The sequence below is a fragment of the Crocuta crocuta genome, unplaced genomic scaffold (genome assembly GCF_008692635.1).
Source record: "Crocuta crocuta isolate KB4526 unplaced genomic scaffold, BGI_CrCroc_1.0 scaffold449, whole genome shotgun sequence".
Classification (NCBI taxonomy): domain Eukaryota; kingdom Metazoa; phylum Chordata; class Mammalia; order Carnivora; family Hyaenidae; genus Crocuta; species Crocuta crocuta.
The window spans coordinates 88,139-160,227 of NW_027533117.1; positions in this window are offsets into that span (position 1 = coordinate 88,139).

The following is a 72,089-nucleotide window of genomic DNA, read 5'->3' on the forward strand; positions in this document are numbered from 1 at the left end:
ATAAAGCTGNAACAATTTTCAGAAAAGAAGTACTACTCTTAAAATGTAAATTACAAGGCTCATTATAAGGTCAATAATCAGGTACATCTGCTACTTCATTCATCAAGGTCTAACCTCTAACTCATCATTACTCAGTACTACTAACTGATTGAGTCTTCATTTTCTTGGTTTTTCTTTTTTCCACCCTCCTGGAATAGATCACATACTTGTTTGCTATGTTTAAGCATCATAAAATATTTTTTAACCCTCCTTATATAAGTGAGGAAACTAAGGAAGACAGAATAACTTACCAGATCATAAAGCCGAGTGAGGATCAGGATCTGAACCTGAAGAATGTAGCTCCAGGACTCATACCAAAACTATGAAGGCAAGTTTCCAGGAAATTTTCAAAGGTGCTGTCCCACCTAAATAAGTGTAATAGGAAAACATGCCACCTGAAGTGGGGGAAAAAAAACCCACAGGAATAATACACTTATAAAATTCAACTCTACCCAATGCATTTGTTTGTATTTCACACACACACACACACACACACACGGGAAATTGCTCTCAGTGCTTTCCTACGCTAGTTTTCAATGTGTTTGAAAACCTGTGTTCTTTATAGCATGGAGTTTCATTCTTTTGGCAAATTGTGTCTTTGAGCTAAGAGTTTCAACCTGTAACTGATAAAAGGCTTTCAAATGATGGTGCTGGAATTGTTGCACAGAAACAAAGAGTGTCATGCTGGGTATTAAAGTGCAAGGCTTACAATGGCTTGGAACACTTTCAAGGAAATGCTCAAAGTAAAAAGGAACGCTTGTCACCTGATAATATGGGGTTGGTGACTGTGCTTTGCTGTTTTGGAGGCATCATAAACAGTCATTGAAGTCTAAAGGATTTATCAAAATTGCATGAAGATTAGGCCCAAGACTTTCTTTGAGGTGCCTGGCTGGCTCAATCACTTACGCGTCCAACTCTTGATTTTGGCTTAGATCACGATTTCATGGTTTGTGAGGTCAAGCCCAGTATCAGGGCCTGTGTGGAGTGTTGAGCCTGCTTGGCATTCTCTCTTTCCCTCTCTAAGCCCTCCCCTGCTTATGAATGTGCTCTCTCCCCATTTTTCTTTCTCTTTCAAAATAAATAAACTCAAAAAGTCTTGCCTTGATTTCAGGGGATATAAAGAGAGATGAAAAGAGATTTTTACATAAAATGTATTTCAATACTAGAAAATTTAAAGAAAAAAACACTCTCAATTGAAAGGCTTAGCCTATTGTTTGTTTTCAGAAACAAACCCTTAATTACTTTAACATATTTTTGATTGCCAAGACTGAAGTAGCAGATGATAGAAGCACCTCAAAAACTAAAAGCGGAGACAGCCAGGCATGTAAGCAGCTTGGAAAACATCACTCTGTCGTAGCAAGTAAAAAGCTGGGAAAAAAAAACCCTAAATAATCAACAACTCTTCTTCAATCTATAATAGAAGTGAGGTTACAGGGTAAAATGCTACCCCCACATTCAAGAGGCTGGTGGGAGAATAAAGAAAATCACACCTTACCTGAGCAGAAATCCAGAAGCCAAAACCTTCATGGGAAGAAGCATCAGAGTAAAGAAACCTAACTACAACTGACAAATTTCTGGATCCTCAGTGTGGACAACCCTGAGAATTAAAAAGTCTGGGATGGAGGGCAAAGTTTGGCAAGGTAGGAGGGCACACATTTGTGAGTTTTACCTCCTGTGGTTTTACCACTTTCTCACAGTGAATAGTGGGGAACAATTCCCTCATCCTTCCAGCAGGAAGAGAAAAGGAACCATTTTGAAATTTTCTAGAGCACGCTGTTCTTCTTAACAAGGCATGCCCTCAGGAGAAAAGTATTAGTCAGAGCCTGACCTACTGGGGTTTTATCGAGCCTAACTGACAGAGGAAAGAGAAAGAGCCCATTCCAGGTGACTCTAGCCTTCCACAAAGAGGGAGGGAAATATCCAGATCCAGCCCATTGTAGCCATCCTATCCCACCTATGGGGGGGAGGGGCGGGGGCGGGGCATGAGAAGCACATGTGACATTCACATCCCAGAAGCACAGGTTCATTGAACAGAGCTAATCAAGCAGCTACAGAATGCTTCCCCTCCCTAACACCGTAGCATCACATTGGTAAAGGCTTATTTACAGCTGTTTACTTAGTAAATTGAAAAAAAATATTCTGCTATCAAGAAACAAGGAGAAGACAAAGTAATGGCAAAAATCACAGTTTGAACAGAGATAGCAAACATATTTTGTGTGTGTGATGAGAATCCTCAAGATTTACTTTTAGCAAGTTTCAAGTATGCATCATATTGTTAACTATAGTCACCATGCCCTACATTAGATCCTCAGAACTACTTTATCTTAAAACTGAATATCTGTACCTTTTGGTCATTTTCTCCCATCTTCCCAGACCCTAAGCTTATGAAAATTACCATTCCTCTCTCTGCTTTTGTAAGTTTGACATTGTTTTTTTTTTAGATTCCACATATAAGCGATACCATACAGTATTTATCTTGATATTTCTGGCTTATTTCACTTAGCATAATATCTTCAGATTTCTCTATGTTGCAATGAATGGCAGTACTTCTTTCTTTATTAAACATGAATAACAATCCAGTGTGTGTTTTTGTATATATATATAGATATATATTCTGTGTATATATATAATATATATCTATATATATACCATGTTGTTATTATCCATCTGATTTACATTTCACTAACAGTGTACAAGGGTTTCCTTTTCTCAACACCCTTGCCAACATTTATTATCTCCTGTCTTTTTGATAATTGCCATCCTAAAAGGCATGAGATAGTAGTTCATTATGGCATTAATTAGAATTTCTCTGATAATTAGTGGCGTTGAGTATCTTTTCATGTGCCTGGTGGCCATCTTATGTTTTCTTTGGAAAAACTTCTATTCAGATCCTTTGCCTATATTTTAAAAATATTTACCTACTTTTGAGATAGAGAGAGAGAGAGTATGGGGGAGGGGCAGAGAGAGAGAGGAAGGCACAGAATCCAAAGCAGGCTCCATGCTGTCAGCACAGAGCCTGACGCAGGGCTTAAACTCATGACCTGAGCCCCAAACTCAGAAGCTCAACCGACTGACACCCAGGGCCCCCCATTGCCTAAGTTTTAATTGGACTATTTGTTTTTGTTTTTGCTATAGAGTTGAGTTCCTTATATATTTTAAATATTAACCTTTCGTCAGCTATATGGCTTGCAATTATTGTTTCCAATTCTTTTTTTTTTTAATATTTTTGTTTATTTCTAGGAGAGAGAGAGAGACAGCGTGAGCAGGGGAGGGTCAGAGAGAGAGGGAGACACAGACTCCGAAACAGGCTCCAGGCTCTGAGCTGGCAGTCAGCACAGAGCCCGATCCGGGCCCGAACCCACGAACCGCGAGATCATGACCCAAGCGAAAGTCGGACGCTTAACCGACTAAGCCACCCAGGCACCCCTATTGTTTCCAATTCTATAGGTTGTCTTTTCACTTTGTTGATTGGTTTCTCTGCTGTGCAGAAACAGTTTTAAATTTAATATATTTCCACTTGTTTGCTTTTGAATTTTTTAGTTTTGCTCCTGTTTCTGATTTCTAGTTTCATACTATTGTGATAGAAGATATTTGGCATGTTTTTAACCTTACATTCATCAAGACTTGTTTTGTGATCTAACATATAATCTATTCTGGATAATGTTCCATATGTACTTGAGAAGAATATGTATTCTGGTTTTATTCAATAAAATGTTCTTTATATGTCTCCTAGGTCTTCTTGATTTATAGCATTATTCAGAAACACTATTTCCTTATTAATTTTCTGTCTGGATGATCTACCCAGTATAAAAGGTAGTTAATGAAGTCCTCTCCTATTATTGTATTGCTATCAATTTTTCCCTTCAGGTCTATAAAAATTTGCTATAAATATGTAGGTGCTTCAATATCGAGTGCATGCATATTTACAATCGGTAAGCTGATCAGTTTTATCATTCTATAGTGGCCTCCTTTGTCTCTTGAGACTGATTTTTACTGAAAGTCTATTTTATCTAAGCATAGCCATTTCTGCTCTCTTTTGGTTATGATTTATCTGGAAATTATTTTTCCATACCTTCAATTTCAACTTTCGTGTGTCCTTAACCCTAAAGTGAGTCTCTTGTAAGCAGCATATTGTTGGGTCTTGATTTTTTATTCAGTCAGCCATTTTCTGTCTTTTAATTGGATAATTAATCCGTTTTCAGCTTCATTTCAGAAATAGATATGGCATCATAAAGACCTAAATTATTTTCACTGATGTACTTACCTGACTTTTAGTATAACTTTCTAGTATAATTTACTCAATGATGCCTTAGCTCATACCTAACTGATTTTCTGAGGAAAAGAATAGACTTATTTAAAACAAATTTTAAAATAAACAAAACCAAAAAAAACCAAACAAATAAAAAAAGGTCTGTTAAAACACACCCAAAAGAGAAAGGGGAATATTCAAAGAAGAAATAACAAGTAACACTTATATAGTGCTTACTATGTACTCAATCACTGAGTGCTTTAATCTTCTCCTGTCAGATATTCTACGAAGGGCTCATTTAATTTTCACAACAACACTTTAATAAGGTAAATAGCTTTATTTAATATTATTTCTATTTTTCCAGATAAGATAGCTTAATTACAGATAAGTGAAGTAACTTGATCAAAGTTTTGTAGCAAAGATTGGATCCCAAGAAGGATGACTCTAAAATTCATATTCTTTAGTCACTTGCCTCTATTGACTATGACACATCACAAAAAAAAAAAAAAAAGATGAATGATGAGCAAAGCTAAGAGAACCACTGAACCATTACAATAGAGAGATATATATTAAAAACAGGAAGAATTAAAAGAATGTCACTGAACATGTATCTAATGCCATAAATAGCAAGCTGGTAATAGTCACCCAAAGGAACAAATGTGTTCTACATATGGAGAAAACACAAAAAATATCCAGAATATGCAGTGAGGGCTTTCTTGAAAAAGCTAACAGAAAACAAAATGGAACGGAAATCCATTAAAATATAATAAAAGAAAACTTTATCTAAATAAAGATAAGAATCTGCATAGTGGCAATAAATATCATCTTCCATGTTCCAAGAAAAAATTACGCACAATGATATTCACTGAAGTATATCCTGGTTGAGTATATGTTTGGCTCTCTTTTTTTTTTGCTCATTTGGTAGTTTTTCCTCAGTGCAAATCAATTCCACAACATGAGAAGCTACTACAAATCAAGGGATTAATAAACTCAAAGCAGAATCCAAAACTTATGCACAGTGTTCAGATAAGAAGCAAAAGGGAACATACATTCACATACACAGTAACCTCAGGTCTGTTGGATCTGGTTGTCTTGATGAGGTTCTAAAGATGGTAAAATTTGACTGGTTATTGACACTACTGTAATAATATTAAATACTGGAAGCTCTAAGTATCAGCTTGTGGCCATGTTAACCAGAAAACAATCATGGAATGTCTATTTCTAAAAGTGTGTGTGCAATCAATGAAGTTGTACCAGAATTGTTTTCCAGATCAAGCGCCTATTAGCTTGAAGATGAAGTTCTAGCCAAAACTATTGATTGGTACAGAAGTTATTTCAGATATGACTATTGTGATTCATGAATTAAAAAATAAGAAATATAAAATGGGGTGTGTGTGTGTGTGTTTTGTTTGTGAATATAATGTATTTGAGCTTCTTGTCTTCACTTCTCAGTACCTAATTTACATTATTTTTGGCTTCTTCAAATGTTTGTCTCTTAATTTCAAAAGTTGCCAAATATGACTTCAAAGAAGACAATTTTTTTAATTGGAAAATTATTCAACAGCTGTAAAATAAAAAGGATTTTAAGGTTTAGTTGAGGTTACTGTGTGACTGTATGAAAATTCTATCCTTTGACTTTGTAAGAGTATAAGGAAGATTTACTCATTATACTTGTATTTGGAGTAGATTGCAATCTACCAGTGACCTCACACGTGTCACTTACTACATAGAAAGTCAAACAAAAGTAAAATTGAAAGACTAGAGGAAAGGCTAGAGTGAGAAGAATTTTAATTCTGAGATAAATCTCTCTCACTTTCTTATACCTTGTAACCATCTTGTTGAGAATTTTTTCATTATATTTGTGAGAAATATAATTTTCTGTAGTTTTCCTTTCTTAAAATGTTTTTCTCTTTTTATGGAAATTAGGACGATTATGGCCTCACAGAATGATTTGAAAGTGTTCTCTCTGTTTATCTTTTCTGGAAGGGATTGTTGAAAGTTGTATCATTTCTTCTTTATATACTTGACAGAATACACTAGTGTAACCATCTGAGTGTGGTGCTTTCTTTTTTGGAATATAATAATGCTATTTTTTTTCATGTGTACAATATAATGTTTCAACAATTCTATACATTACTGTGTGCTCATCAGCATAAGTGTGCTCTTAATCCCCCTCCCCTATTTCACCCTTTCTACCATCCACCTTCCCCATGGTAACCACCAGTTTGTTATCTGTATTTAAGAGTCTGGTTTTTGTTTCTTTGTTTCTTTTTTCTTTGTTCATTTGCTTTGTTTCTTGAATTCAACATATGAGGGACATCATATAGTATTTGTCTTTATCTGGCTGACTTATTTCATTTAGCATTATACTCTCTAGGTCCATCCCAGAAGCAAAGGACAAGACCTTATTTTTTTTTATGGCTGAGTGATATTCCATTACATACATAAATCACATCTTCTTTTTGAAAATTTTTAACATTTATTCATTTTTGAGAGACAGAAAGTGAACGAGGGAGATACAGAGAGAGAAGCAGACACAAAATCAGAAGCAGGTTTCAGGCTCTGAGCTGTCAGCAGAGAGCCTGACAAGGGGCTCATATTCACAGACCACAAGATCATGATCTGAGTTGAATTTGGATGCTTAACTAACTGAGCTACCCAAGTGCCCCTATACCACATCTTCTTTATTCATTCACCTATGGATGGAAACTTCAGTTGCTTCCATGATTTAGCTATTGTTAAGTAATGCTGAAATAAATATAGAGGTGTATATATCTTTTCAAATTACTGTTTTTGTTTTCTTTGGACAAATACCCAATAGTGGAATTCCTGGATCATATGGTAATTCTATTTTTAAATTTTTGACAAAACTCTATACTGTTTGTCACAGTGACTGCACCAGTTTGTAATCCCTCCAGCAATGCACAAGTGTTCCTTTTTCTCCACATCCTCATCAACCCTTGTTATTTCTTATGTAATTTTTAAAATTTTTATTGTACCCATTCTGACAGGTGCAAGGTGATACTGCATTTTGATTTTGACCCTAATCACCAGGTTAGGTGATTTCCACCAAAAAACTACTAGAGTTGATAGATACATTCAGTAAAGTTGCAGGCTACAAAATCAATATACAAATTCTGTTGTACTTATATGCATTAATAATGAATTAGCAAAAAAAGAAATTAAGAAAACAATCTTATTTACTATTGCACCAAAAGAATAAAATACATAGGAATAAACTTAACCAAGGAGGTGAAAGAAAACTCTGATCTATATTCTTAACAATATAAAATATTGATGAAAGAAATTGAAGATGACATAAACAAATGGAAATATATCTCATGCTCATGGATTGGAAGAACAAAGATTGTTAAAATGTCCATACTAATCAAAGCAATCTACAGAGCTAATGTACTCCTTAACAAAATATCAACAGCATTTTTCAAAGAACCAAAAAATTATCCTAAAAATTGTATGGTGCCACAAAAGACTCAAAAGAGCCAAAGCAATCTTGCAAAAGGAGAACAAAGCTGGAGGTACCACAATTACAGAATTCAAGATATATTATAAAGTTGCAGTAATCAAAATAGTATGGTACTGGCACAAAAATAAATATAAAGACTAATGAAACTGAATACATGCCCAGATATAAACTCATGCTTATATCGTCAATTAATCTACAAAAAAAGATGCAAGAATATACACCAGAGGAAAGACAGCTTCTTCAACAAATGGTTCTGAAAAACTATACAGCTACATGCAAAACAATGAAAATGGGTCATTTTCTCAGACCATGCACAAAATAAACTAAAAACTGGATTAAAGACCTAAATGTGAGGGCACCTGTGTGGCTCCATGGGTTAAGTGTTTGACTCTTGGTTTGGGCTCAGGTCATGATCTCACTGCTTCATAGGTTTGAGCCCCACATAGGGCTCTATGCTGACAGTGTGGAATCTGCTTGGGATTCTCTGTCTACCTCTCTCTTCTCCCCGTGCCTTCTAGCACCTAACATACTGTTTTAAATCCAACATTAGAATATCAAACTGCCCTAAAGTGTGTGTGTGTGTGTGTGTGTGTGTGTGTGTGTGTATTCATACAGACAACAGGGAAAAACAGCTTCCTGTCAAAAAGTTATTAAATTTCATAATTATAAAATAATATATAATTTATCTATTTTAGCTGGCAGAATGAATTATTCTACCTTGAGAAGCATTCTGATTGATGTTAAGTACAAATTTTTGGTTATAAAAGAGAAGAGGAATAGAGTGGATATTTTAATTGCTTTTCCTCTTAATACAGTTTTTTCTGGTTCTATTGGATATTAAGTCTTGATATGCTTAATGGTTAATGTTACTCTAATACTATTCCAATAATCGTTTGGAAAAACTTTAAAATTATCTTCAATGACTTAAGCAAGATGGTCTAATAAATGTCTGTGTTGGGACTAGACTCAATGATCTCATGAAGATGTGAATCATACAGAGTCACTCTCCTTTTATCTCATGATTTAATCTAGAGTTCCCAGGGAATACCAAATTCCCCTGTTCCCTAATCAGAGGTTTTTGGATTTGCTTGTATATAACTGGGGGTAGAGAAGAGCAAAATAAAGTCACATTGAGAGCATATTAGTCACGGTTGTTCAGAGAAACAGAAACAATAGGATATGTTATATACCTATATAATCTGAAAATTCCCACAATCTGCTGTCTGAAAGCTAGAAAACCAGGAAAGCAGGTGGTAGAATTCAATCTGAGTCCAAAGGCCAAAGAACCAGGGAAGCCAAAGACCTAAATCCAAGTCTAAAGGCCCAAAATTGGGGCACCAATGCTGTAAATTCTGGTCTGCGTTGGAAGCCAAGAACCAGGGGTGCTTTTTTCCAAGGGGAGGAGAAGATGGGTATCTCAGTTCAAACAGAGAGTGAATTCACCCTCCTCCACCTTTTTGTTTCATTCAGGCCCTCTGAATATTGGATGATGCCCATTCATATAGGTGAAGTCCATCTTTACTAAGTCTATTGATTTAAATGTTAATCTCTTCCAGAGACACCTCTCACAGACAAATCCAGAAATTGTTTTAACAGCTGAATATCCCTTAGCCTAGTCCAGGTGACACATAAAATTTACTGTCACAGAAGGGTAAGACAGAATGTAAGGATATGATATCTTTTCTGTTTCTTCTCCAGATCATGTCAATTTTCCTTTGTTTCCTAGTCAGGTAGTCTGCCCTATCTTGCAAAGCATGCAATCCCTCTTGGACTTCATGAACTGGGTAAATAGACTGTAGGATCTTTTCATATCTTTAAAACATTCCAAATATATCATTCCTATCATGAATGACTCTTCTTCCCTAACTTCACACTAGAAAAATGAGCCAAAAAAGGTGTGAATAATTTTTTAACTAAGACTTTTTAATAAAATTCCTCTAAAAGTTTTGCCTATCATAAAATATGGGAAAGAAAGGGGATATTTTTACATAGAAATGAAAAGATGGTGAGTGACATGCTAGAAAGTCCTCCAGATGCATGCTAGAACCATCCAGAAGAGAATTAAGAAGTACCAGTAGTATAAAGGGTAAGAATTGTTGTTCCTTTGCCCTTGGAGTACAAAGATTGTCATATTTCAAAATTTTCGTTCACTTTAGCATTTACAGCTTTAGCACTAGCATACCCAGATTGGTTGAAAGTCTTTTCTGCCTCCTTTGGAGTCCAGAGTAGAAGCTGGGCTAGGTGGGTAATTAGAATCCTAGAAAGAGGCCCCCAGCAGTCTGGATGTTAATGAAGAATTTGTGGTCAATGCTGCCCATTCCCCCCTTGTCGATTACGGTCATGAAGTCTCCTGATTCAGGCCAGTGCCAAAGCAAGCAAGACCATTCCATGGAGAGGGTCTCTGATATTATACTAGTTCCTCTAAACTTAGTGTAAGCACTTGGACTCCTTGTAACCATATTTCTTCTTGATGTTTGTATGAAAGGGAAAACAAAGCCACCCTACACTTACATACATGATAACTTTCTAATAGGTTGTATTAAATCCTCAGTAAATTAATGTAGTGACTCAGCTGTTATTCATATATTGAAACTAAAACTATTTGAAGATCCAAAAATCATTTTTAATGAGTCTAGGTAGATTTGATTTTCTGAGATGTGGGAGGCCATAGTTGGGAAGGCATTCTTGGGCATGTTTGTTCGTTTTTCATATATCCATCATTATTATCCATATATTTGCCTTCCTTTAAATTTTGCTATGAGCCTAAAACTGTTCCTAAAAAATGAAGTATTTAAAACTATATATTTGTTCGCACCTTTCCTGCATGTCTTTTGTCCCAAGTCTTCTTTAGACTAAAGGAACAAATAATTCTACTGGATCATTTTCCTTAGCAATCTACATGTCTGTGTTTTTATCCATTGATAAATGTATCATTTCAATTTTAAATAATTGGGTTTTATATATTCTTGTTCCAAATTTAGTTAAACCTTGTTTACATTAAAAAATAAATTGTGGCACCTGGGTGGCTCAGTTGGTTAAGTGTCCAGCTTCAGTTCAGGTCATGATCTCACGGTCAGTGAGTTTTATTCCTGCTGACAGCTCAGAGCCTGGACCCTGCTTCAGAGTCTGTGTCTCCTTTTTTTGCTCATTCCCCACTCACGCTCAGTCTCTGTCTCTCAAAAATGAATAAATGTTAAAATTTTTTTTTAAAAATGCATAGAGTATCTACTATCTACTAATATTGAATAATGAAAAATATACTTAAAAGAATCATTGCTTGCACATGTGCATAAAAAGATGCTCTGGCCTTTGGTGTGTCATTAGCTAAAAGTCAGTATCCTATGAATTGTATTGTCTTTCATGTTGCATGTTATTTTCTGCAATAATTCATTACTGTTGAGCTCTTCAGTATAACTGGTTACATATTATGTTTTATGAGGTTTACAGATTTCACATTTATCTAATTGCATTAGTAAGATATAGAAGCGAATAGACATTTTAATTCCACTGTATCTTGAAGGCTAACCCTTTCTCATTAAATATTGTATCTCTAAATTGCAATCCCATACTGAGTGATTTCTGTTATATATGTTCCTTGAGAATGTTCCTTGAGAATGTGTCAACAAATTTTTCCTTCCCTAGTCACCTAAAAAATGTTTTCAAATAAGAAGAAATTGTTCCCATTGGTACAGAGTAATAACTGTTATGTTGATGCAAGCTTTGATATGAAGAGTGCATAGATTGGTGAACCCGTGGGTCCACTTAGGAAGGCTGCTGAGTTAACAGAGTCTGTAAAGTTAGAACCTTCCTCCCATGTAATTGGAACTGGCCTTCAAAGCTCCATATGGACTCATAAATGGTATAGAATGAGTACCTAAACTTAAGTCATTATCTAGTATTCTGACAAAGAATAAAGTGTTTGCATTCCTACGTGAGAGAGATTAACAGTATTAGTTTACGGCAGGAGAGGAAAGCTTCTACCTCTTCCTTGCAAAGGAAAACATTTCTATAGACTTGATTTTTGAAAAAAATCATTCAACTGTATCTTGCTGTGGAGGATCAGCAGGGTGAGACTTCTTGATATTGAGAGGCCCTTCGAAGTTCTTGAGGATGTAATTCTATCAGGCACCAAGTTTGATTAAAGAGAAACAGAATGGAGTTTGGTGAAGTAAATGTTAATATTTTTCATACAAAATTAAAATTGGGAAATTGTGTGTAGTGCATAGTGCATTATAAATATTTCGCCATGTATGTGATAGAATTATTTTGGAGACTTTTTCTCTCCTTTCACAGAGAGATTTTTTTTTTCTTCTTAAGCTTCTGTTCATGGTCAAAGGCATTCAATCTGAACACATATTTCTCATACTCTCGGCTCATACCTATGGGATGTGCTATGTTGTATATAAAGGAGCCTGTGCCAGGAATCACTGCATGGAATCACTCTCCATCTGCTGCCCAGCAGCTCTGCTCCAGGTAGAACTTTATTACCTTTAGCCCTCTGCCAGTATTAGCACCTGGATGCAGTTTAACTTCAGCCACGAGACTGTATTTTAGGCAGAAACCTGACAGGAAGGAAAAACAGATTGTGGGGAAGTCCAGAGTATTTTACTTTTCTTTTATGCTTAGGAGGCTGGTGACTAAAAGCTTGCTGAGAATTTGACCTACAATATAAACACAGGATTTCTGTAGTGCTTGTCCATATAATAGCCACACTTTAGAACAAAATCCCCTCATTATATAACATTTACAGGATATTGCTCAGCTCTCTGCAGTTGATAGTTGAGCAATAAAATGGTTCCCCAAGGATTGTTTGCAGACTTGACTGGGGTCAGCCAGGAGCTGACCCCGGTGAGCTGAGTCAGGCTGAGTGCTCATCCGTGCTCCATTTTAAGTGGCCTCAGCTTCGGGAGTTCAACCTTATGGTGCGACTCCTTTCAGGATACGTATGCACAATGCCACTTATTTGCTCTAAACAGGTTTCTCTTTGTTAGACAGGCGCACACATTTAATCTACACAATTGAGTTAATGGTCCTAAGAGGTGACTGAATGGGAAGTGAGGCTTTTACATATTTGTGATTCTTTTTGACAAGAATGAATGAAGTNTCATTCCCCTTTTTCTTGAGGTTTTTAGTTTTCTATTTCTGCTGTAACAAATTACCACAAACTAGGCAATTTATAACAACAACAAAAATTATTATCTTACAGTTCCAGAGGTCAGATGTGCAACACAGGTTTCATGGTCTACCATCAGGTGTTGAGAAGGCTTCATTCCTTTCTGGAGGCTTTAGGGGGAAATCCTTTTTATGCCTTTTCCAGCTTCTGGAGATTATAGGCGTTCTTGGGCTCATAATCCTCCTCTTCCATGTTCAAAACCAATGGCAGATTGGTTAAACATTAAAGTGAAAAATTATTAGATACACACAGAGAGAGGTTGTATAGCAGTGGACAAAATAAGAGCAAAAAATCTTTTGAGGCCTGTTATCATAAACCAAAACTACAAGTGAGATAGGTCAATATCTGATAATTAAAAAAAAAAAAAAAAGGTAGGGATGCCTGGGTGGCTCAGTCGGTTGAGCATTGGGCTCTTGATTTTGACTCAGGTCATGATCCCAGGGTGTTGGGATTAAGCCCTGTGTCTGGCTCTGTGCTTAGTTTGGAGCCTTCTTAAGATTCTCTCTCTCTCTCTCTCTCTATTTCTCTCTCTCAAAGTAAAAAAAGAATAGAGTGATATGCTTAGTAAGAATGATATTGAAAATGTTTATTTAAAAAAAGAGAGAAAAGAGGGAAGAAATCAAAAGGAATAAGATAGAAAAGGAAGAGAGAGAAAGAAAAAAAGAAAGAACAAAAAAACACAAGAAATAATAAGAAAGAAGAAAGAAAAAAGGCAAAGAGAGGAGGTCCTAATGTCAAATGATATTTTCAGAAGATGCTTGTCTTTAAAAAGGACACTTAAATTTTTTTAACATTTATTTTTGAGACACGAGAGAGACAGAGCATGAGTTGGGGAGGAACAGAGAGCGAGCAAGATACAGAATCCAAAGCAGGATCAAGGCTCTGAGCTGTCGCACAGAGCCTGACACGGGGCTCAAACCTACAAACTGTGAGGTCATGACCTGAGCCAAAGTCGAATGCTTAAACCAACTGAGCCACCCAGGTGCCCCTAAAAAGGACACTTTAAAAAATAATGAAATAAACTTGTTCCCTCAAATATTACTGACATGACCACATTCCAGAATAAGTTTAGAGAAGTAATACCAAGCAGGAAACACAAAATGAAGCAACGAAGTGGCATCCATATGAAATTGATTAGTGCATTACTTAATGCATAGCTGCTACACCACACAAGGCACGGAAATCCATTGCGCAGTTCCTGCTCTACCTATAAATTTAAAATTGAACTGAGATTCGATTATGAGATACCGAAGATGCTTTTAGTAGTGATTTGCTGTAGTAGTATTGCCTTAGCTTACCATATTTTAAATGTAATAATTACTCTGAAAAATTTATAGCTACGGCGAAATTATTTTTTGTGTCTTGCCTTTTTCCTTTCTTGGTGATCTGCAGTTGTTTTTGCAGTGGTTCAACCTGAAACATTATGCTACATAATGAAAAAGGGTTGGATGTTTTCATTGCTTTCCTGGTATCAATGGAGCATAGTGATCTAGCTCTCTATCTCCTAGGTACCTCTTGAATTACACATTTTTTACAATGTCATTTAAAAATCATGATCTTGTGCTCTGAAGAGTCTGTTACTTTAAGTGTTGTGCTACTCACAAAAGTAAAAATTATTGGAAGCACATAACGTTTTTTTCTCTTATTGTATATATCGAAATAGATTTTACAAGTCTGTGATTACAGGATGTGATCAACAGTATGTTTTAATTTAAACAAAAATATAATTGTCTGCTTGATATCTATCATTATCATTTTCCTTGCTCTACAGAAAGCTTATCTCTTTTGCTGCTATATACCCAAATGTACTAGAAGATTACTTGGCACAGAACGTGCTGTCAAAAACTATTTTTGAATATGACATATAATATTTCAAAGTGGGAACAAGTTAATAAATAAGCATATATTTCCTTTTATCTACATGTAAAAATCATGGGGAAAACGGAGAGTTCATGTCTCACTAATACAATTAAATTCACTCTTAGCTTTACTTATTTTCTGTTGTAAATACATTTGTTTATAAATCCTGGGAGATTACAGATTGAATATTGTTATAACATAATCTCTGAAATTTTGCAAGGGGGAAGCCTCCCACATTTGTGTGTGCTTGTGAACAGAGGCTTGGTGTCAGAGCCTCCAGTTAACAAGGCAGATTTGCATTTAAGCACGAGGATTTTGTATCCAGGATCTCTAAAGTGTGGTCAAGTCTGGGCAAGTCTGTCTCACAGCCCAAGGCAAATACCTTCACTTGTAGGGCCTACCAGGGGATTTCCCACCCCTTGCATTCATTAATCCTTAGGCTTCCAGCATGCAATGGTGAATAAGGCACACTTCTTGATCTGGAGGCGTAGAAGACATTGTGGGAAATAGAAAAAAGGAAACACATGGTGGGGCTGCATGGAGCATGAATGGTGAGCTAGAGAAGGTGCAGAGAAACAATTTGAGCAGACCTGAGTATACCTCAGCTTTAATGGAAGTCAATTTCCTAGGCCGGTGAAACAACGACATCAAAGCTGTTTCACACTGAAAAGCCAGGGCTGAATGCTGTTTATCCAAAATCAAATGTTACAACTTTGTAAATAATTGAAAGAAATTCAGTTTTTTCCCCTGGGTTCCATCATACCTCCGCATCATTTTGGGTGATCAGAAATGAAGAGAGATATTAAAGTGCTGTCGATTATTTTTGTCTTTGTATTGTCACTGCTAAAGTTACATTTTCTAAAAAGTAAAATAAAATTATATTTCCTGAAAACTCTCCACATAATTTAAATCAATTACTCTTTTTTAAAATTTGTTTTATTATTTTATGTATTTCTGAGAGAGAGACAGCATGAGCAAGGGAGGGTCAGAGAGAAAGGGAGACAGAGAATCCGAAACAGGCTCCAGACTCTGAGCTGGGTGTCAGCACAGAGCCCAACACAGGGCTTGAACCCATGAACCGTGAGATCATGACCTGAACCCAAGTCGGATGCCCAACCGACTGAGCCACCCAGGCACCCCTAAATCAATTACCCTTATCATCAAAAACACATCATGTTTGTTTGTATTTTTAAAAACCTGAACAACCATAATAAATGTGTTTGCTAACGTTCCATTTTCCTTCTAGCTCCAGTCTTCTCCTTCTCCCCTAAAACATTCCTATTTTACTCTCTCACGTTACTTCTTTTATTGTCTGCTCCCCGCTTGTACTGCCACATACATGCACTTCTTTTCTGACATCTGCAGCCTGGTTTTCCTATGCATCTTGTCTGCCAAACCCTGATTCTCTCTGACATACAATTCCTTGTCACTCACACTCTCATACACACATCATCTTTCTAAACAGCTTGTCTCTTAGAGTTCCTCTCTTCATATTTCTTCTCTGTCACTACATATGTATCTTCACTCACTATCTGCCTCTCATACATATTCCCAGGCTAACGTCTAAATCAACCAAGCCAAATATGCTTACATTCAAAAAGTCAGCAGTGCCGATGCACCGCATTTCCATCACACAGCTAGGTGACCTAGAAATGCACAACTTTCCACAGCATTAGGAAAACTCTCAATGAATCTTAACACTGACCCTCCATTTCTACCTAAGTGCACACGTACACAAACCCACGCCACATAGAGAGCTAACCGGTACACACACCCACACCCATACCCACACCACCCCTCCCAGTGCTGTTTAGCTCCATTGTTCTGTCTAGGCTCAACTTCCTTCAGTGAATTGAAATGTTAGTGTTACTAGAACCACAAAGGACACATGAAATGGCCTAAAGTGTAGTGTGCAGTGCATGGAAGAAAAGGAAAAATATTGGGTATCCCATTCGTTTGTGAGTCAAATATACACAGGGAGAAGATGAGTGAATATGACAGCTGTGTGACAATGGAATCAAGTACTAAGGAGAATGGAATGCAAACTGCTTATCCATCTATTTCATGTCAATGTTTCTTTTAAAAAGACAGAATAGTATCATCAAACTTTTTCTGGAATTATTCTTATTCAACAGAGACTTCAAGGATTGTTTACAGGCCAGAGTTCAAAGTGCAACCTACAATTTACAACAAATGAACACATATTTCCTCAATACAAATTTTAAAGTACCATTGTCATTGATTATTCTTATTGAGGAATATGGTCCTTTTTTATCATGTTCCCTTATAAATAAAATGTTTGGAAAGAAACATATATTTCACCGTGTGAGGAAATAGGCCACAGAATTTGCTAGGAAAAAGTGATTCAGTGTTACCCTTTCACTAAATTAGAACAATAAAAGTAAAATTATGTAAGTCTAAGGAAGGGGGAAGGCTGTTCAAATTAAAATTAACCTTATTTGAAACAAAAAATTTACCTTTCTGGTTCACACTTGAAAGATCTGAGCAGGAACTCTTTTATAAATTTTTTGAAGTTTATTTGATTATGATAGAGAAAGAGAGAGAGAGACACACAGAGAGAGAGAGTGTGTGTGTCCCAGTCAGGCTCCACACTGTCAGAACAGACCCTTATACAGGGCTTGAGCTCACAAACCATGAGATCATGACTGAGATGAAACCAAGAGTCAGTCACTTAAACAACTGAGCCACCTAGGAGGTGCCCCAATGAGCAGAAACTCTTAATTTTTTTCCTAATTTTCATAAATTCTGAGTAATGTATCATACCAAGTAACATACTATGCATCAAATACAGATTATCGAAAACATCTGTTGTTGTTCAAAAACAGCTTGGAAGTATAATTAAGCAGATCTTGTATCTTCAGGCCTCAGCATGCACTAGATCTCTTCTTGTATATTTTCTCACAGTAACTGCAGTTCTTTTTAAAAATTTTTTAATGTTTGTTTATTTATTTCTTTATTTATTTTTTGAGAGAGAGAGAGAGAGAGAGAGAAAAAAGAGTGTGAGTGGGGAAGGGTCAGAGAGAGAGCGAGACAGAATCCGAAGCAGGCTCCAGGCTCTGAGCTGGCAGCACAGAGTCCGATGTGGGGCTTGAACTCAAGGGCCCTGAGATCATGACCTGAGACAAAGTCGGATGCTTAACCTACTGAGCCACCGGGGATACCCTTTTTTTAAGCTTTTATGTCTTTTACCACACTGGGGTCCTCCTCCTCAACTTCCTCTTCCTGCTCATTCATTCTCCTTTTGATCATTCTCTCCATCAAAATCATCTTCATCTTCTACTTGCTGTAGTCTTTTTAGTGGATATTTTTAGGACATACATTACTTTTTAGTCTTATGGAAAATGGAAAAATAGTCTGGAGATATTAAAAGCTCTGGGAGTCTCAGTGAGAATGTATTATGGAAAAGTGTTTTATAATTTGACACAATAAATACTAGGTACTAGATACTAGATATTAGATCTACTAAAAAAAAAACCATGTGTGGATGCCAAGAAGCACAGAGTTTGTGTGAAGAACATTTTGCTCAGAGTACTCCCCAGTGTCTAATCTGGGCTTTTTTTTAATGCAAGCCGTCTGACACTAGACATAGGTATTACATATAAGCTTTATGTTAGAACCTCTGGTCCTTCTGTCTCCTTGTCCATGTGTACTTCTGACCTCAGGGCCATCCCGGGACCTTCAAATGCACTTTTGAAAGGTTTGGATATATGTGAGACAGGGGATTGAGACTAAGAAACTTCATAGATCTAGGCCTTTAAGAGGACTTCAAAGTGACCATATACGGTGGATCTCTCAGGAAAGACATCAGTTTACATGTAATATCCAAGCAGAATTGTCCTTTGTAAAGTAAGTTACACCTTCATCCACTTAGTAAAAGGACAGAAAAGCTACACTTACTGTTCTAAGAGAGCAGCAAGTCACCTTGCTTCTTTCTAGAGCTCAGGGAAGGAAATAAAATGTACCCAAGTAAACCGCCCAAGATATTTTATCTTTGGGGTTCTTATGATAATGGTAATATACAAATGTATGTCTGTTTGTTTTATTTAATTTTTAAAGTGGATTTTTATTTTTATTTTTTGTGTATTCATTAAAATTTTGTTGTTTCAAGTTTTTATTTAAATTCTAGTTCATCAAGATATAGTATATTATTGATTTCAGGAGTAGAATTTAGTGATTCATCACTTAACATAGAACACCCAGTGCTCATCACAAGTGCCCTCCTTGATGCCCATCACCCATCTAGTCCATCCCCCATCCAATTCCCCTCCAGCAACCCTCAGTTTGTTTGTAATACGTGAAATCTATTATTTAACTAGTTAGTTTTATGAGCAACCACATTACTGATTATTCTTATAAGTAGTTTTGTGACAACTGGGTAGCTTTTTGGAAGAATAACTGTAGTTGAACTCATAGCTCTCATCTTATATTGGACTAAACCATATCAATCAAATATTTTTGAATGTAAAAATAAAAACTATAATGGCATTTAATAATATGTAGGAAGATTATTTTTTAATTATTTTAAGTGTGTAGTGTATAAGGTCTTTATAACTTTAATGCAGTTCCAGAAAACATAAATATGCAGTATCTTAAACTACATGAATACACACATTCTGCAAAGCAAAAGCTACGGCATGTAAAGATAAATTACTCTTGGTCAATTTTTTTTGGTCAATATTTTGCAATTTATATCACAAAAAAAGAATTTCCCCAATTGATAAAACATTTCTACAAATAAATGAAGTTAAAAAAGGTAGACACCAAATAGAAACATGTTGAAGAATATTATGAAAGAATTAACAGAAAAAATTCTAAACACATAATATATAATAAAAGTATTCAATATTTTAATTTAAGTAAATACATATTAAACTTGTACTGAATTATAGTACTCCTCCTTATTCAGTGTGTGGAAGAAAAGTCTCTCTCAAATATTATTGATGGGAATGTAAGTTAATATAATTGCTTTCTTATGGCATTTTGGGACGTCAACTCAAATTATAATTGAACATTCCTTTGACAAGAGCTTCTTATTGTAATTTTTATCATTCTCTACTCATTACAAAATTGATATAATGCCTAAAGATTGAGAACAAAACAAATGTTTTCCAATAGGGTTAAAGAATGTAAAGACCAAAAATACAGTATAGTGCTATGCAATTTGGAAAGAGTTTCACGTATTTGTATGACATTATCTCCAACATATATTGTTATTTTCTTAATTGCAGAATGGTGTGTACACTATGCTACAACATATGCAAAAATGGGAAAACTGAATATCTTTGAAATCAGATTTTTTGTGTGTCATCTTTGTTTCTTTGAAAGCATATATGTGAAGATTTCCTACTTAAAATGTAAGTTGTTTACCTTTAACAGGGTCATATAATTCAATGTGACTCCTTTCTCTCACTGTAGCACTTTGTTCTCTCTACTGTTTGAATCCCTCCAAACACCATGATAAGCAGACTATTATCAGGAAAGAGTCAGCTTATCACTACAAACTTGGCCCTTGTTTCAAAGATATTTGTCCTGATCTGTCTCTAGATATATCATTTTGAGGAATGTTCAGATTCTGTGATATTTATTTTTATTCCTTTTTTAATAGTTTATTGTCAAGTTGGTTTCCATAACACCCAGTGTTCATCCTGACAAGTGTCCCCCTCCATGTCCATCACCCCCCCGATTCTGTGATATTTAGAGTGACAACACATTTTCTGCATCCTTCACCCCTGTAAAACTTCCAAATTTTATCACTCTTAAATATCAACTATAAGAAAGGGAAATAGAGTCCATATGACATAAAATTGTGAATGTCTGTGCTTTATGGCTCAGTGTACAACATTATTTAATTTGGTAAAATAATGAGAAGACCATTTACCAGAGCAGATTTGCCTCTAGACAGCTGCAACATAAGATAGCATACACAATTCTCCAACTTTTGCTAAATATACCCTTAACATAGTCTTCTCATAAACCTTCATGAAATTTGATTTAAACAAAGTTTAGTTTTTCTGCTTTTCCTCCTCCCTTGCCTGCAATGGTGATGATAATGGTAGGTCCTTCCCTTTCATTATAAATGGCCAAATATTTCCCTTTGTAAAGCAGGAAAATGATCATCTTTCCTTTGGAATTTGATGAGTAATTAAACTGAGAGATGGATACAGTGATTGCAGATAAAAACATACAGCAGAAATGGCAAACCTGACAGAGGGAAGTGGCGGCAACCGCCACCTTCCTTGAGTGAACCGAAAATGATGAGAGCGTTTTCTCTGTTGCAATACGTTGGAAGAGGGTAGTTGACCTTATGCCATCTTGCTTAAATACCCAGGGCGGAGCATGTTATATCAAATTTTAAAAATGGCCCAAATTAGTGTGAAGGTACTATATAGACCCTCATGGTTAGAGTGAGGGCCATGAAAAGGACATGTCTCTCCAACATGGTTTAATCAAAGAGCTTGTGAAAACATATCCCTGATGACCCCAAATCACCCTATGTGCCACAGGAATGTACAAAATCAAATGGCATATGAATTCTAAAGATGTTGTCATGGACCCAACATGACCCCTCTAGTTTATCCAGTTTTCTGCATTCTGAGAAGCTTTCAAGCTGCTTTCAATTGGATGTAGAATTCCTGATAGTGAGGTCATAAACTTGAAGGTTAGCAATATTTTAAAGTAACTGCTGGTCTGTAACATCTCTGAATGAGGAAGAAGAGGAAAAAATTAAGATATATTTTCTACCAACCAGGCAGACTAGTGGGATTTAGGACCAAGGAAAAAGAGTTCATGCAAGTTTGAAACCGTTTGATAACTATTTAGTGCAGATGATATGAGTATATCAGCTAAAATTAGCTATTTGTTAGTTTCGTTGGTTTTTGTATTAAGAATTTTTATGGCCGTGGAAGTAATTACTGAGTGACTTTGGCAGGTCACATGCCTGTAGGTTAAATGGTGGTGCTGCTCTGAAAGAGGACATATTTTAAGCCACAGTCACAATTGCTTTGGCTGGTGCCTATAGCAGTTCTCTGGACAAGATATTGGTCTGACCATAAGAACTTTCTATAGACATCTGTAGTCTTCTTATTATCAAATGACCTTCACCAGAATTAATTTTAAGTAGTCATAAAACAGCAATTTGCTTATAAATAGCAGATTTTTAAAATCATCTACATGAATAACTGATTAAACACAGTGGAAGCAGAAGAGTGGGAAGGGAATACTTTTTTGGGAAAAGATCTGCAAGTACACGTTCAGTGGAATTGAAGTCATTCCAATATGCCTTTATATGCCATTAAAAAAATCAAGAATAAAGGAAACTGGAAGGGATAAAAGATTATTAAAAGAGATATAAGAAGTTATATTGAATTAAAATCACTCAAGTGACAATAATTAATGTTTTTTACACTTATAGAGACATGATCCATTACCAAAACTTAATTATCATTTTCAGAAGTCTAATCATGCCACCAAGTACATTCTGATGTTATTTAAATTAATAAAATTAACAGTAATAACTGAAGTGCTAAGTAACAACAAACAAATCTAATTTCAAAATAAAACTCACTTTAGGGGCCCCTGGGTGTCTCAGTCATTTGAGCATCGGCTCTTGATTTTGGCTCAGATCATGATCTCATGGTTCATGAGATCAAGCCCCACATCACGGGTTCTGCGCTGATAGCACCTGATGTACTGGGGATTCACTAACCCTACCTGCCCTTTCCTCACTCATGCACAAGCTCTCTCTGTCTCTCAAAATAAATAAATACGCATTTTAAAAAAGAAATTCCATTTTAACTTGCACTAATTAGAAGATAGAGGGAACACGATTTCACTGGAGCTCACTGGTAGGAAACCTCTGAACTGGCAAAGTATAATGTTTTGGTTTATGAATACATCCACCAGTGCATGTTGTCCTATGGTCATTTCAATACAGACCCTCGTAGTCTTATTCTCATGTACTAGCTGAGAGGCTAAAAGATAAGACAAGCCCAGAAGCAAAGTAAAATTTTATTTGCCTTAAGGCAGTCAAATTTAGTGAAAATAAAGCCTGGATGAGTTAAAATTCAAGGTCAATGTTTCAATGATTTATTTACTTTTCCCTCATTTTCAAAAAATTTTAATGGTTTTTTAAATTTATATCTGAGAAAAAGAGGGAGAGACAGAGAGAGACAGCATGAACAGGGAAGGGTCAGGGAGAGAAGGAGATACAGAATCTGAAGCAGACTCCAGGCTCTGAGTTAGCTGTTAGCACAGAGCCTGACATGGGGCTTGAACCCACAAACCGTGAGATCATGACCTGAGCTGAAGTTGGAAGCTCAACCGACTGAGTCACACAAGCGCCCTTTTATTTCTTTTTTTTTAATTTTATTTTTCTCTTTTTTCCCCTCGTTTTCAAATTAATCAGTGACTGGCAAATTTATCTGTAGGAGTGATAGGGGAAAGGCCAGAAAATGTAGGACTATTTTTACTAGTTTAACACATCTTTGCCAATGATTACGTTTCAGTGGAACCATAGGCACAAACATTATATAATTAAAATAAACTTTGAGAAGTTCTTGTGTTAATCCTGAAGTGTTAAATTATAATAACCGCTTTTATTTTTAAACAAAGAAACTGGGGAAGAAAGAGGTTAGTGACTCAGACCTAACTATGAATTATCAGCTTGGATAATGCTAAATTTTAGCCACTATTTGAATTATGTGGTAACCTCTGATGATTAGAGCAATACACAGGCAAAAATACATTTGCTAATTTTATTGAAATATTGGAAATAATTCTATGGTCTGTTCTTCCATTTTAAAATGTATCATTATTTTAATTCTTAACCTTTGAAAATCTATTACCATGCATAAGTCATACCCATCACTTCTAATTATGATAGTAGTAAATTCTCTAAAAAAAGACCTCTAAGAATGTAACTAATCTGCTCACAATGTCTGTAATCTCATAGTTTTACAATGTCACATTCAGATAAGAAAAATACTGAAATTATGAAATAGAAATTAAATGTATAAATCAGCCTAAAGTTCTATTTAAAGCTGTTTTAAAAAGAAAACAAATTAAATGATTGTAATTGTAGTTATTTAAGAGCTTCAGGTTCTTTTTTGTTTTTAGTCTGGTTGTAGTAGAAGATTCTCTATTGCTAAAATTATAAAAGAGAAATATGACATCAATGTTATAAATGGAATGAAAAGTGATTCCACACTGGGTAAGAGGGCTTTATATAACCCAGCAATGTTTTTAATGTCTTCTTTGGTGTATTTTTCCTGTAGTTAAAAATAGTTATTGGGGCAGCTGGCTGGCTCAGTTGATCAAGCATTAGAGTCTTAGTTTTGGCTCAGGTCATGAACTCATGGCTTGTGGGCTTGAGACCTGTGTCAAGCTCTGGGCTAACAATGTGGACCCTGCTTGGGATTCTCTTTCTGTCCCTGCTCATGCTGTCTCTTTCAAAATAAGTAAATAAACTTTTAAAAAAGGTTATTTATATTATATATTTCTGTTATTTGAAAAGTACATGAATTTCTTTCTCTTTAGCAAATGATCTTATCATAGTTTAGCAATTGTAGAAAAATATTCATTAGTTTTGAAAATCCTTAATATGATCTATTTTACAGAATTTTTCAACATTTCATGATCTCTGGAGATTCCAGTTCATCAATGTTACTGTCAGTATTAGTGATCATTACTTTCCCTAAAAGAGAAAAGTACTGGAGAGAAGAGGAGTGATAAATAAGGAAAAATAAGAACAATAAGAACAAAATTTGAAGAAAGTTCAGCAATTTAAAGTAAGAAAGCACTGTGCATGTGTGTGTGTGTGTGTGTGTGTGTGTGATAAAAATGAAAAGAAGTAAACACTAAAAGAAGATTATTGATGATTAATTTATTATTTGGGATTCTAATATTAAAGAGCATAATAATTATTTAGGGGAGACAAACATTTTTAAACCTTAAAGTCCCAGATTAATGTTTGCAATGACTGTATTACCTTTTGCATTTATTCATTCATTCTGCAAATATCAATTAAACATTTTTACTGTATTCAGAGGGGTCCTGTGATAGGTCTCAGAGATATAAACATCTTTTAAGAACTTAAGGTTTAGTAGAGAAATAGCCATGTAGATTTACTAAAAGGTGAAAAATACCATTTTATAGGTATTGTGTGTATATGTCTGTGGAATTCTATAGAAGAAAGAACAAACACATGTCCCATGTTATCTGGAATTAGGCCATGATGAACTTCAGTGAAGAGATTTTGGGGACTCCTACTAGAACCTCTAAAAAACAAAGACAGAAGGGCAAAAGCTTATTAATAAAACTTTATTAAGGAGTACAATGCATGACAAGGAGTGAAGGAGATAGAATCAAAGAAGAGGAACAAATAAAAGCTGGCCACAACTTCCTGACAAGCAATTTTTTCCTGTTTCCTTGGAGATCTTCACAAAGGCCCTATGAATGGTACATGAAGCAGAGGGAGAAGAAAGACAGCCATGCTTTTCAAATACCTCTCATCTTCCCTTGATCAAAATTTCCTACCATGACTAATTAATTATGTATCATTTCCAGGTAGCATGTTGAATACCTGTTGAATTTTGCTACTTCTCATGTTGGAGGAGTAATAAAGTCACCCCAGATCTGGAGACAAGCAGCAGCAGAAACATTTGTGTGAGGTGTTGCTCTAGAGGGTGTGAATGGAAGTAACGAGAGACATCAAGAGTAGTGGCTTCAGAGAGCCCTCAGCTGGTAGCAATAGTTGTGGCAGTAGCAGCAACAGCAACTTATATTACCATTGGAATCACATAAGTCTATGCTAGGGAAGATCTGACCAGATAAAAATTCAAGTGTAGGGATCTAGAATGACCCATAAACTGAATTTTGTGCATGCTGCTTAAATTTAGTCTTGAAAAATAACTAGATGCTCACCAATCCACCAAAGGATAATGTGTGTGCAAGAGAAAGCATCATGAGAAAGTGCATGATTATGTGTGACTATGACTCTATTACTCTTGAATTCATCCTTATTTCTCCATGGATACAGCCACAATCCTTCTGTAGGTCTTTAAATTAGTAGCCTATTAATTTGTAGCCTTCTAAGAATCACTGTTTATTTTTAAAAATGCTTAAATGTTTTTGTTTTTTTTTTATTTCTGAGAGAGAGAGACAGCGTGATCAGGGGAGGGTCAGAAAGAGAGGGAGATACAGAATCTGAAACAGGCTCTAGGCTCTGAGCTGGCTGTCAGCACATTGCCCGATGTGGGCTCGACCCCACAAACTGTGAGATCATGACTGGAGCTGAAGTTAGACACTTAACCTACTGAGCCACCCAGGGGCCCCTAACAATCAATGCTTAATTGCTCTGTCTATGTTTAAGTTTTTCTCTTCCTTTTCATAGATCCGTTGTTTATCATCCAATGCAAATCTGGCTGTGGCATTTGAAATCTTCAAATAGTTGAATGCATTTCATCACTTAAGATAAAATTTCCAATCCTCAGCATGCCTGGGTGGCTCAATCAGTTAAGAGTCCACCTTCAGCTCAGGTCATGATATCACAGTTCGTGGGGTTGAGCAGCTCCTTGTGTTCTGTGCTGACAAATCAGAGACCAGAGCTTGCTTCGGATTCTATGTGTCTCCCTCTCTCTCTGCCCCTTACCTGCTCACACTCTGTTACTCTCCTTCAAAAGTAAATAAACATTAAAAAATTTAAAGAAATTCCAATCCTCAATCTACCAAGATTTTTTTAGCACCAAACTATGTCTTCTCTCAGGCCTAACCTTGGTGGCTCACTGTTTCCCTCATGTGCTAAGGTCTCTTTCATTCCTGTATCTTCAGTGCCTAGCAGAACGCCTGACACATATCTATACAAATAATGATGAAGTGAATGACTACAGTATTGCTTCTCAGAAGCTCCACTGAAGAGGAAGATTTATGGATATATCACTGATTGGAATAGAATCTACAAAACATTACATGGAACTTGTGTTGTGTTGGTTTTGAAGAGGAGAAGGGCATTAGGTTACCTTGAGAGCATTAACCCTTAAATGTAAAAGTGGAGTGACCATTGAGTAATAATTGCTGTGCATTCTTAAAACACACACACACACACACACACACACAATAGCAATTTTTGGAATTTGAAACCCTAAGGCATGATCAGAGTAAGACAAATAATCTGCGGTATTGGTACACTGGTTGTCAGGGGAGAAATTCTAGACAGAGGACTGGAGGGAGAGGCTTTACTTTAATGTATTTTACTTTATGAAGTCCCAGATTTATGTTTTTCCATAAAACTATATACCTTCATAACAATTTACTCTTCACTCTATCAAGGCCATTTTTTGTTATAATGCATGGTCTTATTATGGGACGTTTTCATTATAAATCCCATCCTATCATACTTAGTATTACTCTAAGATTATATTCACTTCCTTATGTTAAAATGTTCAGTCCATTTGGATTCTATTCAAATCCAATTTGTGGCCTACAACTCTATGAGGTCAAAACTACTGCCTTTCACTTCCCTGTGATTTGTCTTGAATTTGTTTAAACTAATGCACTCACTATGGTTCTTTATATGTCAAAGCAGCTGTTCTCTAAAATATTTTCTTTCACAGTTTTATTAGCCCTTATGAATCAGTCAGTGAGTCTTTTTCCAAACATGTGGCTCACATTCCTCTAGAGATATGTTTTTTATTTCCTTTTTAATAGCTATTTTTTCCGTGATCATAAGCAATGACCTGAAAGAAGAGAACTAGTTCTTTGACACTTTCTATAAATGTAAGTTCTTCCCTGCTCCACCATCCGTTTTATCCAAAAACAGAATTCAAAAAAAAAGGTATTGATGATTCTTTTGAAAGAAACATACATATATTCCCTACTCTTCAATAAAAAATACATTTCCATTATCCCCATATATGGGTAACACCCAAGGATCAAAATAACTAGAGATAGCCAGGTAATAATGTGTTCAACATGAGCCAAAATGAATCAAAGTGATAATCATCATATTACAGTAATAATAATAAGAGCGAACTCTTTTCAAACACTGTTCTAAGCACTTTGTGTAGATTAATTCAAATCATCAAAACTCCCTGTCATGTTGATAATACTATACCGTCTTCTGTTTAAATTGGCTGTCGTTAAAGTACAGAGATCTTTAGGAAAAAAAGATTAAGTAAATTTTTATTACCCAATTATGTAACTTCAGTCAGCAGGTAGTGATAATGTTATATGAACACAAATTGCCAGAGTTTACATGCTCATTAAGCCTTAACTATAGACACAATCTCAATAATTATTCAAATCACCAATTTGTTCTAGTTGATCATGACATCTGAAAACATCTGAAACATGTATTTAATGAGAATAGCATTCAGAGTGCAGGTGTGGTGAATGGTAAAGGTGGTGTGGACATCAGGACATCAGCTCTATGCATATATCCATTAGTTACCTTTATTCTGTGAGTGCATATAAACATCAAAGAAGAAACAAATCTAGCACGTTGGTGGGTTTTCTTTCTTCCCTAATCTCAAATGGCTTTGTCATTTCAGGACTACATACTGTATAATAAGTGAAGAAATGCAGTAGTTTTTTTAACAGTCATACAACAGTATTTGCCACCCTATTTATTTAATTGGTTTCATTTGAAATACTGGTGGAGTTAGAAGCCATTATTAGTGCTGAGAATCTTAACGAATTATTTCTCAAAGAAACAGATTAAATTCTGAAAGTAAAAGTAAAGTCACGGTTACTTCCACTGAATTCTGTTCATCTGAACCTATTCATTACAGGTATAGAAATTTTCCTATAACATCAATTTTGGATTTAAATTTTAATTGTTCTGTCTTGTTACTCATTGCTCTACATGATGTCAATTACATATTTAGTTATCCATTTTATGTCTTTATGTATTCTCTTGTACTGATATATTTTTTGTCTTGAGGTTTACACAATCTAACTTTTGGGTAAGTACACATATTATCAATCAATTGATAGTCACCATTTAAAATTTGTTTAAAACTTATGTTTTATTGCACATATATCTTTTCCTGTAAGTCTGATGAAATTGGCTAATCATAAAAATCACCCTAGATACATGAAGTCAAATTTGCATATATAATCTGATCCCTTACTAATCATTACTTAATTTACAATATTCTTAGTTTGTAAGGAACAATGAAAAACTAATCAATTAATCTTGGGACTTAGTGTAAAACTACATTTTACTAACCTTTATAATGTTCTGGACAGTTTGACTCTTTTTACCTATTTTTTTAAACATTTATTTATTTTTGAGAGAGACAGAGACACAGTGAGAGCTGTGGAGGGGCACAGAGAGAGAGGAAGACGCAGAATCCCACGCAGGCTCCAGGCTGTGAACTGTCAGCACAGAGCCCTACGCGAGGCTTGAATCCACAACTGTGAAATCATGACCTGAGCTGAAGTCAGATGCTTAACTGACTGAGCCACCCAGATGCCCCTCTTTTGATCTATATTTACTCACTTGAAACCTCCGCCCAAATTTATGAGGTTATAGTAAACACTGAATAAGTGTTGTCACTCAGTATATGCCAATCTTTAGTATTCTAATTGCTTTTGAATATGTAATCTCTTTTATACTCACCATAATACTATGAAGTAGGTACTACTGTTATTTCCATCTTTTTTGAGGAGGAAAATGGTAAAAAAAAAAAAAGGTAAATTATTTTCAGGGTCAGACAGTTAGTTACTATACTCCCAAATTTGAATGCTTTAACAATGAGCTTTACTGCCTGAGCCAAGTATACAGGCAGATAAAAGTTCTGTCTTAATGTTACTAGAGTAACATAGAGTGAGAACAGCATGGTTTTTGTAGCAGACAGACATGAATTTGAAGCCTGATCCTAAGAAATGTAATTAACCTGTCTGAGCCTCAATATCTTCATCTGCAAATTATAAAATTATTCTGTGAACCTGAGAAACTACCTATGGGCTAGAGTGTTTTCTGTAGATACCATTTTTTATATTATTAATTTTGAAAACAATATTGATTATTATAATAAGTGACTGATTTGGAATATTAACATAAAGGGTAAGTCATTTAAGTGAAAACAGAAATTGAACGTGGCTTAAGAAAAGTGTTATGCAAAAAGATGAAATGTAACTGTCTCACACCATACACAAAAATAAACTCACAATGAATTAAAGATCTAAAATATATTAAAGACCTAAAGGTGATTAAAGACATAAAAATTCAAAAAGAGAATACAATAATTTGTCTGACATCTGCTGTACCAACATTTTTTTAGATTGGTCTTCTAAGGCAAGAGAAATTAAAAAGTAAATAAACAAATAATTGAAACTACATCAAAATAAAAAGATTTTCACAATTAACAAAACCATCAACAAAACAGAAAGGCAACCTACTCAATGGGAGAAGATATTTGCAAATGATATATTTCATAAGAGGTTAATATCCTAGCCATATAAAGAATTATACAACTCAAAGCCAAAAGCAAACAATCCAACCAAAGACTGGTTATAGGACTTGAATAGACATTTTTCCAAAGTAGACATACAGATGGCCAACAGACACATGAAAAGATGGTTAACATCACTAATTATCAAAGAAATGCTAGTCAAAACCACAATGAAATATCACCTCCCACTTGTCAGAATGATTAAAATTTTTTAAAAAGCCAAGAATAAGTATTAGCAAAGATGTAGAGAGAAAGGAACCCTAGTGCACTGTTGTTGGAAACGTAAGTTGGTGCCGCCAGCCATTGTGGAAAAGATTATGTTGTTCAAATTAAAAATAGAAATACTATAGGATCCAATAATTCCACTACTGTTATTTACCCAAAGAAAATAAAAACACTAATTTGAAAAGATATATGCACCACTATATTTAATACAGCATTAATTTCAATAGCCAAATATGGAAACAACCTAAGAGTCTACCCATTGATGAATGAATAAGGAATATGTGGTGTGCATCCATGCGTGTGTGTGTGTGTATGTGTGTGTGTATACACATATATAATAGACCGTAAAAAAGAATGGTATCTTGTCATTGCAACATCATGGATGGACCTAGAGGGTATCATGCTAAGTAAAATAAGTCACACTGAGAAAGACAAATACCATATGATTTCAGGCATATAGGGAATCTAAAAAAATTTTTTTAAATGATAAACAAAAAGCATAATCAGACCTATAAATACAAAGAAACTGGTGGTTGCCAGAGAAAGAAAGGGAGTGAGGAATGGGTAAAATGGATGATAGGGAATGGGAGATACAGGCCTTTAGTATGGAGTGAATAAATAACAAGAATAAAAGGCACAGAATAGGGAATGTAGGCAATTATATTATAATAGTGTGGTATGGTGAACAGATGTATGTACACTTGTGGTGAATATAACATAATGCATAGAGAAATTGAATTATGATTTGTACACCTGAAACTAATGTAACATTGTGTGTCAACTATATTCAAATTTAAAAAGAAAATTAAAAGGATTCTATAAAGCCATTGTCACATTCTCCTTTTTTATTTAAAAGAAGATTTCATAGGAACTCTCCTTGCAAATAATTAAAAAGTTGTCGAATGTAACAAAATTTTATGACTTAACCAGTAAAGTATACCACTATAGCAATAGTTTTGAAATATTGTTAAGCAGCAGAATAATTTGCGGACTCTGTTAAAAATTCACATATCTGAGTCCTCTAACACCTATTAAAAAAATCTCCAAAACAATATTTTATTTTATGGGCTGCACATCAATATTTTATATAACATGGTTTCCATGTGATTCTGGCACCCAACATAATTTGAAAATTACCACTATAGAATATGTGTTTATCCTGTATAGTATTTAGGAGTACACTGAAGCCTGCCAGTGGTATTTTACAAATAACCAAGTGTATGTAAGTTATCTTTTTTCATGATAACTCAGGCTTCACTTTTGTACTTTTTTTTTTCGTTCTTCAAACTGAGCTTCTTCAGAAAATTCAGTTAGGTCGAAATAATGTATGCCACTTTTGCCTATACTGGAATAATATTGGAAGTGTGATCATCATTCCCATTTCATTCCCTTTCCCTGAATCTATAGCATTTAGCCTGTGACTTTGTGGTTCCTTTCATCTCTGCCTCTCTTTGGTCATGTAACAGAATGTGGTCAGAAATGATGGCAGGCCAATTCCCAACCTGAATCTTTTTAGAGACATTGTGCGTTCTGTCTGTCTTATGTGCCCTTGTCTCCTCAGTGAGAAAACTCTATAACCCTAGTAGATTCTGCCTCTTCGGTCTAAGCCCTAGAATGACATATAAGACAGAGCCACTCTCCTCAACACACAGAACCATGAGTGTGCATAAAAGCACTTTTATACACCATTGAGATTTTGTATTATATAGAATCATAATGACTAGAAGTAACCAACATTATATCTGGGATGGCATATTCAGTGGCTAATATTCACTACTATTTAGTTCTAATATTATCAAAGAACTGAATAATCCCACCGAGACAACTTTACTGACATGCGTTTAAACTCTTCTAAGTTAATTAATATTGACAAATATATTCAATATAAAAATGATTAAAGATTTTTATGATTTAAAATAAGCCATCTTTACTGTTTCTTGTATCTCTGGCAACTCGCATAGGATCGGAATAGGGTGAGCAGTTAAATATGTGTAGAAATATTTTTTAAAGTTTATTTATTTATTGAGAGTAAGAGCACAAGTGGGGAAGGTCAGAGAGAGAAGGAGAGAGAAAAACCCAAGCAGGCTCGACGCTGTCAGTGCAGAGGCTGATGCATGACTCAGTCCCACAAACTGTGAGGTGATGACCTGAGCTGAAATCAAGAGTGGGACACATAAGAGACTGACCCACTCAGGTGCCCCCATATGTATATAATTATTACATGAAATACAGAGTAATTGACTTGAGCTGATGAATTTGCCTTTGATTTATAGAAACATAATATTTTATTACTGAAAGATACTAAATGTATCTGTTTTTAATAAACTATTTTATACCACTTATGATAGTTCTTTTTAGTTCTCATAAGTAAATATGTAATGACTACTTAGGGTTCTAATATAACTTAGTACTTTCAGAATAATATTGGTAAATGCGATTTGTAATTAAACCTATTTTTCTAGCATACCAAGTGTTCTATTAGGATTCATAATTAACAGTCACAGTAATATTTTATTTTTGTCATTTTGACAGTGAATCAGAAGTTCCAGTTAATGACATTTGAAGTTTATGTAACAGTATACTGAATGTGATTACTTCTGTTAATGACTTGCATGGACTTGAATGTAAATATCTCATAACAACAAGATTTAGATCTTTGTGATTCCAGGCAGGTTTAATCCACAAACCTCAATAACAATCATGTATTACTTTTTGCGGACCCTTGAATTTATTTGAGTGTGCTCGAATATTTACTATGCCAGTGGCAAAGTTCAAATAATTGCTAGACATTACTAAAGCATGGTAGAATTCTATATCCTTATTATCTTTGAATGAAAAAATAAATACATGTTGTGATGCATAGCCAATTGCTAAGTGTTAACGGCTCTCTCTTTGTTCTGAGGGACTAAGTCAAAATCTAAATGTAAAGTCTGTTAGAATGTGATCCTCTCATACTTAGGTTTTGAAATCACTCACTGATAACATCTTTATCATGAAGAAACTCCCTTATTATTTTGACTTCTCATATGCAATTGTTCATTAATTAAAATTTTTTTTCTAGTTTTATTATACCTTATGAGATGCTCTCCAAAGTAAATTGCATTTTCTCCTTCTTTTTTCTTTTAATGTTTATTTACTTTTGAGAAAGAGACAGTGTGAGTGGGGGAAAGGCAGGGAGAGAGGGAGCCACAGAATCTGAAGTAGGCCCCAGGCTCTGAGCTCTCAGCACAGAGCCCAGCCTGGGGCTTGAACCCACAGACTGTGAGATCATGACCTGAACCGAAGTCGGACACTTAACTGACTGATCCATCTAGGCGCCCCAGCTGTATTTTCTTCTAATGTCTTCTTAATACTTGATAACTTTGGTAAAGGAATTGAATATGCTTCGGTTCTCATTTCCCCTAAACCCCCTGTCTCCTAATAGTCCCTTTCCATGTTTTTTATGTCCTGATAACATTTTACCATCTTTCTCACTGGGGCTGTCTACTAAACTTCATGACACTCATTCTCTTCTCCCTTCAATGATTTCTGTTCATGCATCAAAATCTTCTTATTTGAAATCATCGTCTATCATCCTTTTTGGAAATCATAAAAATGCACAGTGAAGTCCCTTCTAAAATTCTGGCCTCACTTTTTTTTTTTTTTGTTATAATAATCGTCACTGTACTTTAGACAACCAACAAATAACAGCAAAATGTTATTTCATATATTTTCAATTCTGAAATAATTTTTTTCACTACATAGTCATGTCTTTCTATCACTCTTATTCCCATTAATTTCACTCGAGGTGACTCCTGCTTAACCTACCTGTCACAAGATATGTTAATAGTACTCAGCTTCATTGTGGTTTCACTCATACTTTATCCAACCTAATCATAGTCTTTCACAGCTAGATATACATAACCCTAGATATTTTTCTTTCTTTTCCTTGTATTTCATATCTTTCCATTACTGCACTTTGGTGAGTCCATAATACGTTACCTCCACTATATGTTTCATCCTCTGAAATTGTGATTTTTTTTTCTGAAACTGGAGATATGTGATACAATGTGATCTAATTGCTCACCATGACTTAGCAAATTGTAATTATCGTTTAATGTTAGGTACCTGTTTCCTGACTAGTCCCCCTCAGTAAAGGATGAGTAGTTTTCTCACTCCATTTTTGTTACTTTATTGAATGTTCATGCATTTTCCCCAGATCAACCAAGCAGTATCTCACCTATCTGATGAAGAACCCCAATAGAGTATCAGACCTGTGGGAATCTCAACTTGTACTCTTACCCCCACTCTTGTTTTCCTCCAAACTCTGAGAGTGCCCCAAATTCATAAGTGTGAGTTATCATAAGTGAGATTGTCCCAAACTCATAAAGCAGAATCTAAGTGTAGACATGAGGATGCATTTATTTCCAACACATTTAATATGGGATGAAGGTAACCAGGATAGCAATGGCTTCTAAAGAAGAAGGCCTATAGTCTGTAACACAAGCTTACATGATTTTTTAAATTATTGGTATGAAAGGAAACTGACAAACCAGAAAGGTCTGGTGGGACCTATTTTATGAAATGTTTATTTATGAAATATTCTATAAAAGTTCAATTTTTTTATCTTACTCTACATCTGAAGCCGGAACAATGTGTGTCATGTGCATTGCTTCTTTTCTCTCTTCTTCCCTCCTTCCTGTTTCTTTTTCTCTTCCTTTTATTTCCTTTACAATAACTATTGACTCTAAATACACCGAATTTTATTTATTTTATCAGAGTTATATATGTACACAATTTTAAGCTTTACATAGTATGTTCTGGGAACGGCTTTAACTTCTTCAGCTCTACCCTTTGCTACTCTACATGTTGGCCTCTGAAATAACCTTTATTTTATTATGAACTTACCTATGCAATTAAAATGACATTTTACTCTCACAAGTGTTTCTAGGTATCTGTTAAAAAAGCATTTTTCTTTGTTTTATGCTGTGTCATACTGCTAATATTTGACTTAAAATGCCATTTTAAATTCCAGATTTAAATGTGACTTTGACTTAATTGAAGTTTGTATTCTAACAGGTGGGCAGATAATAAAGTCAAGTATTTTGGCTACAAATATAAATGTTCATTTATTTATCCAAATACTCACTTATACATTAATTTGGTGTCTACCCTGTATCAAGCCTGATTGCAACTGTAGGATGTACAATAATGTATGAAATAGGTGAACAACAAAGACAAAGCTATTTCATTTAGCTGATACGCTAGTGAAACTATGTGCGTATCTGACTATCTCCTATTTGGAATCTCATATTTTTAATTCAAAATAGAATATTTTGAGATTTAAGTTAGAAACATGCAGAAAAATATTTATGATTATTTCAACTAAAAACACTAAAATTGTTTGCATGTATTATTGATTTTACTTCTAGTTGGTGATAGTTTATTGTTATATAATCCATTTTGAAATATTTCTATATATACTATTATTATGATGGTATCAAAATCAATACTGAATAGACTCCTCCAAAAAATAAATTTACATAATAAAACATAGAAATAGTGAATTTAGATATTGCTCTATTTTTAACAATAAAAAATTTAAAAAGATTTTTAATGTTTATTTATTTCTTGAGAGAGACAGAGACAGGGTGTGAGAAGGAAAGGAGCAAAGAGAGGAGACACAGGATCTGAAGCAGGCTCCAGGCTCTGAGCTGTCAGTTCAGAGCCTGACATGAGGCTCAAACCCACAAACCATGAAATCGCGACCTGAGCCAAAGTCGGATGCTTAACCGACTGAGCCACCCAGGTGTCGCAACAATAAAAGTTTTTAATGACAATATTGGCAATTATTTGGCTTTATGTTGACATTATCTAAATATTGCTTTCACCTGAGATATTTACTGCTTTGGATTTTCAAATAGAACTGCCTAAAGCCTTAAGAAAGAAAGATTTTGTTTTAAAAATAATTTAATTAATAAAGTTACAAAAGATGAAATATATTTTGAAATTTGACTTTACTAACTGTATCTAATAGTGACATATAACATCATATTCAAGGAAGAACAAATGCAGAATATAAATTTTGTTTCTGTGGTTCACAACAAATATGTTGAGAAATTTCAGAATGAATGCTGTCATAAGAGAAATATGTGTTAATTAATCCAATGTCTTTCTCATACCTGAATACTTTAAGACAGAAAAACGTTAATTGAAAAATTTTATACTGGTACTTATGTTTCTGATCCTCTAAAGTTCCTTGTTTGAATATTTAATAAACAATATTTAATATTTGATGTAGATAAATTTGTCAGTAATTTTTTCCTTTTTAAAAAAAATCTCTTTAAGACTTTATTTTTGTAAGCAGCTTTAGATTTACAGCAAAACTGAACAGCAAGTGGCATATTCCCCTTGTCCTGCACATGGACAACCTCTCCATTATCAACATCTTCACCAGACTGGTGCACCTGTTACACTTGAGGAACATATCTTGACACATCAGTATCATCTCATGTGCATACTTTATACTAGGATCATTCTCCAGTACTGTTCATTCTATCGATTTGGACAAATATATGATATACATCCACCACAATAGTATAATATATAATAGTTTCACTATCCTATAAATCCTTTGTGCTTTGTTTATTCATCCTTCCTTATTCCTTAACCCTTGGCAACCACTGATATTCTCACTATGTCCATAGTTTTGCCTTTCCCAGAGTGTCATACAATTAAAATCATACTATATAGAGCCTTTTCAGACTAGTTTCTTCACATGACAATTTGCATTTAAGTTTCTTCATGTCTTTTTATGGCTTGATAGCTCATTTCTTTTTACTGTTGAATAATACTCCATTTTCTGAGTGTATCACAGATTTTTTATCCATTCACCTACTGAAGGACGTCTGGTTGGTTCTAAGTTTTGGTGATTCTGAATTAAGTTGCAACAAACATGCAACGTGCAAATTTTTGTATGGATATAAGTTTTCAACTCATTTAAGTAAGTAAATATCAAGTGTGATTGCTGCTGGATCATCTGAAAAGAGAATGTTTAATTTTGAAACTGACAAACTGTCTTCTAAAGTACTTAAATAGCTTTGCATTCCCATCAGCATTGAATGAGAGAGTTCCTGTTGCTTCATATCTTCATATCATTTTTTAAAATGTTTATTTATTTATTTTGAGAGAGAAAAAGAGAGCGTGTGCACACACACACACGAGCGAGAGAGGGGCACTAGAGAGGGAGAGAGAGAATCCCAAACAGTCTCCAACCTGTCAGCACAGAGCCTGACATAAGGCTCAATCCCACAAGCAATGAAATCATGACTTAAGCCGAAATCAAGAGTTAGATGTTTCACCGACTGAGCAAGCTAGGGGCCCCAAGGTAGTGGTCTCTCATTTTTGTTTTAATTGTGTTTCCCTAATAGATATCTTTTCATATGCTTGTTTATTGTCTGTCTTCTTTAATGAGGTGTTTATTCACATCCTTTACCCGTGTTTAGTTAGGTTTTAATTAAGTTGTCTATTTTCTTATTTTTGAATTTTATGAATTATTTTTTATATTTTTTGGATAACAGTTCTTTACTGGATAATATCTTTTGCAAATATTTATCATGGTCTGTCACTTGCCTTATTCCCTTGACAGTATCTTTCATAGACCGAAGGTTTTAATTTTAATGAAGTCCAGCTTATCAATTATTTCTTTCATGGATTGTGCCTTTACTATTTTATCTAAAAAGTCACTGCCTGGCCCAGTCATCTAGATTTTTTTATTGTTATCTTCTAGGAGTTTTTTCAGTGTTTTGTTTTACATTTACACTGGACTCAATTTGAGTTAATATTTGTAAAGGATGTAAGGACTGTATCTAGATTCATTATTTTGCATGTGAATGTCCAGTTGCTTCAGCATTACTTGTTGAAAAGACTGTTTTTTTTTCCTAATTGCAATTGCCTTTGCCCCTTTGTCTAAGATCAGTTGACTATATTTATGTGAAACTATATAAATCACTTTTAATATCTGATATTTAACACTTCTTATTTTTTCTTGTAAACATTATTGATATTCATATTCCTATTACATTGTCTGAATAATTACATTTCTCTTTTTCAAATTACCATTCCTACTTCAAATGACACCTCCATTTTTTTCTACTAATATTCTTAGGTGAATTATTAGAATTATTATTTTAAGCATTGTTTCTATATCTTCATCATGTTATATAACACTTTGTGACAGCCTGAGAATTTATCAGAATATGCAGAAAGCTTAAATATTACTAGTCATCTATTCATTTATTAAACTCTGAATACTCTTAGTAAACATTATAAGGCTTTACTAATCTTCAAAGAAAAGTGCATTAAAAAGTGTAAGTAAATTTTAGTTTGTGATGATTAAAACAAAAAATTAATGACTTCATTTTGAATAGGTTTCTAGATACACAATGATTCATTAGACATTATTGATTGTTTATTATAGATACTGGTTATGGATAATTAATGACGATTTTGGATGGAGTTTTACAAGGAAATCGTTTGTATTCACAAATAGACTCCAATAATACTGACTCATTTATGTTTACTGGTGAAAGCACTTATTTTATTCATAAGTTTTCAAATGTCCTGTAAAAATATAGAGATACAAAATTAAAGAAATGTTTATCATATTCCATAAATAGTAGTACTTCCATTTCCAGGATTCTATAAAACTTCTGTTTTAATTTATGCTGAAACATAATAATCCAAGGCTAGCAGAGAAATAAATGTTTGACTTAGGTTTGAGAGCACAGAACTGCCCAAGGACTACCCAGTATTAAATGAATTGCTCATGGCTGCTTTTTAGCATGCAATTTAGCATATGTATTTAATGTGTTAAAAGTTTCAATATTTTTCCTCCAGGAACCTGAAAGAAGAAACCAAAACATATACTTTTCACAAATAATATGTTGAGCTCAGAGAATGTTTTGATACTGAAATTTTGTAAATGAAGAAACTTATTTCCCAACATGTTAAATTAAATCTACTGGGAATGAGAGGGTCCCACTAGGCTGTCATGAACAATTCTGGTTCTCACCCCCTCCCACAGCCCTGGTAGGACTTTCACTGGCTACATGGAGCTCTCCAAAGGAAAATAAAGACCTGGCTTTGGTCCAAGGAAGTTGGTTGGTTGAGGCAGGGCCACTATTACTTTCTTCCCTGGGAAACTGGAATACAAACTAAAGAAAGAACATTCTTTCTCTACATAAATGGACATATTACATGCAGACTTGATGTTAAACATCATACTTTCCAAAATGTGAATAGGAGAAATAAAATGAACAAATCTGCAATGGGAAGAAAATAAATAGAAACTTAGGAGAAACAATGAAGTTCTGAGTTTTGTGTGGTATCTTAAAAACATGCTTTTAAGACAAAAATTTTCGCATCAATTCCAACATTTCTGATTCTCAATAACCAAAGATTGATTTTGGTAAGTATCTTGCATTTATATTTACAAAATCTCTAACATACTTTTTTCTTATTTCTTTTAAGATGGGAGGGGAAACTTTTCTACATACACTTTCATATTCTTCACTTATTTTATTGCATAAATGAATATCTATTGAAGCTAACTTATGAAAAAGGTATTAATTCTAAGAAAAATACAATTTGCATCAAAAACAAAAGGAAAACAAACAGTGGCCTTTACAAGGTGTTTGTTCCTCCTCTGACCTCTGTTTCTTTGCTTTTGTCTTTGCTTTATATGAAACCTGATGCATGGTTCTCACCCTCCTCCTTTTTATATTTGGAAGAATACAGATGTTCCTAGATCAATTATATATGATCAGGTAAGAAAAACTATGCTGTATAGAAACAGCACTAGAAAATTCCTACAGAAGAGGCCATGTGTTTAGATGTGAGGTAAGGATAGCAGTGTTTTACAAATTACTGTTAACTTGGAACTCAGTGTTGCTGCCCACTATTGTGACTCCTCCTTGTATTGTGATATAGTATCTACCCACACAGAATGTTAATTTTCCTTTCTTTACCCTTGACAGATGTTGCTAATTTGCCATGGAGGCTTTCATCAGATGAAATTCCAATGAAGCCATTAAATCCTACAGGACAGAGGGTTCCAGGAACCTACTTCAAATTAAGTGCCATGCAAAGAAAATCCAATTTCCCATATTTTTTCTCTCACTTTCTCATTATACTTTTCATCCAGTCTATCAATATCACAAAAAGAATTTAACACAGTAATACAATAACTATAGTTCCTTTGCACTGATCTGAGGTGTTTTGGAGAAAAACAAAGGTACAAGATATATAAACACTTCATATTCTTATATGTTACATTATCTTGAAGAACAGTAATGTTGCTTACCAGAATTCTATGTTCTAAATTTTCAGAAGTTTCTAAGAACAAAGATGTCTTAAGTAAACCTCAGACCTGGATTTTATTCATTAATATCACTAAATTTTCAGAATGTTGATCATATGTAAATTTCCATTCTGATATTTTCATGCTCAGTGGAGTTTCCTAATTTCAATCATATTTAAAATATTTTTGTTAAAATAACTAAAAATTTTCAAAACAAAATATCATAACTTTAATCACAACACATATGTAGATTTAAATAATATAATATTTTGTTTTATTAAATTAATCTTCATATAATTAAACTTCAAATAATTTAGTATCTGGGGAGTATACCATCTGCTTTCTGATTCCTCTGAAATCAATGGAATTATGTTATTACTTTAAAATAAAAGATTAAAAAAAGATAATATTCTTCAAGAAATGCTGGGCTAATTGTGAGAATAAAAATAAGAAATTATCTTTATCTCATCCAAAATCACAAGTAAACATCACCTGAATTTTTATATTAGAGTTTAGATATTTCAGTGAAATGTTTCTAGCAAAAAAATATCACTTTAATTTGCCTTCAGGAAAATAATTTTCTTTCTATCATACGAAGTATTTCTAGCCACCAAACTACTTTGCCTATTGTAATGATTGTTTTGATGATGTAATGTCTTTTAGGAATATATGTAAAAATGAATAGTATTGCCAATTTATGTTTTGTCAAATTTAACTTTTATGTAATTTTGCCTCTCATAATCCATAGCAAAACTGTTCTAAAGATATTTGGAGTATTTTTCATTTTTATTTCCTTTCTTTATTAATCTATTTTATGTTTCCATGCTATGTTTTCATTGTATGAGGCTTATGCTTCTCATTTCCAGAGCTCTTTCTACATTGAAAAGTAGAGCTGCTATACATTCCATGTGCTTTTACTCATATTTCTGCATTAGCAGAGATTAACCTTGCTCAGGCTGTGGATTTCTGCTGACACATAATGGCACTGCCACAGAAGCAGAGCTAAACTACAAAGAAATCTGCTTGCTTAGGCACAAATGGCATGTCCTACAGGCTTTTTCATAAAGACAATTCCAGAAGAAATCCTAAAAAGTGAAAGTTGTGTTATGATAGAATAATATAATATATTATATTTATATATTATATTTTTTATAATATAATAAAAGAAAACAAGATTTTCTTTTTAGGTTGTAAACACTTCCTANTCTCTCCGTGTACTTTCTTTTGAACCTAGTTGTCCAATTCTTTCCTACAAAGAGAAAACCCACTAATACATCCTGACACCCAGCCTCTTTGAATCAAGAGTGATCTAAGCTCCAGTCCTGTCATTATGGGACATGTGCTCTCAGTACGGTTGCTCAGGTCCACGTTACCTAACGTGCTAGGACAAATCACAGTGGATACATTGGAGCTCTTACCTGCAACACAGTTTGCAAAGCCAAGGTGGAAGTGAAACTATGGCAGATCTTGGAAGGCTTCTGGTGGTCCATAAAATAAGACAAATCCCACACCAGATTTAATGAAAATATACTCTTGACAAAATATACTAACACTGGGAGTGCCTGGGTGGCTCAGTTGGTTCAGCCTCTGACTTAGGCTCAGGTCATGATCCCACAGTTTGTGGGTTCGAGGCACACATCAGGCTTTGAGCTGACAGCTCAGAGCATGGAGCCTGCTTGGGATTTTGTGTCTCCCTCTCTCTGCCCTCTCCTGTTCACACTCTGTCTGTGTCTCTGTCTCTCAAAAATAAATAAATATTAAAAAAAATTAAATATAGGTATGTAATAATACTGCCTCTACAGATAATTCCCATGTAAACTGCCTTAATCTACAGAAAATTGTCAACATCTGCTTCCATCACATTTTTGAAATATATATAATGATGAGTTTTGTTTTGCTGTAGGAACTGATTTGTGTGTGTGTCCCTGGTGTTCCATTCAAATTAGATTAGCGTTAGGAGTCATAGTTTTGACTGGCACATCTCATCTTCCTAATTTGCAAAGTCCCCACTGTTGCCGTGTAACATGATGGTGTGAAACTGAACATATACGTACACATTTGAAACAAATTAAAGCTTTGGTTGACCCTCCTCAGGACCCTGGTTTTATGAGCTTATATCTGTCTAATATAGATTCATGCCAAAGTTCGTGCCTTAAAATGCTTTGACATTCTGTGTCATCTGTCTTATCTTTTTTTTTTTTTAATTTTTTAATGTTTACCTTAGAGAGGGAGAGAGACAGAGAGAGAGAGACACAGAGACAGAGTGCAGGCAGGGGAAGGGCAGAGAAAGAGGGAGACCCAGAATCTGAAGCAGGCTCCAGGCTCCCAATTCCAAGCTGGCAGCTCAGAGCCTGACATGGGCTTTGAATTCACCAACCATGAGATCATGACCTGAGCCCATGAGATCATGACCTGAGCCCAAGTCAGATGCTTAACTGACTGAGCCATCCAGGCACCCCTGGCTTCACCCTTTCAAATGCCATCTGTGTACAAGTTTTAAGTATGTGTTTATTCTTCCTAACCGTGTTTCGTGTTTTCTATGCCTGCTTGTTTGAAGAAAAAAAGAAATTAAAAAGCTCTAATTTATGTTATATTAGGCAATGAAACAAAGCTCAACTTTCCAGGAGTATGGATCAGATTTTGAAAAGGCAGTATTCATAATTTCATAATGTTGCTCCTTAAATCACTTGTTCAAGCAAGTTTTGAACAAGGGCACAAAACCCCTCCTCTCACTTCAAACCCCACAGACATGCCTGCTTACTTGGAGTATTTAATATCTCCATTAGCCGGAGATAGAAAAGTCTGAAATACTGTAAAAATTTAATACAAAACACATAATGACAGACTGGCATAACACCCCTTTCTTCCATTTTCTTTTCAGGATTGAAAGTGTTTATGCACGAGGTGCCTGGCTGGCTCAGTCGGTTAAGCAACTGACTCTTGATTTAAGGTCAGGTCATGAGGTCAAGCTCAGCTCTGGGCTTTGCTAAGACAGTGTGGAGCCTGCTTGGGATTCTCTCTCTCTCTCTCTCTCTCTCTCTCTTTCTCTCTCTCTCTCTCTCTCTGCCCCTCCCTCAGACTTTCTCAAAATTAATAAATAAACGTGTTTTTTAAAGAGTGTTTATGCACAAATTGTGCTGTGCTAAGACCTTGTGGTAGTATAGAAAGAATGCCACACTAATAGCTTTTTAGAAGAGATTTTGTATGAGTTAAATTTCAATTAAAGCTGTATCCATGCCATTCTTGATTTTACCAGATTTGGTTTAAAAATACTATTTCATCCAAATAACATTTTTATGGTCTACATAAAAGGACTCTATTTGGTACATGAAAATATGTCAGTGGTTTTTAAAATTTTATATAGCTTCCAGCAAGACTGAAGCTAGGCTCTGCTAAAGAATAGTACATCTGTATAAACACCATGGACATTGCTCGAAAATTCTCTCTGCCTTTCATTAAACACTCAAAGTTGATACAGAATTACATATGGAAAGCATGCCAGATTAAAGGAGGCAGGAAGGGTTTGGAGGAAATTAATAAGAGGAGAATGAGACTATTTCGCTTGTGTATGTGGCACAATTGTATGCCTCTTCATCAGCTCATGTCATCCCAGTGACAGTTGGGAGAGTTATAAGTGTCTGGCATCTCAGCTGAGTCACACATCATGGTTTCTCTTGCTTTGGGAATATCTGGGGAACTTACCATGCCCTTTATCATTAACAAATACGTATCCCTCAAATGTATCTGTTGGCATCTTCCTGTGAATGTGGCCTTCTCATGCTGATACTGACCTACTGGCTCATCTCTAATACATTTGTAACATTGCTGTTATGCACTTCTAGGTAGTCTGCAGAGATTTTCTCCTCCATCTGACTGAGAGAGCTACAATATGACATATGCTATGTCCACCCTTAACAGTACCACCGCAAGGCCAACATGCCCTCAAGTCATTGGGGAAAAAGTCCCCTTACACAAATTAGCAAGGACTGTGAATTACATGGGTAGTAAACTAATCTGAATAAAAAGTCCATTTCAAATATTTATTTTGGTTTCACAGAAACACTTCTTGACTGCTCTGTGCACTCAGGCCAGGTGAAAATAATAAAGGTTTTAGTAGGAGAAAGGGCTAGAAAATAACAGACAGGGAGAAAAACTTACTTTGAGTCAAAAAAAACTTAGAAAATCAATATGGCTGACATGAGGGAGTTAGCAAAAAGACTTGAATGTATTTACTGTGCCAGAAAGGTGGGAATTATTTTAATTGAGGCCTCTGAGAGACATTTTGACTTATGTTTCAGATGAAAATATTAGAACACTAGAGACTGATGCTCATTAAAATATACTATTTGAATATATCGTTATAAGAAATGGTGTTTTCAACAATGTATTAATTACATAAAAATACATTTAACTAGCCAAAACAGTTAAGCTCTAAAGCCTTTCTATAATAATATCTTTGTGAAACACATAAAATTACACCGTGAGTGAGCAACTGCTATCTATCTTCAGGACAGAAGTATTTTTTACTCCTGGTGCAGTTAATTCCCAGAAATCAATAAACTGGTTCAGAGTGAAATCTTTGTTTACTGCTTCTGCTGGGTATGCATAAGGTATTTGCCCATTTGGATTTTGTTGTTCAGTTGCATTTCATCAATCTAATTTTAAAATTCTTCATGTATTAAAGGTAAAAAAGCTCTCTCCAATGGCAGTTCATGTGTATGAGATGAATTCAAGGTAATAGATGCTTCACTGTGGCCAACACAAATTGTAAAGTTACTGGAAAAACATAAGTACCTTGTGCCCTGAAAGCTTGTGTGTGTGTGTTAAACATGTCTATAATTTAACTACATAACAGATTTGAGAGAGAAAACCATAAATAAGTAGATGCTGTTCATGGCTGGAAAGTGGAATGAGCTTCACTTGCTATATGATTTAATTTAATTATACATTTTAGAAAACTTATTTTAATTCAACTGCCTCATAGTCTAACTTAATTATTATATTTGAGGGATGTTTTAGAAAACAATGTGAACTAAAAAGATTGAAATGATCTGTTTTTAAATAGAAAAAATGTATTTCATTATGTAGTGTAGCAAATTATCAAGGGCATAATATCTCACCAAAGACATGTACATATTATCTTTCAAAAAGTAATAATTTAATAACAATCTAATTTTAGTGATAAAATTTCCAAATTAAACATTACTGTTCTGTTCAAAGAGATTACTTAAAATTATGCCTCATGTACTTCATGCTTAAAACAAAACATTAAATTATTTAACTGTTTTTTAGTATACATCAAATATTCTGTATTTTTTTTTAATGTTTTTTATTTATTTCTAGGAGAGAGAGAGAGAGACAGCGTGAGCAGGGGAGGGTCAGAGAGAGAGGGAGTCACAGACTGAAACAGGCTCCAGGCTCCGAGCTGGCAGTCAGCACAGAGCCCGACGCGGGGCTCGAACCCACGAACCGCGAGATCATGACCCAAGCGAAAGTCGGCCGCTTAACCAACTAAGCCACCCAGGCGCCCCAAATATTCTGTATTTGTTGAATAAATATGGACTATTTAAATTCTGCTGATGTCATTGTTTTTATTTAGAGTTTACTTAAAAAGGTTAAAGATTGCAAAATATATAAACTTGTTTTTTTTTAATTTGATGTCTGTAAGACAAAATGATTGGTCGTAAAGGATTGAATTTTGTGGATATGTGATTTTAAATATAAACTGCTGGGGCGCCTGGGTGGCTCAGTCGGTTAAGCGCCCCACTTTGCCCCGGGTCATAATTTCACGGTTCATGAGTTCGAGCCCCATGTCAGGCTCTGCGCTGACAGGCAAGAGCCTGGAGCCTTCTTCAGACTCTGGGTATGTGTCTCCCTCTATCTCTCCTCCATTCTTATTCTGTCTCTCTCTCAATTTTTTTTTTTTTTCCTGAGGGAGAGATAGCGTGAGCAGGGGAGGGTAAGAGAGAGGGAGACACAGAATCTGAAACAGGCTCCAGGCTCTGAGCTAGCTGTCAGCACACAGCAGACACGGGTTTCAAACCCACGAACCTTGAGAGCCGGATCTGAGCCGAAGTTTGACGCTTAACCGACTGAGTCACCCGATTGAGCCACCCAGGCACCCCATCTGTCTGTCTCTCAAAAAAACAAACAAACAAACAAAAAAAACCAGAATCAAATTATTAAAGAAAATAAATATGAACTGCTTTCTTTAACACAAATAACTTAAAACTCTGGTTTTTGAGAATGGTGACATTTAGCGATAAACGATTACAAACTTTCCAAGCATATATACTTGAGTGTTGTTTATTCTTTAGCAATTAAAATGTATCCTTACAATCATAATTGTACTCGAAATTATGGACAACCCCTCAATTTAAAACGAAAATATAACATAGTACCAAGCATGTTGAGATGACTTAGAAATCTATAATCTGTAATCATTTCTCTTTGAGAGGCTTTGGCAGTGTATAAATTCAAGTTATTTAGACTCTCAGAAGACTAACAGCATCTTCTGGGCCAGTCGCATTTCTATCTCAAAGGGAGGAGACAATCTTCACCTGAGCCTACAGGGCTTCCTGTAAGCATAAAGCTTTTGTTTTGACTAATTAAAATATTTAAGATATTAAATTATCTGTGAATTTTAAATTATTCTCATATATTTCCCATTTCTTTTGCCTATAATGTAAAAGCTTTTCCTGCCAGTTCCTCTTGCTTAAAATGTAAAAACAAAACTCAGAAAGCTAGACACATATATCTTTCACCATATTTTCTTACAAAGCCTTAATATATTTTTCTATATTTGAGAATGTTGACCTCTGCCACTTCAGTGAGACCTCTAATAAGCTCACATAGTGCCCAAACACACACAAAATGCTATCTTCGGTGAGAGGGTGAGACAAAGTGCTGGTTGGGATTTTAAGAAGGGAGAATGCACGTTATTAAGAATCTCATCAGAGGTACCTGGGTGGCTCAGTCAGTTGAGCAACAAACTTGATTTTGGTTGAATCATGATCCCAAGGTGGTGAGGTTGAGCCCTGGGTCCCTGTTCAGAAGGGAGCCTTCTTGTGATTCTCTCTTCTTCTCTCCCTCTGACACTCCCCAGATTGTGCACTCTGTTTCTCTCTGACTCTCTCTCTCTCTCTAAAAAAAAAAAAAGAAAAGAAAAAGAAAAAGAAAAAGAAAAGAAAAATCATTAACACTTCAATAACATTTCACTGCTAAATTCAAAGAAGTCCTGGTTTTTGGTGTGCCCACTCCCACACACCCAGGTAACTAAAGATTCCAAACTGACCATGTACAAGAGAGATCAGCAAGCATGGGAGGTTTGGATGTGGAGGAGAAGGGTAAACATGATTTTTCTCTTGGCAGCAGCATTCAGTATTTGCCATAAGATGTCATCTTTTCCTTATTTCTTTGTCTTAGATGAGGGGTGGAGGCATTAGACAACTGGTTCTTCCTCCTGGAGCTGAAGGGGGAAAGACAGAAGAACTTTGATATGGTGTATCTGCAAGAAGAGAAGACTGTTATTCTGTATGTTAGAATTTGACCAATTAGCCATCAGATTTGCTCTCCAGCTACTGTAGACTGTGTTCTAAGCAGAACTAGAGCATGGATATTAATCAGATCATTCTTAATTACTCATAGTCTTGCTTCTAAAGAGTTATATGAGGTATGTATGAGATATATCCTGCTGATGGGACTCAACTATACCAGAAATTCTGTGCAATGGACTTGTATGGTACAATAGTAAGGCATATGAGGAAAAAGAACACAAGCAACTTAGATGAAGATGAGGGTGAGGTCAGCTAATGATGAGGCTATGTGTCAAATGAAGTTCACATCAGCCTTGTGTTCTGTTGTTGATGGCAAATAAGATAGACAGTAACCCTCTCACCACTTACTTGGTGCTATTCATATTCCAAACTATCGACAAAAAGCTAGCCCTGCCAACTCACATGGGTCACAAGAGTAGCTACATTATACCTTTTTTCTTCTCCATTCTTTAATGCCAGAGACACACAACACCAAGGGGAGACAGGAAGAGTATGGGAAAGTATACTAGGAAATTTCACCTCTCTGAGACACTTAATCAATGCCATTTCTTAGTGAGTGAGAGTAGCACTTTAAATAAAATAAAATTGAAGTGTTGAAATAGATATAATATAATAATAAATAATTACTGAAATAATAACTTGCTATTTAAGGAACTCATAACTCACAAAGAAAGTTGTTTTAACAGTGTATCTGTTAGATCTACTAGAAAAGCAAAATAATTTCATTTGTTAGAGTATCATTCTCAAAGGTTAAAAACATATTTTTTAGACAAATAAAGACTGTCAAAGTTTTATTAAAGTTTATTTAACTCATTAAAGGAAGAACTTGAAAGATGTAAATCTCTTAAAACATTGAGAAAATTTTCAGAGTCATCTGAGGAAAGCTTGCGAAGTTGGAAAACAAATGAGTTATTGTCCTATGGGACAATAAAACTATAATCTTTGGTGTTACCTTCCCTACTCGATAGAAATCATTCACCATCTCTCTTGAAAAAAGTGTACCTTAGCCTGTAACTTCAAAAGACTTTCTTCTAATCAATAGTCAATAGTAAATCAAACAAAAGTACATCCCACAGAAAATTAAATAATACTTTTGTAGGCTTTTTAACTCAAGGGTCATCATTTGCCTGTGTGTGCATGAGTGTGTGTGTGTGTGTGTGTGTGTGTGTGTGTGTATGAAAGGGTAAATAAATATATTTAGGATTTTTGATTCATAAAGTCTCTAATGTACCTATTTAACTCTATTTTTGGAGTGCAAAGTAGACATAAACAATACAGAAAAAAGGGAATAGCTATATTTAATACAATTTTGATAGACATTAAAATGTGAATTTCATATAAAAATATTTCAAAAATATTTTTTAGTGTTTTTCAATAATTTAAAAATGTAAAAAAATAATCTTAGCCTTTGAGTCATAAAGAAACAGAGAGGCTTGACTGGGTAGCTCAGTCAGTTAAGCGTCTGACTCTTGGTTAGCTCAGGTCATGATCTCATGGTTCTTGAGATTGAGCCCTGCATTGAGCTCTGCACTGGCGAGTGAGCTCTCCCTCTCTCTCCCTCTGCCCTTCCTGCACTTATTCTCTCTCTCTCTCTCTAATAAATAAATACATAAATACACTTAAAATATATAATAGGCCGAATTAGGTCTGCAGGCTACACTTTGCTGAACCTTGTGTTACACAGACTATGACATTCAAAGGGGGGCAGTCATACAATGTGTTTAAGTTTTCTTCATACATGATTATACATCAGTGAGTTTAATGTTTTCACATCTGTTCCACCACAATTGGATGTTCTCAGTTTAAAGTGATTTAAGGATATTGGATCTTAACCAGAAATACAATGGATCATAATGCATATTGAAAAATAGTTTTTTCTAGTTTCAATCTTGTATAGTCCTAGATAGGTTAGTCACTTAGATTTTTGGGGCATCTCCTAGCCCAGATATAGGTGGGCTAAATGATTTCTAAAATTACTCCTAAGTATATGGATATTTGGTACAAGTAAACTTAAAACAAAGGAGAATTATTTGGAAAATTTTCTCTACTTTTTTCACACTTGCAAAGAAATTAATGTCAAGTGAGAATTCTATTCTTAACTTCAAACAAGTGTCAACATTATCTACATGTAAAGGAATTTGCATTTAAAGTGACATATGTTTCTCTTCATGTGCATTAAACCCAAGAAGAATATGAGCCCTCGAAGCATTTTGTAAACTAAGAAGTATTGGGGGAAAGTACAATAAAAATGAAGTTGTATGAAATATTAGCAATTACCATTTTATTATAGGATTCTGAATGTTGAATCCCCAATAGGAAGGAAAAAGGCATTCAAGCCGAAATGAGCCATTCAAAATAAATTCTAGTTTTATAAACATTTCATAAGCAAAAATATTTCAAAGAAGAGAAGCTAGATCAATTAGAGATTGATATGAAAGTTACAAACAAACAAAGCTTTGAAACACATTTGAGGCATGAAAATGGAACTCATGGCCAATTTTGCCATCTGAAACTATTTTGAATTACACATACTCCAAAGAAAAAAATGAATTTTGANGCTCATACCTTCTGTGTTGCAGACAAAATGACAAAAAACAAGACACACAAAAGACAGACACAGACACAACTCCGGCCAGAGGAAAAATTTTACGCAAGCCCCCTTGCGGTTTATTTTATACCCCGGTAGCTGGATATATACGGAAATCTACAAGATGCATTCCTTTACCAGATAAGGGCAAGAAGCCAAACACATTCCAAGGACAGGGGGGAGCAAAGGGAGGAAGCGACCACAACATGCTTACTAAGAGGCCTGCCCACAATTCCAGCCTCCTCCTTATTTCTAAGGAGGGCATGTTCCCTCGTATGCGAGCAGGTCATTAACCTTGGATATTGTGTGCAGGCCTCTTGGCAGAACATCTTGTTTGCAGGCATGATCTGCCCAAGCAGAGAGTCCCGTTTGAGGGCACGTCCTCGCTTCCCTAACTGCTCTTTCTCGTGGTCACTGTCGGGCTCCCACAGTTCTGCCCATTACTTTCCTGGGTTTGTTTTTTGGGTGTGGAGTTTGGTGAGTTCCTTATACATTTTGGATACTAATCCTTTCTCTGATATGTCATTTGCAACTATCTTTTCCCATTCTGTCGGTTGCCTATTAGTTTTGTGGATTGTTTCCTTTGCCGTGTAGAAGATTTCAATCTTGATGAGTCCCAATAGTTCATTTTTGCTCTTGATTCCCTCGCTTTTGGGGATGTGTCAAGTAAGAAGTTGCTGCGGTGGAGGTCAAGGAGGTTGTTTCCTGCTTTCNCTGCTTTTGACTTTGTCACTGAGCTCTCGAACTCTTCTTTCATGTTCCTGGATCAGTTTTTCTCTTTTTTTCTTGGTTTCTTCTTTTTCTATAATGGTGTCTTCTAAATCATTTTTTCCCCCTTCTCCCTTCAATCCGTGCATTGGACACCTCCAGTTTACTGTGTATCTCATTTTTCACATTTTTAAATTCATCATGCCTATTTTTATGTTCCATGTTGTTTGTCGCCATAGTTTCTTTGATCCTCTATGCTTTTTTCAAGCCCAGCGATTAATTTTATGATTATTGTTCTAAAATCTTGTTCAGTTATGCTGCTTATATCTGTTTTGAGCACTTCTTTAGCTTTCAATTCTTCTTCGAATTTCTTTAGAGGAGAGCTCTTTCGTTTCGTCATTATTGTTAGCTTTCTATCTCTTGTTAGTTTTAAAGACTTGTTCTGCTCTCTGCACCTGTGAGCACTGCTGTATCCAAGAAGACTCTTTGACTGTCCAGGGCCTATCCTTTCAGAGAGTGTTTTTTGAATGGTCTTTCTTGTTGAGACCTTGGTTATTTTATTTTCCTACTCTTAGTGATATTTGTGACTCTCCACCGTGTGTACTTTGGCTTGTTTCTTGAGGGAGCCCTGGAGAAGAAAACAGACAGACAAACACCCAGGGAGCAGAGGCACACAAACGCACAGACAAATCCAGCAAACATGCAAATGAGAAGGAAAATGAAAAAGTTAAGAGAAAAGACGGAGGAGGGAAGGCAAATAATAGAAAATAAAAAAGTCAAAAAGAAGAAAAGGAAAGGAAACAACAAGAAAACTGATGGACAAAGAACTGTTTAAAGCATATAACCAAATTTCCCAGCTACAAATAAATAGCTGGGTGTATGCAGTGCTGGTTGAAGAGTATAGAGAAAGAGACGGAAGCCAGGGTGGGGATGAGGCAAAATTGGAAATAGAATGAACAGGCAGAAGGGATAAGAAGCCTTTTTTCAAAGACCTAAAGGGTGGAGTATGGTTGGAGAGGTGAGAGAAGGATGCTGGTGTTATCCAGAAAAACTATATAGTCTAATTACTCCTGAGAGAAAGAGATGATAAGGTAGGTAGGTGTAGAATTTATATCTGTATCTAGATTGGACTGAATGTGACTGTTTAAGCAAGCCGGTGACCCAAATTAATCAGGTCAGTGTTCTGGAAAAAAGAGAGAGAGAAAAAAAAAAAAGGAGGAGGGCAGCTCCCTAGCAGGGATGGGTGTGGTTTGATCCATGGGTCAGGTGGGAGTTCTGCCTTGGAGGTTGTGGGGAGGAGAGTGGCAGCGCTCCAGTCTCTTTTTGAACCAAGCGCTGCACCTCTCTTTTTTGGGTGTGTAAACTTCCCGTACCAGGGGCACAGCCAAAGTGTGTTGTGCTCTTTAACCCAGGCCAGGGCTAGTTTCCAAATCCCTGTCCGCGCACTCCACTGAAATTGCCATAGACACAACCTCGCAGGCAATCCCTTCAGGGCAATTCCAAGCCTCTTGCCTAGCCCTGGGGATTGAGCCAGGATCCCTGCTCCCTTCTCCTCCAGGTCGGTTTGGTGAGCAATGACGGGGGTTTGCCTGGGGGTGCCTCCGGTCCGCTGGAGAGGGGGAAACTGGGTCCCTCTGTGTCTCGTCACTTGAAACACGAACTTGCGGGCAAATCTCCTCGTTTAAGCCCTTCGCCTCTCCTCTAGGGGTCCAGCCAAGCCAGGAGCACAAAGGAGCGGTCAGCGCGGCCCCTCCAGGACGAGTTGGCGTGCAGGGATTTGGCGTGTATGGTCCTTCTGTGCCCCTAGCGGAGGCTTTTCTGTTCCCCAGCGACAGGGACTGTGTCTTGAGTAGTTTCCGCCTCTCTCTTTCCCCTCTCACTCCCTGCAGAGGGGGATCGCCCCCGTCCCTCTAAGTCTCTAATCCCAGCCTGATTTTATCATCCCCAGTTTGCACTCACGTTAGAAGGCTTTCTCAGTGGATTCTGTGTCCTTTTTCTCCCAATCTCTTGGGCTCTGTAAGGTTTCCTATGGCTTCAGATCTTCTCCGTGTGAGATATGCGGGCGAATGCAATGTGCGGAGCTCCCTACTTCTCCGTCATCTTGTCCCTCCCTGGATAAGTTTGTTTCTTAACTGTAGAAATGATATATATTAAAGGGGAAAAGGAAATATTCAGTTTCATTACTGTTAACCAAGCTGGTTACAGTAACATAGAAGATTTTATACTTTGATCATTGACAAAATATTTCTATTCCTTTTTATCACATTGCTTCATAGGGAAAGATAAGTAGCCCATCTGGAAGTTACCATTTGAATGGCTTGTAAGAATTCTGTTGCTAAATGTTCAGGGACAGAAAGGAGTGACATAAATAATATGAATATTTATTGAAAATAAAAATTTACATGGGAAATCTGTTACTCAGAAGCACATTTTCCTCCAAATAACCTTTCTCCTCTCTCTTCGTCTATTTAATTAAACAAATGCTCAATTGAATAAAAGTAGCATCCTATGAATAAAAATCCAGTGGCCTTGCTCTTTGTGGAAGTATAAACTAAATGTAAAACCTTTCTTTTTCTTTTTCTTGTTTAATGATATGAGTTTGTCACATATAGCAAGTAAAATTAAATGTAAGAAAAATGATAAGTAGACTAGAAAAGTGTTTAACACACATTAGTATAAAGGGTTAGAGCAGTATAAGAATAACAAAACCTTCCCTGATTACAGCAGGTCCTGCCAATTGCATCTTCACATAGTTTAAGTCACTCATATTTAAGACTTGTATTCATTATATACCTACCTTGTTTCAAACACTGGACGAGGTAAAAATTTCTTGCTTGTTCTTTTATTCCTTTTTATAATAAAAGAAGAGATACAGACAGAGAGAAGGATTATTTCTGAATGGAGAGATTATAGTCAAATGTTAGTAAATTAATGTTACAGTACAGTTCAAGAAATAAAAAAGAAGATGGAATCAAAAATATTTATTATTCAAAATTCAAATTCAAAGTAAGAATTTTCTTATACTTATTATATTTGGAATAATTTATATTAATATACATACAGTATTGGTAAAGGCTATCATGTAAATAAATCTACATTTCAATAACAAAACTTGTTACAGTAGGACAACAATTAAGTACAAATAATATTAACATTAATAATTATTTTTTTGGTTTCAATTTTTATAAGTACTAAGATTGAAGAAATACAGGACTTAAAATTCATAGGGTTGAAAATCATTAAATTTAAGATTAAGAAAATATAATTTTATTTTAAATTGTACAATGAACCAAATAAATGGTTAATTGTATCAGGTTATTATAAAATATCTGGATAATGTTTACCATATGTTTTCAATGGTTTTTCCTTTATTATTTTTATATCAATTCCTTTAATGTTCATTCACTTTTCTTTATAGGTTTTGTATATATTATAAAGTCCATGTGACTTATAGATGTGGACAGGAACTGTTTTTGGTCACGGGTGAGTATTTTGCTTATGGGTATATCTACAAATGTATATTTTTCCAAATCAGTTGTTTAATTCAAAAACAAACGTATCCTAATTTTTACAAATTGCTTATCAGGATTGACAATGAATGATAGAATATATATTAATTTAAACAACTTTCACAACTCTTACTACTAATGAATCCATGACATTGGCAAATAATTTATAAGAAACTTTGAAAGGTAATGCATGCTTTTTTAAAGTTTATTTATTTATTTTGAAGGGAGGGGCAGAGAGCAAGGGAGAGAGAATCCCTGCACTGACAGTGCAGAGCCTGAGGTGTGACTCATGAACTGTGATATCTTGACCTGAGCCAAAATCAAGTCCACAGCTTAAACGACTGAGCCTTCCACGGGTTCTAGGAATGCATGTGATTTTTAAAGAACTTACAAGAATCTACCTACATAAATGCCTTACACACCAAATATATTCCTATGATCTCTAGTAATTTCAGTGTGAAATTTTATTGGAGTTACTTTACTATGAACACCACAATTTTGGAGAAATATACAAATATACTTGTGTGCACACATATTTATTAATATATAGTTAATATACTAGTGTATATATATTTGCTAATGTCTGTACACATAATTAATAACATAATACAGACAATATAAATTATAAAAAGTGAACATTGGGACACTTGGGTGGCTCAGTTGGTTAAGCAACTGACTCTTGATTTCAGCTCAGATCATGATCTCAAGGTCATGTGACTGAGCCCCAAGACTGGCTTCATTCTGGGCATAAAGCCTGTTTAAGAGTCTCTCTCCCTCTCCCTCTGTCCCTCCTTGCTCACTCACTCATGCTCTATCTTTCTCAAAAAGAAGTAAACATCTTCAAAGAATGTTCTAGAAACAAATACCTAGGGAGGGTCAATATTTTTGTTTCTACATCCTTTGGAGTACTTTGTTGGGCTCCTCTGGTAATTCTGGAGGCCAGTATTGTAGTTCATTAATTCATAGCCTAAGGATGGGGGAAAGAGGTTTTCTTTTGTGTAGGTAATATATACTAGAATTTTGAGGTTTGTGGTAGGATATATGTTAAAAAATAGGTTAAAAACCACTGGTCTGGAAGAAGAAACTGGAAAAGTCTGAATCCTACAGAATTTTTTCTCTATTATGTATCTAAGAATCCTTTCCTTTAATCTTTGTTTCAAGAAATGAGAACTTTGCTACAGAAGGAAGGGGAGATAGGGAAGGGCTGTGTTACTTAGACAGGATACCATCCCAGATATCTAATAATAAAATCTGAATCCAGTAACATGGATAGTCTAAGAATTTTTACATATAATTTAGGTACTCGGAGAGCAAGTGTAATCCCTAAAATAACTAAAGCCCATTTTCACATTTGTAATTTGTCAGTAATAAATTTTAAAACAATAAATATTTTGCCTATTAATTCATATGTTACCTGACATTCATGGGAATGCTGTGGGTTCTTCCCAAACTATACAGTAATGTACAAGGAACAGAAGCTAAGAAAGGTGAAAATGTACTGTTGTAAATAAACAAGGATGAAACGCATCTAACCTGCACTCCCATTACCATGCTATTACAGTATCAAATTAAAATTTTAGAAATCAATTGTATTATTCAAATGTTCATAGTGATTTCAAATCATTTGTCAAAATTGAATTGGTTTTACTTTCTAAATGTGTATGTTCCTGGCATCTCTACACATAAAATGGAAGTTGATGAGCCTGATTTAAATCCTCAGGTTGATTAAAACTTTAATCCTTAATCATTTTAGTACATAGGTACTTCCGTCTCTACCTTGGATTGCTGCTTAAATAAAGGTGGAAATGAAAAATGATGTATGTAATAAAACTGAGCTATTTGACTTTCCATTAAAGTCAAAGATTGTCTCTTTATAGGGAGTCTGTCTACATAACAGAAAATACTTTCCTCCAAGTAAATTTGTATTTATCGACTACATTTACTGCCTTGATTAAAAAGAAAATCTTAAGAAAAAATTCACTATCTTAAGTGGCTGACAGTAACACACTTATTTATTTATTTTAATCCAGGCTAAGAGGCTACATGTTATAATTAACATGAAGCTCTTCTCACCTCCTATTTATATATAACATACTCACCAGGGTCTGGAAAGTGGGTTGTAGTAAATAACTCTTTCTTGACTAGGATGAATCACTCATTAATTTTCTAAGCAGTAGAGCTCAAAGCACACTTTCTCTGTTCAAGTTTTAGAAAGTAGGTTTGAGAGTCCTATGGGGTTTCCTTTACTATTCTAGGTCAAGCATCAGATTCTTTTATATAGAATGAATGCGGCTTTTGAACACTGATTGTGGAAAAGGACTTTGTATCTTTTAGAAATAGTGGGCTTTCGTCTACTAGATTATCTCCAATTCTACCCTCTCCCTTGTCCAGTAATATGCATGTCTTAACAATGAAAGTTGTGAAATAAGCACAAATAATTGAAAGATATTTCTTCTCTAGTAGTAGAAGTTTCTCTGTGCAGTATGAAATGAAGTCTGAATATTTTCATTGAAGAATAGTTTACCCGAGTTTCTCCTTAGTTCATCCATGATCTATTATTTAAGCAGACAGAAGGCTGAAGAATAAAAAATAAATAAATACTGTTGAAGAAGCCTTCAACTTCATAGTGTTATAAAAATAGTACATGGACATAAGGGATCAGCAATAATAAGCTGTTCCAAGCTTGCCACTAAATCATTTATTTTATAAATATATTCCTTATGCAAATTTAAAAGAAGATTAAATTGTATGGATCAAAGAAAATAAATTATATTTATGTTTTTTTCAAAACAATTTTGAGAGAGGAAAGATAATATTCATTTTTCTACCAATATAGTTTTGTGTACATAATGGATACTATTTGTATATACCCTGGTGGCTTTTATGGCCTCTGTAATGCATAAGACCTAGAAAAGACAGTTTCAAATTTCCAGTTTTGTGAACTGGCATGTTCAAAGCACTTTAAGTTTTTTACGAATTTGTAAAGATGTTCATTTTCATGGCTTCCTTTGTAGTAGCAACCAATATCACTTTTAATACTAGTTTGAAGGCAAAAACAAAACAAAACTCTAATTCATTCCATTATTAGTTTTCCAGCCAATGTCTTCACTTGTCACAAATATTATTCTCCCTGTCTGGAGAGGAGTTCTCTATTTGCAGTTGTGTTGTGCTAAATATAGCCAGCTTTATCCCAGAATCTATAGGGTTATGATGTTTCCCTCCCTAACTCCTCCAGTATAAAAAAAAAAAAAAAAATTATCTCATTTCCAGGGCACCTGGGTGGCTTAGTCAGTTAAACATTCCACTCTTGGTTTCGGCTCAGGTCATGACATCACGTTTGTGAGTTCAAGCCCTGAATCAGGCTCCATGCTGACAGCGCAAAGCCTGCTTGGGTTACTCTTTCTCCCTCTTTCTCTGCCCCTTTCCTTCTCACTCTGTCTCTTTCTCAAAAAAAAAAAAAAAAAAGAATAAGCTTAAAAAAAATTACCCCACTTTCTTCAAACTTGATGTCTCTGCTACCTATATTGTATTATTGCTCATGCTTTCTAAGCACACCAAATTCTTTAATTCTGATGCTGACAAGGCACCTCATCATTTTTCTCTTTATTCATTTCTAACAAAGGCAGATTGCCAGGTACACTTTGGCCAGTGATTCAACACTGTATTTGCCTCTCTCCATTTTCTCACAGCAGATGGATAAGGTAAGTGGATGGTATCCCTTTTGCACTTGAATCAGTCCACACACCTGACCAAGACACCGACCTGAAAATACCAGCTTTGTTCCTTGTTACTCAAAGGAACTGTTATGTAATGTTGTCTATCATATTCTATGAACATTCATATTCCGAAAATATTCAATTTATAACTGCGGACACTTCTCAACCCAATGTGAGGTTTATGAAAGGCATTGTTACATAAATGGATGTGGCATAAATGAAACTTACTTTTTTGACTTAATAAAATTGCAAGAATAAAAGAAGTGATAAAGGAAGCAGATGTAAATAGTGAGGCGATAAAAGATTACTGGTTCTATAAGTTCAAATGTTCACACAATAGTGTTTTTAGTAAATTCTGTAATGAGCTTTCAAAAGCCAAAATTATTAGCAGAATGGTTGATATGAAAATCGTGTTCTGCTTTTACAATTCTAGTTGGTTGTTTGGATTTCACACCTTTATTCAATATGTTACCACTTTTTAGCCCTATGATCAGTAAAAGCATTTGCCAAACAGTCCTGAATTTTATGACTTTTGTTGACAGTTAATACCAAATTATTATTCAAAGCTAATAAAAAAACCCTAGGAAGTATTGAGTTTAACAATAGTTTTTATCCATATTCACATATCTCGCAAATAGAAAAGTACAAACATATTTCAGAATAAAATGTAATAAAATTTATTTTCAACCATAATAATGAGTTTGAAAAATTTTCACAATATAAAGCAATGACCAAAACTTTAGAATTGAAATGAATGTGCTATGATTATGAATTTTTATATGAGAAAATTTACAATGTAAGAATTTATTTGAATTAGGCAAAATGTATAATAGGAATTAACATATGCATTACAATCTGCCTAATGAAAGTAGAGCAGGATTATTCTGCTATTAGTATGAATTCAAAGAATATGTTGAGGAAACGGTAACTGGGTTTGAATTCTACCTTTAATTATTTAAAAAAATTGTAATGTTTATTCATTTTTGAGAGAGAGACAGTGTTAGTAGGGGAGGGGCAGGTAGAGAGGGAGACACAGAATCTGAAGCAGGCTCCAGGCTCTGAGCTGTCAGCACAGAGCCTGAAGTGGGGCTTGAACTCACAAACTGTGAGATCATTACCTGAGCCAAGGTAGGACGTTTAACCGACTGAGACACCCAGGCACCCCATACCTTTAATTGTTATTATTAGCTGTGTGATTTTAACCCTTTTACTTTATATTTCTATGTTTTGGTTTTCTCCATGTTTAAGATGGAGAGGGAAAATGCTTTTGCTTGCCTCCCAAAATTAATGAAAGTAAGAATTAGTGAAGTTACCCAATAAGACGGATGGAAAATGACAGAACTTATTCTTGGTAGAGCATAATAACGCTGGAAATAATATCCAAAACATCTGTCTGTAAATGCCCATGCCTCAGATATGCCAATTAAGTGGATAAAAGTTTCAACTTAGCCACTCCCAAATGCACTGGATCCAAAGTTCTCTAAGAAACATTTTTCTCCTGTCTGTCCACTTAACTTCTACATCCTGAGTTGTTACTGCACTTTTTATATCTTATAAGAATCAGTTCACTTGTCAGTTTATTGTCCTATTTATCTCTCTGTATCTCATTACTTGTTTATTTCTTTTGTTTCTCTGGGATTATTGTATGTTAAAGACTTTGAGATATCATCATGTCAGTGAGTAATGTCAACAGTGCATCCTTGATATAATATTTTGCTCTGAATTATAAAAACTATGATTTGTAGTTTAGTAAACAAACCATCCTATCCCCCCATTTTTGTTTTTTTGGATCTAGAGTAGAAATTGAAAACAGAATGAGACATTGCTAAATGAAAAAGCTCAAAATAATCCCCTACGTAGTTTTACGGTAATAAAAAGCACATGTACTGCTTCTGGATTTCATTAAGGGCATGAATCTAATGAAATTGAAAAACAATCACAGTTATAACAAGTCTGTAAAACATTCTCAAACTGCAAAAGAATTAAAAGAGAGTGTGAAATTGCCTGTAATGATTCAAGTTCCTTTCAATACATTTTGACATATTCTATCCCAGATACTTTCATTATTTTCAAATCCTAATGAGGAAATTAAACAAAACTTATTACATAAGTTTGTAAAATAGTTTGTACTTATAGTTTGTAATTAATAGTAAAGGTTATTTCATTTACTGAAGTTTCCTCTTTAAGTCTAATAGAAAAATTCTTATGAATTTTCTATATATTTAAATTAAAATCCACATTATAACATTATACTGTATAATACTTATTATTAAATTTAATGAAAATCATTTTTAATGTTTTATTTATTTCTAGGAGCGAGCGAGAGAGAGAGAGAGACAGCGTGAGCAGGGGAGGGTCAGAGAGAGAGGGAGTCACAGACTCTGAAACAGGCTCCAGGCTCTGAGCTGGCAGTCAGCACAGGGCCCGACGCGGGGCTCGAACCCACAAACCGCGAGATCATGACCTAAGCAAAAGTCGGACGCTTAACCGACTAAGCCACCCAGGCTCCCCATAAATTTAATGAAAATCTTAACGTCAAGATTATATGTACACAATAGCTCATAAAATGCGACGGGGGGGGGGAATCAAGAAATAAAACAATGAATGCACTTTATCTAAGCGTTGTTTTTTAAAAATATATTACTATTGTTTTGTGATGACTTTTTCCTGAATCATCATTGAAATTTTTCAGAGCCAATTAAAGTTATTTTTGTTAATAGGAACAGAAGAGGGAAATAAAAATGACAATAGTAATAGCAATTAATTAAGGATTAAAATGTATTTGTTACACTACCACATATTATCACTAAAATATCTCATTTAAAACTAGTTTACATATTAAAAACTGATATAACCAAGAAGTTAGTACATTTTCCAAGACCTGAACATCACAGTAATAGAATGATACACAAATGATCTATGTGATTTAGAAATATAAATGATAATTAAAAAGAAAAACATTGGGATGTTCTTAGCAGAAAAATTATGCATGAAAAAAAATTTAAAAATATATAATTTTNATGACCTGAGCTAAAGTTGGATGCTTAACCGAATGAGCCACCCAGGCTCCCCTGTAATATTTTATTATTAATAAAGGTCCTTTGAGCACAGTGAGTGCCCAATAATGTCATACTTAAAACTACATATTCCTGAATCTGTCTGGGTTTAATATGAGTTTTTTCTCTATAAAGTGTCAATTAAATAGCTTTCACTTCACAGTTTATTTGAAAATTAAGTAAATAAATACATATACAATATTTATAATAGCACACAGCTCATAGTTAGCCATAATTAAATATTAGCTATTAGCTATTTATGTATAACAACTGCATAAATTATTATAGTTTACAACCCACCTGGGTAACATAGATAGATTAGGCACAGCTTTTGTGCACTTTTTCAGATTCCCTTGAACACTTCCGTCTTTTCACAGACAACACCCATCTCTTGGCCGGTGTGACCATGGCCTTTGCTGGTGCACACACCAAACTCCTCATACAACCTGTAGTTAGGATTGAAGTTTTAGCTGTCTGTGGCCATCACACTCCCCATGCCAAGTATTCCAATTCATCCTCTCACCTTCAGACTGGGATGAAACATCATACTTTGGATATGGAATACGATTTTCTAAGCCACCACAACAAAGCCAAATAACAGAATGCTGAACCTTCCATGTAATAACCTTGAACTATGGTTAAGATGGCCCGGATTTGCTTGAGACAATTCTGTTTTGAATTCTTGTCATATGTGATTATTAATAATAAGCCATTGTAGTTCCAAAACTTTGACAATAACTTATGTGGCTACAGCATTCATGAGTTGAGAAAGAGCTAATTTGGTATTGGTGAAGTTATAAATAAATAGATAAATGGAACAGAAAAGAGAAACCAGAAATAGATCCATATAATATGATCAGTTGATTTTTGACATAGGTACAACACCAATTGGAAAAGTATAATTGGACAATTATGTGCAAAAAAAGTGAATCTCAACCCATATTACGCATTTATGCAAAATTAATTAAAAATGAACTAGAGACCTAAATAAAGAAGCATAAATTATAAAATATTCAATGAAATGTGGGAGAAAATCTCTGTGACATTAAAATAGGAATATATATTAAGATATAACATGAAAACTATGATTCATTAGAAAAAAATTGCACTTCATAAAAATTTAAACCTGCTCTCCAAAAGATAAAATAGAAAATAAATTGAAGGACATGGCCTGGGAGAAATTATTTACATATTATATATTTGATAAGGGATTTGAGTCTAAAATATAAAAATAAATCAAAAGCTCAGTAAGGAAATCATCTATTTTTTAAAAAGGCAGAAGATCTAAATACACACTGTATGGAAGAAGACACACAGAGGACCACTTAGTTCATGGAAGATTTCCAACATGACTCTTCATGAAGAGAATAAAATTTAACCAAAACAAGATACAATACACAAATACTGTTGTGTCAAGATAGCCAAGGGAAATGAGAATGTGGAACTACTTGGATTTTCAAACATAACTGATCAGCAGCTACCTGGGAAGACAGTGTGGCAATTTCTTATAAACATATGCTTACCACATAATTCAGCAACCCCACTGTGAAGTATTTACCTAAAGGAAATTTTTTTTAAAAATCCATACAAAAACCTATATAAATACTGAAAACAAACTGATGGTTGCTAGGCAGAAGGGGGTGGGAGCATGGGCAAAATGGGTGAAAGAGAGTAAGAGATACAGGCTGCCAGTTGTGGAATGAAGTCAAGGGAATAAAATGCACAGCATGGAGGACATGGTCAATATACTGTATTATGACAGATGGTAGCTGCCCTTCTGGCAAGCATAGCACAAGATATAGAGAGGTTGAAACATAATGTTGTACACCTGAAACTAATGTAACATTGCATGTCAACTATACTCAAATTTTCAAAAATTAAAAAAAATAAAAACCTACATGCAGATATTTAGCTATAATCACAAAAATGGAAAAATACATTTTTTCAACTTTGAGACAGCCATATGATGGGAATAATACTCAGCAATAAAATGGAACAAACCATGCAACTGGATGTTTGAGACTCAGATGCATTTTGCTAAATGAAAGATGCCGGGCTCAAAAGTCTATAAGTGGATTATTCCATTAATTAATTAATTATTCTATTTCAAAAAAGCAAAACTATTGTGACAGAAAACAGATCAATAGTTGCCAGAGTCTGGGGGGAGAAGGGACTACAAAGAGACCCAAGAGAATTATTTTTTGTGTGTGTGATAATAGAATTGATTTTTTTCTTATTGTAGTTACAAGGCTAGATGAGTTTCTTCAAAACTTATAAAACCATATCAAAATTTTGGTTTTTGTTTAAATTATACTTTAATCAAAAAAGTTACAGTAAACAAAACAGTTGGATGAACTTGGACATTTGTACAAAAAATAACATTTTGAATATTTCAAAATACTTTGTTTTAAAATTTCACTAGGCAGACTAAATAAATATGAAAATATTTCTTCAAATTTAAAAAACATTAACAATATTTAAAAATATGCAAGTGGGACATAAATCACATTTTATTTAAGAATTTGTTAAGTCATGGGGTGTCTGAGTGGCTCAGTAAGTTGGGTGTCTGACTTCGACTCACACTCTGTGTGTCTCCTTCTCTCTCTCTCTGTCATAAATAAAATTTTAAAAAAAACATAAAAAAGAATTTGTTATGTCATATAAGTGTAGCAAGATCAGGTGTGTGTTTTTTTGTGTGTTTGTTTTTTTATGAAGTTCACATATGGACATTTCAATATTTATTTTGTTATTCTTTTTATTACCCTAAAAATAGACTGCATCATCCAACGTATTTACTGGGCTAGAGTTTTAATTCTAAGGCTACACTATTCTAATATATAATTAAAAGTAATTTATGCAATTTCATTCATTTATCCACTGGTAAAAAAGAAAAATACTTTGCCTATTTGGTACTTTGTCTAAATTATAACATCTGGAATTGAAAATTTTTCTTTTCTCAATAACTATGCCACCCCATTGAACACAAGCAAACTTGATCACAAGCTGTGATATTGTTAAATAATAACATGAAAAATAGGAATTCAATGTAATTGAAGCAAAAGGAAATTGTTATTAGTATCAGTGAATTTTAAATCTGCAATTGGCATTAGAAATGAACTAAATAAACTGTCTCATATTAAGAAATGGAAACAAGACCAAGAAGACTAATCTACTAATCCAAGATGGTACAGCTAACTGGCATCAGACCAATAAATATGGACCACCCACACTATAAGTTTATTGCCTAGTATACTATACTATGTAATTAAATATTTTGCTGAAATTTATTTATTAAAATATAAACAATTATAATCCATATCTATATCATTTGGCAATAAAATTATACAAATTATAAACTAGTAAATTCTGAGGCAGATCTAGTAGTTCATGTATTTCTCTCCAATTTTTGGCATCAAATATAGTCTTGAATTGCACTTCTATGAAAAAGTCATAAAGTCAAAATTATAAGTAGGAATTTCTTTCCAATACTTATATCTAAACATAGAATATAATATTAGAAAGATCAGCCCTCTTTTCATCTTGAAAGAGAGAGGTTATGAGGAAACATTGAACAAAAAAGACATTCTTACTCTCTGAAATTCTAAAATCTAACATGTTGTTTAGACTTTTCTTTTGTCAATCCTCAACACTTAGGTTGCAAATTAGCCTTAGAAAATATATTTATGGAGTCAGTTCATTCTAAAATTATTTTTACAAGGTGTTAAAAAGAATGGAATAAAATATTTTATTGATATGCTTTCTGAATTGCATTTTTAGTGTATATGTATTTTATTCATTTTAGTTAGTAGATGTATTAAATGAAAATAATTGAATAAAACCTCATGCTATTTGGAATATTCTCAGATTTTTTCTCTTAAAAATAACTGTTTCAATTCTTTTATGATTTCTTTTTTATCAGTCAATATATATTTTTCATGGTTCTTTCTGAATTTTAGAATATTCACAGTATTATTTGAAGCTCTTTTACTCAATATTTTAATGATATTGCTCTACTATTTTCTAAGATGTGTAGTAGAGAAAAAAGTGCATAATCAACATGAATTTTGGTCCTTTGTAAGAATCTTGCTATTTTTTTCTTTCTGATATATTTTTATGGGATTCTATTTTAAAAATTCTGATATTTCCAAAAATAAAATATAAAAAATAAAAGTCTGATATTTCCCCAGGAAGTATAATAGTTCATCTTTTTTAAATTGCCCATTTGTTGAATACTTTAAGAGTGCTACAACATTTTCATAACTGCATTTTTATTTTATTCTATTATGTTGATTTTATCACCATCTTTCATTCCTGTGCCTACTTTTTTCTTTCTCCTGGTAAGAAGGCTTCTTAACTTTCCTTCCATATAAACTTCTTTTACTTGATGACTCTGCACATATTGATATTTAAAATCAATCTGAATTTTAATTTTGTAGTGAATTTTTTATACTTTCTACTTTTTCTAAGTTTTTTAAATGCTTATTTATTTTTGAGACACAGAGAGAGAGAGACTGAGCATGAGCAGGGAAGGGGCAGAGAGAGAGGGAGACACAAAATCCAAAGCAGGTTCCAGGCTCCCAGCTGTCAGAGCTCTCCATGCTGCAGGAACCCATGAACTGTGAGATCACCACTTGAGCTCAATTTGAACACTTAACCAACTAAGTCACCCTTATACTTTTTACTTTCTTATCCAGTTTCTGCTTAATTTGCTTTGTCTCAGTCAGATTTTTTAGAAATTACCTTTTCTTGTCATGTAATCTCACTTTTCATGATTTGTTAGTTTATAATTTTTAATTTTGTTGAGAGAACAAAAATGATTTCTTCTACATTTTACTCTGTTTCCTAGAGTAAACTGTTTTCAAAGAAATGCTTTCTCTGTTTTTGAGTAGAGCAAACAGCTTTGGAATACCAATCCCGTGCCTTCCTCTGGAACAAAGGGGAGAAATGCTTTGTTACCATTTTAAAGGATCAGGTTTCCTAAATTCAGACTTACTATCTTCAAACACAAAACTGCGTGTGCAAGTGTTACCTGGACCCTTTTTGTCAATGCTTTATGGGGATTGAGACTTGGAGAACCAGTGTGAGAAAATGTTAAAATTCTAGCTATTGTGATAACTGTGAGTAATAAATCCATTGGTCTGTGATCCAGGATTCTTCTGTTACCAGCATCCATGCAACTAACGTGGTTGGCAGACTAACTGTTAGCTGTTAAATGGATGCTTTCTAGAAGAAGAAAAGAGAGAAAGGATGCTAATCCAGCCAATTAACAGGATTTGAGTGAGGTCCATGTGAATTGGTAGCGAACAGATTGACTAAATTGTATATTCCACTGGGCAATGATGACCCCACAATCTATTGTTAATATGGATGAGTAGGAGAAAGGATTGCTTGCTGAGTATATCTCTCCTCTGCATACAGAAAACTTCATTGTCAATCTGGTGATCAGCCTCTGGTCCACTTTATTGTAATAGCTAGTACAAAGATTCACCCTGGATGGGCAGATAATTCTGGCCCACAGGCCAATAAATCTGGCTTGTAGAAAATAAATGGTATGCATGAATGACTTGGCAGCTTGATTCCAATGGATCTTGACTATACATGAGAAAGTAAACAGTGACAACTATGCTTTGGGGGAATCTGTATCCCTTACTTTGCCATCTGAAGCAAAGCTCATTGCTCATTGAGATCTTCAAGTCACGGGTATTCCCATAAGAGCTTGCTCTTGGTCCAAGGATGGTTCAACTAAGCTGAAACCAGATGGTATCCATTGTGCTGGTAAGACAATTCAAATTCAGTGTCAGCCTTGCAGAACTGAAAAATGGATGTAAATGCTCATTGAGCAAACCTCAATGAGCAGATTGGATTATTGCTCCAGCCAATGTTCCTTGATGAACCTTCTTTAATTTTACAAATTCTTGAGTTATTACCAATGGCTTAGTGTGCCACTTAGAAAACTACGGATTAGCATATTAAAGGCAGTCTTGTGTTGGGGCCACACAGTGGGGAGGTAAGTCACAGCTGTTGATCTAATCATCTGGGTCACCCATGTAGATGCCTGGTGCAGGCCCATACTCTGATGAGGCCATCTGGAATCTAGCTGCTGATTGAATCCCTACACAACAGATTGCAAGCTTTTCTGCCTGAATACATCATCACCAGATTTGGGAATGTATCCACTATCATAAACTGGATATAAAATAAAGGACTCTGTTTCTGACCCAGAGGCTTCAAATGTATGAAATTCTTACAACTAAAGCCAAATTTGACTTTTTTTTTCACTTGCGGTGATGAAGGTCACACCATACTGCGCATGCTACCTGCTCCTGATAGACCATGTTTAAACTTTAAACCAGTCTTGAGGTTATCAAAGTGGTATACTATTCTTGATATTGGCTCAAGTTATGGTGCTGCTGTTACAGTCCATTAGCTGATTCTAACCACATATTTCTGCTTTTTGAAACTACCTTGTATTATGTTTCCAGCTTTCCAGACAATTTTGGTCTGTTCATAGTATGACTTTCATAGTAAATACCACTCATCACTGGGCTAAAAGTCAAGATATGTGATAGGCTTTCCATGCTTCCTACCATCTATAGGCTTCTGATATTGTTGAGTTTACCCTTATTGACTTATAGAAACTTCCTAGAAGGATACATAATTTACTTATACGCAACATGTGGCCAGTTACCCTTATAAAAGGAATCATGCAATTAGAAACTGTAATTTGTAATTTGTCCTTCAGTTCAGCAAAAGTTCTCAGTGACCATCACCTCTGCCCTGGAAGATATTCAAGTAAGCTTCAGCTCACTGACCAATACTATTAGGAATGACAGAACTGTCTTTGACTTCCTCCCTGTGGACAAGGCAGTGTGCACAATCACTAGGAAGGCCAGTTTTACTTGAAATAATGCCTTGGACCCAGAGAAAAGTCAACATAGGAGAAGGTGTCCTGGCATTATATGGTAACTCTCTGGTGCTTTATGAAATTGTTTTCAGCTGATAGGTCCCATTCTCTTGGGAGCATTATTGATGTCAATAATGTAATGTTGGCCTCAGTCAGATTGAAGATATTTCATCTCAGCCTTTATTGATCAGATTTATCAAAGTGTTGATGAAGTAACATGTTCATGGGAAAATATACTAGAAGCCAGGATGGTGTAAGACTATGGAGTATGTTTTGTTAAGAGATGAGTCTCTGTGGATCTCTTCTTACATTTCTGCATATCTACACATCATCTAGAAAGAAAAGACACCCTCTTTGTTCTGAATATCTTTCTAAGTATGTTTTTGTTTTGTTTTGTTTTGTTTTTTAGCAATCATTGGAGAAAAAAATAGTGTGTGTGTAGTGGGGAAAGGCCAGGTATAATTACAGACTTGAAAGACAGTATCTCTCTTGGAAGCAAAGAAAGTCCATGCTTAATATCCATTGTAAAATTTTGTGAGTTTTCTAAATACAGAATTCCTGTCCTATAATAAAACTCACTGAATTTTCATGTGCCACATGACCCTTTTTCCATTGCCTTCTGAGAATAGAAGCAAGAAGAAACATGATACTCTAGTGCTATTGCCATATGCTAATAAACCATCCTTCTCCTCTGACCCAGGAGACTAATGTCTTCTGTGAGCATTCTTGGAACCATGACAAACTAAATGGTTGGCATGAAGGTATGATAAAAATCTCAGATCTTTCACAGTTATTGGCTGTTTATACAAATAATTAACTCTAATAGATATTGAGTTTCAGATTGTATCATTGTAGTCTACTTGGTAGAGTACTCCTTTTTTTTCCTTTAATTTCAATCTCACTGTATATACTACCTAATGTCAAACCACTCAAGGTTGCTTCTTGGATTTAGTAAGAGTTTAAAGTAAAACAAAACAAAACAAAGCAAAACAACAACAAAGAAAATGTTTACAGAGATAATTTTGCCTCTGTTTTTTTTTTTTTTTTGCCTTTATCATATTTCCTAATGGCATTCTTCCAAAAAAGTGTACTTTATTTTTCCATTACCAAATAAGAGAGAGTGATGACATTATGGCAGAATGAGACATGAAAAGGAAAACAAACACAGATTGAGGAACTTAATGACTTTTAGACTGAATGTCAGGAGTGTGAGATGGGATCATAATATAGCAGGAGGTTTGGAATCAGCCTGTGAAGTTAAAATAGATTGTTTTCAGTGTGGAGTTAGAAATCCTTAAGAAGGAAAACCCATGTGCATTAAGAGAGAAGAATATGTGACTTGTAAGAGGGATCAAAGAGATTTTAATTATCTGTGAGATACATCTCTGTTTTGCCTGCTGTTTACTATTTATTAGGGCCCAGTTTTTATAAAATTAGATGTGATAGGCACCTGGGTGGCTCAGTCTGTTAAGTGTCCGACTTTGGCTCAGGTCATGATCTCCTGGTTCATGAGTTTGTGCCCCATGTCAGGGTCTTAACTAACAGCTCAGAGCCTGGAGCCTGCTTTAGATTCTGTGTCTTCCTCTCTCTCAGCCTCTCCCCTGTTCACAGTCTGTCCGTCTCTCTCTCCGAAAGAAAGAAAGAAAGAAAGAAAGAAAGAAAGAAAGAAAGAAAGAAAGAATTTAAAAAATTAAAAACATAAATAAAATTAGATGTGATGCAGTTTTTTTCCCGGAGAAAAGATAATCCTGATTATTATGTTTTATTATGCTTTGATCTACAATATTTGAACATATCTCCTCTTAAAACATCTCTCCCATCTCTCAACTCTCTTTACCCAATGGTTCTCATTAGTGGATCAGTGAATTAAGAATGGTTAGTCTTGTGGTGCCTGGGTGGCTCAGTCGGTTGAGCATTCGACTTTGGCTCCAGTCTTGATCTCATGGTTCATGGGTGAGAGCCCCGTGTCAAGCTCGCTTGACAAGCTCGCTCTGTCAGCTCAGAGCCTGCTTCAAATCTTCTGTCCTCCTCTCTCTCCCTCTACCCCTCCCCCACTCATACTCGTTCTCAAAAATAAATGAACATTAAAAAAATGAAAATCTCACTCTGCACTGAGTGGAATCTTTGCTGCTCACTTATAACTGAGACTTCGGTAGATCCTCTTATATCAAGCTCCGTGTACTTTTTCTTTTCCACATTAATTCCACCACAGCAGACTCTCATTTGAGGCAAACTTGTAGCTATCCAGCTCTTGTCTTATCACTGAGTGAGTTTAAGTACTTGGGGAAAGAGTGAGAAGGGAGAGGGAATTATTATTGGCTTTGACTAATATAGCTAGTTTGTTTCATATTCTTATATCTCCTCAATTGGTTAGAATCTAAATATAAGAGAGGTTACAAGAAATTATCAAATACTTAGACATATGGACAAAGGATGGTTGTCTGTCTTTTGGATATCATCATCCAGGAGCATTGTGTATTAGGCATAACTCAAAAGAGATTTTAATCCTCTAGGTGATATGTCTGTTTTACTTGATATTTATATTTATTAAGTCCCAGTCTCCATGGGGTTAGATGCTAATTAGTAGATTTTTGCCCAGTAGAAAAGATAATCAGAGTGTTTGTGGTTTAATTTATATGAGCTTGTTTTATATCTAAACTCACTTCAACCTTCTTTATCATCATGGATAAATACTATTTCTCAATTGCTCATCACACCAGTTTTACCTCTTCAACTATTTTCACTTTCTTGAGTTATAGAAATATTTGAGATCTTTTCATTATCTATTTGTCTTATTTTTATCTTCCCTGAAAATTATACTTTGAAAGAGGTTCTTTTAATGCGTACCCTAAACTAATAAAACATTAAATTCAACAGAGAGAAACAAGCTAAATTGAAATATAGTAGCATGTGCTACCTGGGTGAAGTACAAAACCATCTCATGGGAAGAACACCCACAAAAATGGAGAGAATACAGAACATTAAGAATTGTTGAGAAACAGGGGCACCTTGGTGGCTCAGTCTAAGTGTCCGACTTCGGCTAAGGTCATGATCTCACGGTTCATGGGTTGGAGCCCCGCGGGGGGCTCTGTGCTGACAGGCAGCTCGGAGCCTGAAGCCTATTTCAGATTCTTTATCTCCCTCTCTCTCTGACCCTTCCCCGCTCACGCTGTCTCTCTCTCTCTCTCTCTCTCTCTCTCTCAGAATACAT